General features: G+C 37.4%; 1 protein-coding gene and 1 non-coding gene across 2 annotated transcripts; both read right to left on the reverse strand.

Annotated features, from left to right (window-relative positions):
- Positions 1–8952: 8952 nt before the first annotated feature.
- LOC149022861 (small nucleolar RNA R71) lies at positions 8953–9059 on the reverse strand. The gene has a single exon (XR_016172622.1). It is a non-coding gene; the product is annotated as a small nucleolar RNA R71 (small nucleolar RNA).
- Positions 9060–40658: 31599 nt separating this feature from the next.
- Positions 40659–60735, reverse strand: LOC149022862 (uncharacterized). The gene is made up of 5 exons (XM_089147719.1): positions 60500–60735; positions 54249–55249; positions 53629–54020; positions 52100–53383; positions 40659–40793 (listed from the first exon to the last, which is right to left on the reverse strand). The coding sequence occupies exons 1-5, from the start codon at positions 60733–60735 to the stop codon at positions 40659–40661; spliced, it is 3048 nt and encodes a 1015-aa protein (XP_089003845.1).
- Between the last annotated feature and the right edge of the window lie 213 nt (positions 60736–60948).

Genomic DNA, 60948 nt, shown 5'->3' on the forward strand with positions numbered 1-60948 from the left:
AAGGAGTATTTAATGGAGTATACTCACTTTTACTGGGAGATCTCTGCCGCCATGCCTGAAGCTTTCCAACTTGATCTCGAACATTCCGGCCTTGGCTTCGCTTGGTCTCAGGAGCCTTTTGTTCCTTGGTGGAGGCTTTATTGTCCCCCTAGCGCGCATCTAAGATCCCCATGACTTTAGCCTGCTTTTGGCATCTCTGTACCAACCCAGCATAAGTTGTAGGCATATCCTGTAGTAATAACTCCAGGAGTCTTCGGTTAGTGAGTCCAATGAATAGAGCAGTTTTAGCTACTTGCACATCCAGATTCTCTATTTCCATTGTAACTCTATTGAATCTCTTCAAATATTCTCTGATCGATTCGCTCTTTCCTTGTCTGATGGTAAACAAGGTTTCCTCTGTCTTCTTGACCTGGATTCCACTCTGGAATCGCCCTATGAATTTGCGTTCCAACTCATCAAAATTCACGATCCTTCCTGAGGGGAGGTTTGAAAACCACTTTTGCGCTGCTCCGGTTAAAGATGAACCAAAAACCCTACAGAGAATTTCGTCAGAATTACCTGCAACTGCCATAGTCTGCTGATAATAGCCGATGTGGGCCATAGGATCTCTAGAGCCATTGAATGTAGAAAAAGTTGGCAAGCGGAAATTGTGAGGAAACTGATATCCCGCAATTGGCTCGGCAAAAGGGGTCTTTCGAATAACTAAGTAAATATCATCAGTTATCCTTCCTCTAGCCAATTGTCCTAGATTCTGAGTAATATTGGCCAATTCCTGACCAATATGAGTTGAATGATCTTCTGCAACACGATCACGACCTCGAACAACACAATCTTCACGAGCTACTCGATCATCACGAACGGCCCGCTCGTCTCGAACATTCCGCTCATCGCGAACTGCTCGATCATCACGAACAGCTCGTCTAACAGTTGGTGAGTGACTCTTCACTGCAGTATCCAACCTCGTATTCTAATCGGTTGTACTTTCTTGTGGTCTGTCAAACCGATCGTCCCGCCTAGGCAGATCATCGACTCTCCTAGGCCGTCGGTCACCTCCGCGAAAGTTCTGACCGATATTTTGATCTTCAGTCAATCTTTGATCCCGTGGTAATACACACCTCCCTGCATCACGATGATCAGGTTCTTGTGGTAATACCACTCGTCTGGTTAGCACGCGAAGTTCTTGACTCACCTCCAAAAGTTGGATCTTTACTTGATTTAATTGATCTTGGAATGTCTCTGGAGGATCATGTCCTCCTTGACCACCATCTACTTCAAGAGGTGGTAAACTTCCCTGGGGAATATCTGGATTATTTTCTCCAAGAATTTGGACAGCAGTATCACGTTGTGCAGCGGCTGTTGCTGATCTAGTCACCATAGCTTTCTAAAATATTTCCCACAGACGGCACCAAATGATGCATCCAAAATTTGCTCAGCCCTTAGATCTACTTGGAATGACTTGCAAAACGAAATTGTCAAATGTGGCCCGACCTCTGGGGTCAGGAGTCCACCTCCGAAGGCTAAGTCAGTTGATGAACTTAATCACAAATGGCTCTGCTAGATACACAGAGCTAAGGAATGAATAACTGGAATATGATCTAGATCATAAGCATATGAGTGTTTACGTCCAAAGGAGTGTGTATGGATCTGGTGTCCTCCTCCCTCACCTTGCAGGTAAGTAAGCTTTATATAGAGTGTACCTTCGAATCTTCTTTGTTGGATGCATTTGAGCCTTCTTCGGGTAGTCGTTGGATTCTAACAGTTAGATCCATTGAGCGATAGACTTCTACTAGTTTGAACTAGTAGAGGACTCCTGAGATAACCTCACGGTTATCCGATGATTATCCCCTCAATAGCGACAGGTGACAACCGTCAAGTTGAGTCTGCCATCATTAGGGTAATTAACCTAATCCATTAGTCAGATTAGGGCGTGCATGTGGCTGATTTAGTTTTCTTCCTCAACAAGTGATCTCCTGGACCCGGCTCGTTCGAAAGCTAGTCGATTCCCTCCGTCTCGACCGGGGTCGAGGATCAAACCAAGTATGAACCAGGTTCGATCATATTTCCTCCATATCACAACCAGTTCTCAAAAAAAAGGAAAGAAAAGGTAAGCAACTAAATTATAGTTTCTTCTAGCTTATACAATGTTTTTAAATAACAAATTCATAAGAAATTAAGCCAAACCGAATATGCTCCTGACAAATATCAGTCTCGGACTGCTAGTCTTTATCAACGTTTTCACCGCAACCAGTGTGGTATGAGTCACCAACTTGGTCTTCAGAGAGTTGACCGTCACAGTCAACAATAGTAGTACTTGCAGAAAAGTATAACAAAATATGTTGCAAAAAGGAGTGAGTTCAAAAGAACTCAGCAAGGTAGTCATTCCATAAAACATAAGCCATATGATACAAGCCATAACATGATGCAATATGATATGAAACACATGATGCAAGTATGGTTCTAACTCTATGAATGCTGGTCTCTAAGGTACACATGATTTAAGTCATAGCACCATACTTCTTTGGGTAGGTCTCGATCACTCAAGCCGGTGGGAATTGGGTCCTGAAACCTTTCAGACAACCTTGGCTGGGGTGTCGGTCACCGCTCTCTCACATCACCATTTGGTCTACGTATTGGCGTATGTCAAGGTAAAGCTTAGCCCAATGCAAGTCATCTACTTAGTCATATCATGTCAGATCCAGATACGTCCATTCCTCGCCCCCAGCGATCCTTTCCGGTATCCTTCACACTAGAGTCAGCGTAATCCTAGATTACGGACTCATCAACCCTATTGGTCATCCACAAATAGTAAACAGGAAGCTCTCACGTCCTCTCACGAGTTGGTTACCGATCTTGAGCGCCCGTGAGCCCAAGTCTAGCTATTTGCAACTCTACCAATAAATGGCCCCTTTCAGGTATCCGTAGTATGGTTTATGTCCTCTCACAGGGTGGTTACCAGTCTTGAGCGCCCATCAAACCATACCCTACCATGGGTCGTTCGGTCTCAATGCCCTTCCGATTTGGGTCTGATACGACAAGGATAATCCTAGCCATACAACTAAACAATCCTATGTATGTCATCCAATAACCCGGGAAAGTGTCGATGGGCACCTTTGGAGAACATCCCATACTATTCCCTCCGATGCCCAAAGACAAAAGCGTCAATAGAACACTCCCCAATACCAAGTTATACCTAAGCAACCACATACTCAAGTCCAACATCTCACATACATTTGATACATCATCATAATAGAAGTTCAGTCATAATATTGAAATGATTCATCATAATTATAAGTGACAATAATAATTAATCATTATAACAAGAATATATGAAATCACAATACTACTGTTCTAAAGCATGTATAACAGTCCTATGATGTTCAAAAGTAATAAAGAGACCATGTTCACCAAGTTATGAAAATCAAGGCATAAGCACATAGCCTATGTATTTATGGCGATAACCATCCTTACCTTAATCGAGTCGGAAATAATACCAAGAATCACCAAGATTAGCCCAAAAGTCAGTGTTTGTACCCTAGACAACACATAAGTAACATTAGAGAAGAAAATAGTCGAATTGGAGGTCAAATGAAGCAATTCGGCCAAGTACAGAGTTGCTGTCATATGCTGGTCGACTGGCTGGTTGACTGTCAGTCAACCAGGCAGTCGACCAAGGCATGACAATAACGGGCAGAAATGGAGATTTGGCCCGAAACTGATCTTCCAGTGCTCCAATCGACATGAAACTTGGAGGGCATGATCATGGCAATATGAGGACAATACACACTAAATTTTATCACGATCCAACGGTCCAATTGTGAATACCCAAATCGAAACCCTATGTTCTATATGCTAAACATCAAGTATTGAATTGGAATTGATTGAAATTGCAAGGAATGATGGGGAATCAATTAAGGGAATGATAAGAACTAATTTAGAATCATGAATCCATAGTAAATCAGACCTAGCATACATCTACACATAAGTTTTGAATCAAAGAATAGATTGAAATGAAAGGAATCATGGAATTGCAATGTAAGCAATCATAAATGAAGTATATCATAGCGAGAATGAAATGAGATTGATGGAAATGAAAGGGGAAGCTCATGGCCAAGTGTTTGCAAGGTTGCAGCACTTCAGCCATGGTCCAAAGAGTATAAATTAATAGGAGATTGAGTAGATTAGAAGAAGAAGAAGAGAATCCATACCTTGAAGCAATGATTGAGATGGAATGCCAATGATTAGAGTCAAAATCCTTCACCAACACCAAGAGATAGCCTAGGGAATGCCACTCCTCGTTCTCTGGAGTGCCAAAGCTTAGTTTAGACCTTCATTCACGAGTTCCAAAAAGGTATGGTCAAAACAGTCAAGATTTTTGTCATTTTTCGAAATCCATAACTGCTGGTCGACTGGCCAGTCAACCAAGCAAGAACAGCAACTTCGTACAGGGATTTGGAGGGCTATACGGGGTCAAATTGAGTGGGGTTTTCTCCTACAAGTCAATAAAGAAGTCTAGTTTCCAAAAATACCTTCAGATTGTGCACGGGAGTTTGTTAGGTACTTCAACTAATTCAGTCTTCATCGATGCGCAGACAGAATTGGCCAGACATAGTTCAGCAACTTCGGACAGGGATTAGGAGGGCTATACGGGGTCAAATTGAGTGGGTTTTTCTCCTAAAAGTCAATCAAGAAGTCTAATTTCAGGAAATACCTTCGGATCAAGGACGGGAGTTTATTAGGTTCACCAAATAAGCTCATCTTCTTCAGGCTGCAGATTCAAAACAAACACTGACAATGCATCCAAGTATGGAGCACCATCAACCATATCCATGGGTTTCGGGTCAAACACCATGTCTTCCATAAAGAGGGCCCACAAGGACAACTTCCATCAGTTCAGGAAATGGAACTACACTAAGGGAAAGATCGGACATGACTTCTTAAGGCTTTCAAGGTAATAACACTGAAATCAAAGTCCAACTTCAGGGTCTAACATCAAACAAGTCTTTCTTCACCCAAAATAAATAGGGTGCCCCGGGCTAGGTTTGGGCTAGATTTCACACACTTCCTACCCCTAGGCTCAAGCTTACCCTTGTTTTGGTGAACAAAACAAACACAACCAAAAGGTTTTAACACATTGTAATCAGCATGTACATTACTCCACCTAAAATCAGGTGTATCAAAGTCAATTTGAGGAACAAGGAGATTTGTTAATGATATAACAAGCTGTACTAGCAGCTTCATCCCAAAATTTCTTACTTAGGTCAGATTCAATCAACATGCATCTAACTCTATCCATGATTGTCCTATTCATCCTCTTAGCCACTCCATTCTGCTGAGGAGTATATGTGCATGTCCTATGTCTAGTAATTCCATGTTCCTTACAAAAAATCAGAAACTTTTCATTCACAAATTCAAGACCATTATCAATTCTAAGTTTCTTGACTTTCTTCTCAGTTTGATTTTCAACCAAAACTTTCCACTCTAGAAATTTATCAAAGACAGCTGATTTATCTCTAAGAAAATACAGCCAAGTCTTTCTAGAGTAATCATCAATAATAGACAAGAAATAGTGGGCACCTGAAAGAGATAAGGGTACATTTGGACTTCCCCACAAATCAAAATGTATATATTCAAGCACATGAGTGGTCTTATATGAAGAATGAGGGAATTTAGTCTTATGAAGCTTACCCATATCACACACATCACAAAAAGTCAAAGGGCTAAATTCCTTAAGGCTTATCTGGCCACTTTTATACAAGTGTCCAAGCCCCTTACTACTTATGTGACCTAACCTTCTATGCCAAAGCTCCACCTCACTAGGAACCCCACTAGAGACTGATGCAGCCCCTAAAACCACACTTCCATTTAAGAAGTATAAATCATTCTTCAAATTAGCAATTAGTATAACACTACTACCCCTTATAACCCTAAGAGAACCATCCCTAGAGGTGTAATGAAAACCCCTAAAATTAAGCTGACTCAAGGACAGCAAGTTTCTCCTAAGTCCAGGCACATGTCTCACCTTTTCTAGATCTCTAACAGTTCCATCATTCAATCTTAGTCTAATAGATCCAATCCCCACAACATCACATGCATGATCATTTCCCATTAACACCTTACTACCTCTAATGGACTCAAAAGTGATAAACCACTCCCTTCTAGGAGTCATATGGAAATTACAGCCTGAATCTAAGATCCAAGCATCATGATCACTACAAGGGGACACTACTAGTGCATCACTAGTCACATCAACTACATGTGTAGCTTCCATTCTCTCATTTCCATCCTCATTTTGTTTCTTTTGAAGCCTCTCTCTATAATATTTTCTTATATGTCCTTCTTTCTTACAATAATAACATATTCTTTTATTGTTATTAAATTTTTCATTAAAATTTTGATTTGTACTTGCATTACCATTCTTTGCAACAAACTTCTTCTTTTTCTTATTGTTGATACGGAATCTCGCTCGCCCTTCCCTGTCACGAACCTGCAAAATACGTGCTCGACCTTGTGTGATCGAGGTACGTCTCCGACGAGCAAGTCAGTACCAATGATATGATCTCAAATACTCAATAGAGACTTCAAATAATTGATCACACAAAATATGAATACCTCTCCCATAGGGTTTACCTGAGGTGTTTATATAGTGTGTAATAATAGAGTTATATTCGGAATGTGACTCTAATACGAGTTGTTCCAGAAAGTAACTCAATAAATAGTTCTTTTACCTAGCTAACTCTCTTCTCCAGTTGTTGGATGGTAGGAGTCTACCTTTGTCAGGTTCTCTCATCCCCCTAGACGAATGTGCTTGTTACTATGGTCGGTCTTACCATGAACCGACTGGTCGGACTTTGCTAGGTAACAAACCTGGTCGGATCGTGCAACCGCCGGTTCAGACCATAAGATATAGAATGACCATTTTAGTCATTAACACTTATTATTATTGAACTTCTTCTTAGTTTCATACATACTTCTATTTTCAGAATTAACATACAAACCCTCACTTACATGCTTTCTGATAAGCATGCATTTACCATTATTTATTTGATTTAATTCCCTATACTTATTTAATTAAAGAGATCTAATTGAGCATTTTTGTGTATTTTTCAGGAATAAGGAGATTTTGGATATTAGAGATAATATGGAGTAAAGTTGGCAAATATATTAGATATTGGTGGATTTTAAATCATGGCATTCAATCTTGCTGCTCAAGAAATCATGAAAAGTGAGATCTTAGCCAAATTGGAAATAGGTGGAGGTCTAAGGAACAAAATTGGTAATAAATCTGAAAATCGGGTAAACAGACCTACCTTCAAAATTTTGGGCATATCTCTCTCGTATGAGATTGGATTTCGATGATTCAAGATGCTATGAAACAATATTGAAAATATCTACAACTTTCCAGTTTTGAGTTTTTCCAAATTTCGAAAGAATAAAGGTCAAATCGACGGGTAAAAAGAGGGGATTCATTGTGTGCGGGAGACATAAAAGAGAAGCCAACCACAGAAAAGAAGACGGCGAATGCGGCTCTCATCTCTCTCATTGCTGAAGAAGAAGACCACATCTCTCTCTCTCTCCCTATGTTTCATCTTTATTTTTCTTATGAACTTTGTAATAATGAGTAGCTAGTTCCTTTGCTTTGGGATGTAGATGAACCATGCTTATTTCATTAAGTTGATTGTTCTATATCTTCTAGTTGATTGTGTTTGAGTTTGGCCAAAGATGTTCTATAACTCAGCGAACTAAGCGTGCCAAGCTTCCGCGAAGGACGATAATCTTGCGAAGATAGGGCATATCTAGGAAGACCATCCCTAATTTACTTTGAAGTTTAGAGTTATATCGGTTAGGGAAAAGCATTGGGGATTCGAAATCCCAAAGATCTTCACATATTCACAGTTAACGTTTTACATTAGTTAATAGATTTAGTTTAAATTTAGTTTTGTTAAATTCAATCTTAGTAACTTAGCCTTTTAGTTCCCCATAGTTCGACCCCGTACTTTCTGCTTGCTAGATTAGTATATGATTTTATTTTTGATTGGTTAGCGACACGATCAAATTTTGGCGTCGTTGCCGGGGAACCAAAGCACGGTTGCTAGGATTGATTTTTGTCAATTAGGCATAATTTTTAGAGTAATTTTAGTGTTTTTTTATTTTTTATTTTTCTTTGCTTATTTAACTAGTCTCTTTTTCTTTTGTTTTGTAGGTAACTGCAAGAGTAGCGATTCGATAATTAGTTTAGGTTGTTATCTTTTCTTTCTTAGATATAATTGTATTTGGGACTTTTCAATTGTAATATTTGCATTAGTTGGGTTGTTTAGGTTAATTTTTAAAAATCCCCATCCCTCAGATCCCACATGTGTAACTTTTGTTCGAAAGATCACGTGGATTGCGCTTTAGGTACGTCCTAAACTCTCCCTTTTGCTATAGTTATTTTCTTTTAATTTTACTTATTTAGCTTATTCTTTTTTTTATTCTTCTGTGTGTATGCATGGTCGTCGGTCCCTAAACCCTGAGTTGACTCCACTTGACTTAGAGTTAAAAGAGACTTTGGCCAACCTTAGAAGGCAAAGAACCATGGCAAACTATGAGCCTCCAATGAGGCCCTTGAGTGAGCATTTCATTCCTACGATATATACTCCGGTTTCTTGTATTAAATTGCCTAACATAGAGGCAGCTCAATATGAGATCAAATCTAGTGTGATTCAAATGCTACCATCTTTTTACAGACTTGCCAATGAAGAGCCTTATAAGCACTTAGATGAGTTTTTAGAGGTGTCCTCCACAGTTAAAATTCAAAACCTCTCAGTTGATGCTTTAAGATTACTTCTTTTTCCATTCTCCCTTAAAGATAAAGCTAAGCATTGGCTTCATTTTTTGGACAATGTTAAAATTTCCACTTGGGTAGAAATGCAACAGGAGTTCCTTAAAAAGTTCTTCCCCATTGGCCGTACCAATAGCATTAGGAGAGCGATAACAAGTTTCTCCCAACAAGAAGGAGAACAATTTCATGAGGCTTGGGAAAGACTAAAAGAATTACTTAGAAAGTGTCCCCACCATGCTATTCCTAAATGGCAATTGGTTCAATGCTTTTATGATGGCCTTAGAGACCAACATAGGCAAATGGTTGATTCTTCTTGTGGTAGGACTTTCATGCACAAGAATGAGAATGAGGCATGGGAACTTTTTGAGACCCTTAGTGAAAACTCCCAACACCATGCTTCAACAGCTAGGACTGAGATTCCATCCATTGGGCAACCAAAGAGGAGCGGTCTTTATGAGATTAATCCTACCATTGAGATGAGCACTAAGGTTGACTTGCTATCAAAGAAATTGGACCATCTCTTGTCATTAGGACAACAAACCCCATCTCCACTTCCTACAAGTTTCTCTCCACCTAATCAGATTGAAGCATGTGCTTTATGTTCTAGCCTATCCCATCATGTCATTGACTGCTATTTGGCTACACAATACCCTGAGTTTGTTAAGGAGCATGCATATTTGGCCCAAGGAGTCTCTAAATTGGGGAATGATCCATATTCCAATGCCTACAACCCAGGATGGCGAAACCACCCCAATTTTTCATGGCGAAACTCAATGCCCAATCCCTCTAATCAAATACCTTATAGGCCACCTCCATTTAATATGCACCAAAATGCCTATAGGAATGAGCAACCATCATCTTCACAACCCTCACATAATTCATCATTTGAGGATAAGGTACTAAAAACACTTAGTGGCTTAGAGCAAAACACTCAATTGTTGCATTCCCATTCTCAATCCATTAACAAATTGGAAACTCAACTTGGTCAACTAGCTGATGCCATCAGTAGGAGGGAGGTTGGTCAGTTACCTAGTCAACCAATAGGTAACCCTAATCATCAAATTGGGTCTAGGAAAGAACAAGTCCAAGCAGTCTCGGTTGTGACACGCAGTGGGAAGGAATATTATGCACCTTTGCCTACTCCTAAGCCATTGCCTATTGATCTTGAGAGTCAAGAAGAGGTTGATTTGACCCATGAGACTGGCAATGATGCACACAAGCCTAGTAAGAAACACAACCTGTGAGTATTTCCCATCAATTTCCTTGTAAGGGGTTGCACATTCCGATTGTAGAGGGTCCTACTCCTAAATCTTACACTCCCAAAGCCCAGTAAGAAGCACCACCTGTGAGTATTTCCCATCAATTTCCTTGTAAGGGGTTGCACATTCCGATTGTAGAGGGTCCTACTCCTAAATCTTACACTCCCAAAGCCCCTTCCCCGAAGCTCTTGAGTCCTCAATTCGATTCTAGAAAGAATACTAAGATGCAGGAGATGATTGATTTATTCCAACAAGTTCGTATCAATCTCCCACTATTAGATGCTATCAAGCAAGTCCCAGCTTATGCTAAGTTTCTAAAAGACTTGTGCACCCAAAAGCGTAAGTTGAAGACTCAAACACCTAAAACTGTGCACCTAACTGAATCAGTCAGCTCGGTAATTTCCAACCAACTGCCCCATAAACTTACAGATCCAGGTACACCTTTAATTTCATGTGTCATTGGAAATTTATCCATAAGTAAAGCTGTAAAACCCAGCCCTAACCTTGACCCGGGAACCTTGTTATTTGTAGGTCCAGTGACCCGAAGTAAAGTAAGAAGTCAGCTTTGGGCCATCCCAGTAGAGGACTTGGTGTCTGGCTTTGAATCCATGAAAGTTGATGATGAAGTTCTATTTATGGAAACTGAATCCTGATGAAGATCTGATTAGTTGATGGACTTGGAGTGCTCTCTATCTTGGTTTGAAGGCATTTCTACCCATTAGGTAAGTCACTTGACTTGTGTGCAAACCCCTTTAGGATTGGATTTGATCGGGCCTTCAATTCCCGTTTTGGTCTTCTTTGCAAGATTGGTCGACCGATTGGTCGATCGGGCCGGTCGACCAATCCACTCGACCAATGAGTGCTGTCTTTGGCAATTAGGTTGTTCTTGCTCTATTTAAGTCCAATCTCGAGTCCACTTCGTATTTGCTGCCTCCAAACTCTCGGAGCGAACCAAAGACCTCTCGCAAGTCATCTCCCTTGCATCCTTGGTGTTTTCTTGACGGATCTTCGTCGAAACTCTTCTTTTGCATCAAAAGGTATGTCTACTCTCTTTTCTTCTCCTCCATCTTTGTTTTCTTTCCTTTTTGAGTTGAGACGGTAGAAGAGATGCTGCATTCTCTGTTGCAAACATCTCTCGAACATGTTCTCATGATCATCCTAAGGATTTGAGGCTAGAACAATGATCTTAACCATGATCATTGTAAGCTTTTGAAGGAATCATGATCAAACCATGATCTAATCTTTGTTAAACTTTTGATTTGAATTCCGATCTCCTTGGATCTTCTATGATTGATCATGTTAGTAGTTAATCGCTGTGTTTTCTTTTCATGATCTATGATCTATCAATCTCTAGCTGTTCTCTTCTACCATACTATGTGTTCTTCATGAATCATGATAGTTACATATATGGTAGGTTTTATTTCCTTATTTAGATTTATGCTTCTAAGCCTTGTTCCTTGAAGATCTAAGTATGTTTTCATGATACCATTACCGAAGCAATGATCCATCCTCCTATTGTTCTTGTCTTTGATTCCTATTTGAATTCATCAAGATCCATGGTTGATCTAATTATGGTAACTTTTTGTTCCTAATTTGGATCTTGATATCTTGATTTGATTGGTGTTTTGAGGTCCCCTATATGTTAGATTACTGCTGATGTAGTTTACCCCTTGATTAGTACCCTTTTGAACCACCAAATTCGGATTTCATATCTTAAAACTCTGTTTTTTTAGGCTACTGTCTGCATTGGTCGACTGATTGGTCGATCGCTGGACCAGTCGACCAATCCACTCGACCAATGAGTACAGCAACTCCGAATTGGTCGTGTTGGATGTTTTGGTATCTTTTCTGTTAGGGAACTTTCCTAATATGTTGTATATACTTGTTTAGGACCTTCTTCTCAAGTTTGCCAAGATCTTACTTGATTTCTTAGGATTCCTTTGCGAGTTATAAAAGGTAAGGATGGTTATTTCCTTAATTACATAGATAGCATGAATCTAGTTTCTATATTTGAATATCATAGATATGATTCCTAAATTAGATTCTTACAATGATATACTACTGTTGCATAACTTTGATTACGGTAGCATTACTTATTCATATTGAATTGACTCATGTATGATTTACTTACCAATTATATACAAGGTGATTGCAATTATTGATTTCTTTCCATATATGAGGTTACCATATATGTGATGATATGAATTGATGCATGTGTATGCTTAAGTATGGTTTGGAAAGGAGAGGTGTCCTTTTGACACTTCGTCCTTGGACTACTACGGGAATATTATGGGATGTTTCCGGAGTGCCCTCTGGACACCTTCCTAAACTGTTGGATGACATATCTAGGATTGTCTAGTAGTGTTTGGCTAGGATGTCCTGTTATGTCAGACCTTAATCGGAGGGGTATTGAGACCGAACGACCCGTGGTAGCAATGGGGATTCATGGGCACTCAAGACCGGTAACCAACCCGTGAGAGGACAGGAATCACATTGTGGGGGCCATTTATTGGTAGGGTTGCATATGGTTAGACTTGGGCTCACGGGCGCTTAAGACCGGTAACCAACCCGTGAGAGGACGTGAGAGCTTCCCGTTTACCATATGTGGATGATCAATAGGGTTGATGAGTCCGTAGTCAGGGACTATGAGGACTCTAGTGTGAAGGATACCGGAAAGGATCGTCAGGGACGAGGAATGGAAGTATCTGGATTCGACTTGATGTAACTAAGTAGAAGACTTGCATTTGGCTAGGTTTTACCCTGACATGCGCCAGTACTTATACCAAATGGTTGTGAGAGAGTGTGTTGACTTAACCCCCTGCCATGGTTTGTCCTGAGGGATGAAGGACCCATTACCAATCGGCTGCTCAAGACCGGTGAAATGATCCGTGAGAGAATCCAAGATATCTCAAATGGTTGAGGATGTGAGTGGACTTTCCTAAAGAAGTACGGTGCTATGACTTAAAGCATGTCTGCCAATAGAGACCAGCATACATAGAGTTAGATTCATTCATTCATTCATTGCTTGTCTCATATCATATTGCATTTATGAGTGTTCTGGAATCCTGCCATTTATGTTATTATGGATTTTAACTGCCTTACTGAGTTTCTTTGAAACTCATTCCTTTATTGTACAATGTTTGTTAGACTATCCTGCAGGTACTGAGTGTTATGACGGTCCCTATGAAGAAGCGCAAGGCGAAGAGGCATATCTCCAGGAAGGTGATTGCGGTTACCACAATTACTCTGAAGATCCCGCGAGTGGTTATGCTCCGTACGATGCTTAGTCCGACCATTGAGTGGAAGCGTCCTTGTGCTATTTATGAGATTTACACTTATAAGGATGTTGTCTATAAAGTGGAGAACAATTTAGTTACCCAATGTACTTGCTACTGGGATTAGATTTTGTCTAGTTTATTCTTTTAGAGCTACTTTTCCGCTGGTTGTAAAGTGGGATTTTTGCCTCACTTTACTTATCTGTTTGACACTCTGATTATATCTATTATTCTGATTCATTTATGATTCATTCTTTCTTTATTGGATCTATGGTTTATCTTCCGCACTTTTATTATGATTGTTCATGATTATGTTATTGTTTATGTGGGAGGTTGATCACTCGATACCTGATCTTCGGGCTATGGATCACACTCTCGGGTATGCCAGATAGGGTACCGGCTGGGAGGGCGTGACAAAAGCATTGCTTGATTTGGGAGCTAGTGTGAATATTTTACCCGGTTCAGTTTATGATAGGTTTGGTCTAGGAGATTTGAAATCCACTGATGTGATTCTACAATTGGCAGACCGTTCAATCAAACGACCCCGTGGGCTACTTGAAAACGTTTTGGTAAAGGTTGAGGATCTATATTTTCCTGTTGATTTTTTGATCCTAGATATGGACAATACAACTACCAATAAGTTACCACCAGTCATTCTTGGACGGCCCTTTTAGCCACTGCGATTGCTTGCATCAATTGTAGATCGGGTGTCATGGACATATCATTTGGCAATAAGAAACTTAGAGTCAACATCTTCAATACATCCTTAAGCTCAAATAGGGATGAAGAGTGCTTTACGATTAACTTTATTGATGAGGTAGTGGTTGATTATACTCCGAACATGCTTATTGATGATCCCCTACAACATTGCTTGCCATTTGGGGAATCTAACCTAAATATTGAGGAAGTCAACACATTGTTGGACTCTTCCACTTCTTTGGAGCAGTCACCATTCACATTTAGATTTGAGCCTCCACCTCCATTGGCTGCTTCTTACTGAGTCTGGCTGAAGACTCTAAACTTAGCGCTTTATGGGAGGCAACCCATTTGTATAGATGTTATTTCTTGTTCTTTTTCTTCTCTTTTCTTTGTTTGTTGTTAGGTTTTACTGTTGCGTGCTCTATCATGATTTCAAACATCGGGTACACTCTTTCCTCTATTTGCTTCTATTATTTTTTTTGCATGCACTGAGGTCATTGCATAATTTAAGTGTGGGGGGGTGTCAACTCGAGTAAGACTTGTTGATAGTTGGTAGAGCATTGTCACAAAGATAAAAAGTGCCCAATTTTTTCTGGCTTTGGTAAGATAAATGTTTTAATTCCTTGCTTAGATACAAAATGAGAATTTAAGTGTTTTAGAAATCCCATCTGATGTAATGAACACCCTCTTGAGAGAATAGTAATGGGTTTTACATTTTGAGACCAAGGTTGAATCGGAAAATAGGAATTCCAGGTAGTCCAAAAGGTTTGACCATCTAATTATCTTGTATTGCCTTGTGCTTATGGTGACAAGTTGAGACCAATTTTAGACTATTTAAATGTGAAGTGAATTGAAGTATAATGTGAAGAAAAAAAAAAGAAAAAAAAATGCTGAAGTTTAAAGGTTAGACCTCCTTCTTAGTAACCGGGTCTCGGTGTCACCAACATCGTGCTTCGCGTCAAACAGTTGGGGTGTTTTTGGTCCAGTCTTGGCCTGTAGCGTAGTTGGCTTGAGTAAGTAAGTTCGAGGGGTATTCTACACCTAGTCCCTTAAAGCCATCTAGCTTGAGAGCGGCTGACCCAACACTCGTTACATAGGCCATCTAGAAAGCTTAAGAGGCAAGACATTGCACGGACTAGAACTGTGACCATTAAAGAAAGAAGTGAATTAATGTGCTTATAAAGGTGAAATGTCTAAGAAGGTCAACATTGCTTAGATCTTGAGTTCTTGGTATTATTTGGTACATAGTTTAGTCTTATCTGAGGGTGAACTGGTAGACTGAAGATAAGAAGAGACTTCTCGATTGAATTGTTTGCCTAGAGCTAGACTCAAGAGAGGGTGTAAGAGCTTAAGTGTGGGGGTGCCTATATTCCCTTTAATCTTTAGTAGCGTGTCTTTGTCTTGGAATCTATCTTTCTACTCTTACTACTGCCAGAATAATTAGAAGAGCACTTAAGAATTTTGTGTGTATATTCTCTGCAAACACTCACGAGACACAACTCGTCCACTAGGGTAACCTAGGGGTTTAAAGGCTTGTTGCACATGCTAAGTGCAACCGTGATTCCTACGAAAGTGAGTTAGGTTTTTCTTTCTTTATTTTCTGTATTAGTTTTATTTTTTTTGTTTTGCTCGAGGACTAGCAAACACTCAAGTGTGGGGGTATTTGATAAGCATGCATTTACCATTATTTATTTGATTTAATTCCCCATACTTATTTAATTAAAGAGATCTAATTGAGTATTTTTGTGTATTTTTCAGGAATAAGGAGATTTTGGATATTAGAGATAATATGGAGTAAAGTTGGCAAATATATTAGATATTGGTGGATTTTAAATCATGGCATTCAATCTTGCTGCTCAAGAAATCATGAAAAGTGAGATCTTAGCCAAATTGGAAATAGGTGGAGGTCTAAGGAACAAAATTGGTAATAAATCTGAAAATCGGGTAAACAGACCTACCTTCAGTATTTTGGGCATATCTCTCTCGTATGAGCTTAGATTTCGATGATTCAAGATGCTATGAAACGATATTGAAAATATCTACAACTTTCCAGTTTTGAGTTTTTCCAAATTTCGAAAGAATAAAGGTCAAATTGATGGGTAAAGAGAGGAGATTTATTGTGTGCGGGAGACATAAAAGAGAAGCCAACCACAGAAAAGAAGACGGCGAATGCGGCTCTCATCTCTCTCATTGCTGAAGAAGAAGACCGCATCTCTCTCTCTCTCCCTATGTTTAATCTTTATTTTTCTTATGAACTTTGTAATAATGAGTAGCTAGTTCCTTTGCTTTGGGATGTAGATGAACCATGCTTATTTCATTAAGTTGATTGTTCTATATCTTCTAGTTGATTGTGTTTGAGTTTGGCCAAAGATGTTCTATAACTCAGCGAACTAAGCGTGCCAAGCTTTCGCGAAGGAAGATAGTCTTGCGAAGATAGGGCATATCTAGGAAGACTATCCCTAATTTACTTTGAAGTATAGAGTTATATCGATTAGGGAAAAGCATTGGGGATTCGAAATCCCAAAGATCTTCACATATTCACAGTTAACGTTTTACATTAGTTAATAGATTTAGTTTAAATTTAGTTTTGTTAAATTCAATCTTAGTAACTTAGCCTTTTAGTTCCCCATAGTTCGACCCTGTACTTTCTGCTTGCTAGATTAGTATATGATTTTATTTTTGATTGGTTAGCGACACGATCACTTTCCCTTCCTCTCAGTTTTCAACTCTATATCCCTAACTTTCAATGCTTCCATCACATCATCAAGGGTTATAGACTTTCTACCATATTTAATAGCATTCTTAACACCAACATGAGAATCAGGAAAATAATTCAATAATAGGACAGCAAGGGTATTATCAGATAACTCTTCATCTAAATCAGCCAAATCACATGACAATTTATAGAATTCCTCTACATTATTAGTTAGAGTCTTAGGAGCATCCATTTTGAAACTAAACAGTTGTTCTTTCAATAAAGTAACATTAAGAACAGATGCAGTCATATAAAGTTGTTCAAGTTTAAGCTAAACCTGAGTTGCGGTCTTACAATTTCTTACCATTCTCATAACAGTGTTACTCAAGTGCAAAATTATAGTGCTATTGCACATATCTTGCATATCTTCTTTTTCTTCTTCAGTCATGGACAAAGAGACCTCTTTATCATTCTTTAAAGCCTTATGGCATCTATTTTCAACTAGAATTGAATGCATTCTATTCTTCCATACCATATAGTCTCCCTTACCATCAAATTTCTCCAACTCATACCGGGTTGGGGCCATGACAAAAGAATAAGATATATACAATCAGATTGTATCTAACTAATTAAACCAGTAACACAAGATATTGTCTACTTTAACAAATTTTAGAATTTAATCAAACAATATCTGAAATAAATAATAAGATAATATCAGATTTAGATCAAGAGAACAAGTCACCAATTACTAATGTATAACAGATTATTAATCTCCAATAATAATAACCAAGAGCTGTTAATAGTAAGCAATTAAATAAAAAAAATCAGATTTGAAACCATATGTAACTTATAATCAGAAATTAAAAATTATGATTAATTTCAGATTATAAACATGAATCAAACATCTATTTCATACATCCAATCTGTTTAGCATAAAAGCCCCAAAACAATTTGAAGAAACCCTAATGGCCAAACCAGTTTACAAGTTAGATAGCCAAATTGAACCTCAAATTCAATCAATAAATAAGGGGATTTTATTGCAAACTATACCAATTAGACATATATGCAATAGCCCTCAACCAATTTTGAGTAAAACCCTAAGATAGGGTTTCTGCCAAAGCTAAGGTTTAGCAGAAAATTAGAACCATAGCAATAGATGATTGAGAATGAATTAACAAAACAGCATATAGTGTTTGATGCTAACAGAAACACATACTAATATAGTATTTTAGGTTAATCAAGAATTAACAAGTCCAGCCAAGAACCAAATCAAAGCTCTGATGCCAAAACTGTTAAGAAATTGACCTAAATGCACAGCGGAATTGAAACAAGAAAGAAAGATAACAAGCATGACACAGGATGTTACTTGGTTCGGTCCTTAACACCTACATCCAAGGATTAGTTGAACACTCAACAAGCTATGCAATCATCAAATAGCAAAGCAAGGTTACAGCCCTAAATCATGAAGTAATACTCTATACATGGACCAAGAGAGAATACACAAGACCAAGGAATGACTACGCCTGTAACCGTAGTCCAATCAAAGCTTATCTCCCTTCCTGTGCAGAGCCAAGAACACCACAGCCAGTTCCTTCAACGCAATCAATAGCAGATGCTATTCAACCTCCATTAGAGCATCACCCAAGAAGAAGATGAAGAACTAGGGCACAATTGAAGCACCACTCTCAAAACCGAGAGCAAGAACCAGAGAGAACGAGTGAAAGAAGATGAGAGAAATCGTATGAGCAGCCAACTGAATCGATGCCCTAAATCCCCCAAATACATGGTAACTCACAAAAGAGCTGAAAAGACACACCTGCCCCTCTAACAAATACATAAGACTTAACCTATCCTAAGTACAAGTAGACAGACAATAATGCCCCTATTTACATATACAACACGGAGGTATTACATTAACTATCATACGCACTCATATTAATTAATTAACTATGAATTATCATACTATCGTGCAACTAGATAAAAGTGTAAACTATGAATTATTCTCACCTCCAAATGTTCTTAATATGAAAATCAAAATTTATTTAAAATATTAATAAATATCCGTCCATGTGCACGTGGCACTTTAATAGTCCCTAAAAATATTAACAAGAAATTGACAAATTTTTTGGATAGCAGAAACACTTATCTAGTAAAGAGAATTCTCAGATAGTCATACAAGTAAGCATAAAGCAACAACATACCTTCAGAGATCTCAAATAAGACACATAAACATCAGGCGACACTTGCTTTTGGGTTACCTTTGGAACCTTTGATTTGGATTATAAGTGGACCAAGCCCTTGACCTAGTTAACAAATAAAGAGGCAGTTAGGAACCTTCAAGAAGGTCTACCATCAGTATTATGTTATCTTTAGAAACCTTATCATAATTTTTTGCACTAGCATGACAAAGCATCTTCACCAAAGGCTTTACTCCTGAATGGAATACATCAATATAGAATTTCTCAATACTAATGCGGTCCAGTTTTGTATTCTTTTTTCAAAGTAAAATGGGTTAGAGTTAAAAAAAAAAATGAAGGATACCAATATGGGGTGAGAAATATACCACAGAACTGTGTGTTGAGGATTTCTTGACAAATACGTCATTAATAACCTTAGGATCGTATATGGTTTCTTCTGATACATGCCTTTGATAATTAAAAACTCCAGGGAAACATTAAAAATATGCAGGCCACCAAAATATATCCCTTCCAAATGATTATTCGTGTTCAGCACTTCAAAATCAATAAATGTATTGAACAATATTGTTTATGTTATTCTCTATTTATTCTAACTATTTTATAACTTTACCTAATTTTGACTTTAAAGTGTTGAATACAAGTCTACCACTGGTATCAGAGTTAAGCAATGTTATAAAATAGTTAGAACAAATTGAGAACAACATACACAATATTGTTCTTGCAATGAACAATGACTCAAGTTATAACAATGCCTTCTGTAAATTAATGAGAGACTTCAGTTTGTAAATTAATAAAATTTAATTCCTTAAAATATAAAAAGAAAAAATCAATATTTACACATAAACCCTTGTTATTTAAATCCCAACCATCCATTCAAACCTTGCTAATGTGGCAAAATCAGAGTCATCGGGCCTGCTGCTATCGCAAATAAAAATCCGGATGGTTTTTAGGTCTTATATATTTTTAATATTGTTTATGTTATTCTCTATTTGTTCTAATTATTTTATAACATTACTTAATTCAGACTTTGAAGTGCTGACTACAAGCCTACCACTAGTATCAGAGTTAAGCAATGTTATAAAATATTTAAAACAAATAGAGAATAACATAAACAGTATTGTTCAATAAATTCTTTGATTAACAAATAAGTTTTTTGTTCAATAATTACATTGACAAAATTATTATCTATATTCTTTTTGGAGTTATAAATGTATTATATTAGTACATTTATGAACTTGATTTCTTCAAACTTATGTATCTTTTATAATTGTTATTATTTTAGTAGTTTTTAGGTATTTGAAGTTGTTATAATTTTGTCTTTTGTGAAAATCATCGACAACTATAAGACGTAATTCCAATTTATGCCTTAAATCATTAACAACATATTTGTTGAAGAGTCATTAACAATTTTGTATGTAGATTGTAAAGTTAGTAGTTGACAGAATTTGTGCCTAGACTACAAGTCTACCACTTGCATCAGAGTTAAGCAAGATATAGAATAGTTAAAACATATTTATGATTAAGCAGCAAAAGAAGATGAAAAAATATTTAACGTCAATACCTCTCTCTCTTTCTCACGTAATTGACAAAATTAAACTAGAAATGGGAAATTAACCCAACGGCATTGAAAAGGCAGCTGTTGTCTGAGAGAATAACCCGCCTTATAGAATATCTTCCATGCTTTCCATGCTATGCTCAAACACAAACCTGGAAAACAGTAACAACTAAAACGCTCATTAACAACATATTTGTGAAAATCATCGATAACTATAAGACGTAATCCCAATAATTTACGCCTTAAATCATTAACAACGTATTTGTTGGAAAGTCATTAACAATTTTGTATGTAGATTGTAAAGTTAGTAGATGACAGAATTCGTGCCTAGACTACAAGTCTACCACTTGCATCAGAGTTAAGCAAGATATAACATAGTTAGAACATATCTATGATTAAGCTGCAAAAGAAGATGAAAAAATATTTAACGTCAATACCTCTCTCTCTTTCTCACGTAATTGACAAAATTAAACTAGAAATGAGAAACTAACCCAAAGGTATTGAAAAGGCAGCTGCTGTCTGAGAGAATAACCCGCCTTACAGAATACCTTTCATGCTTTCCATGCTATGCTCAAACACAAACTTGGAAAACAGTAACAACTAAAATGCTCATTAACAACATATTTGTGAAAATCATCGATAACTATAAGACGTAATCCCAATAATTTACGCCTTAAGTCATTAACAATTTTGTATGTATATTGTAAAGTTAGTAGATGACAAACTACAAGTCTACCACTTGCATCCGAGTTAAGCAAGATATAACATAGTTAGAACATATCTATGATTAAGCTGCAAAAAGAAGAAAAAATATTTAATGTCAATACCTCTCTCTCTCTTTCTCACGTAACTGACAAAATTAAACTAGAAATGGGAAACTAACTCAACGGCATTGAAAAGGAAGCTGTTGTCTGAGAGAATAACCCGCCTTACAGAATACCTTCCATGCTATGTTCAAACACAAACTTGGAAAATAGTAACAACTAAAACGCTCATTAATAACAGTTTGTGAAAATCATCGATAACTATAAGACGTAACCCCAATAATTTACGCCTTAAATCATTAGCAACGTATTTGTTGGAAAGTCATTAACAATTTTTTATGTAGATTGTAAAATTAGTAGTTGACAGAATTGCCTAGATTACAAGTCTACCATTGATATCAGAGTTAAGCAAGATTATACAATATTTATCACAAATAGAAAATAAAATAAACAAAATTATTATTTAAATTGGCATTTTCTGGTTTTGCATCCTTACAAAACAAAGACTCTACATAACCAAGTAACGCTCAATAGCTCAATATTCAAACTTCACACCCCTTGATACCAATTCCCTCCCAAAAGATCCGTCCAACCAAATGATAGAGGTATTACATTAACTATCATACGCACTCATATTAATTAATTAACTATCAATTATCATACTATCGTGCAACTATATAAAAGTGTAAACTCATAATTATTCTCTTCTCCAAATGTTCTTAATATGAAAATCAAAATTTATTTAAAATATTAATAAATATTTGTACATGTGCACGTGGCACTTTAATAGTCCCTAAAAATATTAACAAAAAATTGGCAAATTTTTTAGATAGCAGAAACACTTATCTAGTAAAGAGAATTCTCAGACAATTATACAAGTAAGCTTAAAGCAACAGCATACCTTCGGAGATCTTAAACGAGACACATAAACACCAGAAGAAACCTGCTATTGGGTTACCTCAGGTAAACCGTTGAATTGGATTGGAAGTGGACCAAACCCTTGACATAGTTAACAAACAAATGGGCAATTAAGAACCTTCAAGAGGGTCTACCATCATTATTATTGTTATTTTCTGAGACCCTACCATAATTTTTTGCATTAGCATGACAAAGCATATTCACCAAAGGCTTTACTCCTGGATGGAATACATCAGTATAGAATTTCTCAATACTAATGTGGTAATGTTTTGTATTTTTTTTCCAAAATAAAATGGATTAGAGTTAAAAAAAAAAAAAAAAAAAAAAATGAAGGATACCAGTATGGGGTGAGAATATACCACAGAATTGTGTGTTGATGATTTCCTGACAAATACGTCATTAATGACCTTAGGATCGTACAGGGGGTTCGTTCGATACATGCCTTTGATAATTGAAAACTCTAGGGAAACATTAAAAATCTGCAGGCCACCAAAATATATCACCTCCAAATGATTATTCGTGTTCAGCACTTTAAAGTCAGTAAATGTATTGAACAATATTGTTTATGTTATTTTCTATTTGTTCTAACTATTTTATAACTTTACTTAATTTTGACTTTGAAGTATTGACTACAAGTCTACCATTGGTATCAGAGTTAAACAAGGTTATACAATACCTAAAATAAATAGAAAATAACATAAACAATATTGTTCAATAAATTCTTGATCAACAAACAAATTTTTTATTCAATAATTACATTAACAAAATTATTATATGTATTCTTTTTGGAGTTAGGAATAATGAATTTGAGTCTTCAAACTTATGTATCTTTTATAATTGTTATCATTTTGGTGGCTTTTAGGTCTTATATTTTTTTAATATTATTTATGTTATTCTCTATTTGTTTTAACTACTTTATAAAATTACTTAATTCTGACTTTGAAGTGCTGACTACAAACCTACCACTGGAATCAAAGTTAAAACAATATTATAAAATATTTAGAACAAATAGAGAATAACATAAACAGTATTGTTCAATAAATTCTTGATCAACAAATATAAGTTTTTTGTTCAATAATTATATTGACAAAATTATTATCTATATTATTTTTGGAGTTATAAATGTATTATATTAGTGAAATTATGAACTTGATTTCTTTAAACTTATGTATCTTTTATAATTATTATCATTTTGGTTGTTTTTAGGTTTTTGAAGTTGTTATAATTTTGTCTTTGGTGAAAATCATCGACAACTATAAGAGGTAATTACAATTGACGCCTTAAATCATTAATCATGTATTTATTGGAAAGTCATTAACAATTTTGTATGTAAATTGTAAAGTTAGTAATTGACTGAATTCGTGCCTAGACTACAAGTCTACCACTGATCAAAGTTAAGTAAGATTATACAATAGTTAGAACAAATAAAGAATAAGATAAACAAAATTGTTATTCAAACTGGTATTTCCTAGTTTTGCATTGCTATCGTGAAACTAATACAATGGCAGATTTTTTGGCAAATTCGCAGCTAGGACAGGAACTTTTGATATTAACATTCCTTGGTCAGCTTCAATCATTAATGAACTTGATGTGGATGCCTCTAGACGTCCTAGATTTCGTTTTATAAGTTTGTGGTTTTCTAATCTGAGCAGGAACCAATGAGGAAGGGTGTATTAGGGGCAATAGTTGTTGCGGTAAGGGAGGTTGGTTCTTTATACGGTATTAATTGATGTATTTTTAATATTTCTTCTTCGCTTAATATAATGATCCTTTTAGCGAAAAAAAATTCCTAGTTTTGCATCCTTACGTAAACAAAGACCCCACATAACCAAATACCCCTTAATAGCTCAATATTCAAACTTCACGACCCATCATCCCAATTCACTCCCAAAATATCCGTCAAACCAAATGGCGGAGGTATTACATTAACTATCATACGCACTCATATTAATTAATTAACTATCAATTATCATACTATCATGCAACTAGATAAAAGTGTAAACTCAAAATTACTCTCACCTCCAAATGTTCTTAATATGAAATTCAAAATTTATTTAAAATATTAATAAATATCCGTGCATGTGCACTGGCACTTTAATAGTCCCTAAAAAGATTAACAAGAAATTGACAAATTTTTTGGATAGTAGAAACACTTATCTAGTAAAGAGAATTCTCAGACAGTCATATAAGTAAGCATAAAGCAACAACATACCTTCGGAGATCTCAAACGAGACACATAAACATCAGGTGACACCTACTTTTCGGTTACCCTAGGTAAACCTTTGAATTGGATTGGAGGTGGACCAAACCCTTGACATAGTTAACAAACAAAGATATAGTTAAGAACTTTCTATTCTTCAACATATAAGTTAACTGAAACCTAAAGTAGACAACCGAATGAAAGAATGGAAAATATTAAGAAAGACACACTTCAAGAGGGTTACCATCAGTATTATTATTATCTTTAGAGACCCTACCATAATTTTTTGCACTAGCATGACAAAACTTCTTTACCAAAACCTCTACTCCTTGATGGAATACATCAGCATAGAATTTCTCAATATTAATGTGGTCCAATTTTGTATTTTGTTTCCAAAGTAAAATGGGTTAGAGTTAAAAAAAAATGAAGAAATATACCACAGAACTGGGTGTTGATGATTTCTTGACAAATACGTCATTAATGACCTTAGGATCATACATGGGTTCCTTCTGATACATGTCTTTGATAATTGAAAACTCTAGAGAAACATTAAAAACCTGTAAGCCACCAAAATATATCTCCTTAAGGGGACAATTACAAATTTGGGCCCCACTTAAGGGGGTGACATGCAAAAAACTCTCATTTTAATTATTAAATATAAAATCTTGCACTTTTTTAAATATTTACACGAAAAAGATGATGTAACACGTTAATTAAAAGACAAGTTTATCCAATTATCCCTTTGCTAAACTAGAAAAGAAAGAGGATGAGTTTTATGGGGTTAAATTTGTTATTATATTTTTTTTTTCTTTGAGCAGATGTTTGCTTCAACCAACATACGAACACTTTGACTACGTTCTTAGGGGGTAGCTTACACGAGAAACAATTACGAGTGTTCCTGGAAGTAGAAACATTGCTTTAAGTGTTTAATCAAACTTGCTTCTGGAAGTAAAAATAATACCATAGGCGGATTCCTCAAAGCACTCTTCTTTTGTGCTCGCTAAAACTCTTTCTGGAATGGGTAACAAACCTATCAAGTTCCCGAAACCCCAAGAGCTTCTATATCAACACCATCAATGTCACTTTAATCTCATCGTCTTTGATAGAGGTGGGAGGGCCTTCCACCACGGTAGTTAGGAAGAGCAACATCATAGTTAGCTCCATACCTTGAGCGATTGAATTCAACCTTACAACTACCCTTTTATTTTTATATTATACTCCCATTATAGAAGTACCAACTAAAGAAAGATGGCTACATTTTCTTTCTAAAATACTTTCGATCTCGTTAACTTATTGGATATAATTAATAAATCTGTAATTGTAATTGTAACCATAATAATTTTAATATTTTTTAATATTAGTTGAAATTAATATTAAATGATATTATTGATTGGTTTAACAAATACCACATGACATCCAAGATCTGAAATTCCCTTATTCAGTTTTCCTTATATTTTTCTAACCAATTTTGTCCCCATAATAAAAATTAGAAACAATTCTAACCAATCTTAAATAAGCTACCAAGAGTCTAGCATCAAATTCCCTTAACCTTCTTATAGTATAAATTTCACTTTTTATTGAGGTGAAACCCCTAGAAGTGTCATCCCAATTTACTTTGTTATTTCTAAAAGTGATCGCTAAAACATTAATACATGTGTTTAGGTATTCCTTACTCTTCCATAACTCAAATTGGCTTCACACCAATAGGCAGTTGATTAACTAGGTAACCAGCCAACTGATTGGCAACTGAGCAGCCGGTTGACATGCTTACATTGTTGCCAAGGACTAAATTCAAAATTTGGGGGTTTTAATCCATAAGTTCTATTGGGCTTCACCTTGATTTTTTAATCCATCCTTTTGATAGTTCTTAGGCTTGATTAGCCCATTGATCGAGTATAAAAACATTAGCATACAAGATTTATTCTCTTTAATTGGTTTTATGACTTTAAACTTAGTCTTGGTTCTTTTCTGCTATTATTACAACAATTTTAGGCTCTTCATGTCCTGCATGGTGAGGAGATTGACCTACAATTCCCCACTTTTATAGGCCCAATGGTTTTATCCCCCATTTACTCATTTAGTCCCAAGTCCAATAGTTCATGCCTCTAAACTTCACCAAACTTAATAAAGTTCTACGTGGAGATAGAGGGCTGAGATATGTACTTGATTTGAAGATTTATTGCATGGTTCCCAGCAATTTTTGAAATTCTAATGGTTGGATTCCAGCTCTCTTACCTATATCCTCCATTTCTCCCTTATTCAAGCTTCTAAATGTCTCTAAAATAGACTAGGGACTTTAAGTAAGGCTTTAAGGCAACCTCTAAGGGCACTTGGGTCATTTTGGGTCAATTTTTATACATAAGTTTTAAATTAGTAACTAGCCGATCAATTGTCTAGGAACCAGCCGGTTGATTGGCAATTGGCCCAGCCAATCGGCTGCCCCCCATTTGACAGTGGTAGAATTTGACATCTAATCACTATTTGGACCATAAACCCCTAATACTCATCCAGTTGACTTAATTCTTTTTGCATTAGTTTATAGACTTAAAAGAGCTTCATTTCATTTGAAAAATATTCATCACTAACTTCCACAAATTTGGGTTTGAAGTTAGTTACTGTGCTACCTGCAAGGTATTTGATCCTTCCCACCTTTGGAGCATAGCTCCATTATTACTACCCTGATTGGTCCTATAGTTGCTGAAATTACAAACTAAATATCTTGGCTTTGTACTAATTACGTGTAGACCTTGGACTCAAAGGCTGATGTCCATGACCTTGGTGGGGGCATCAATCCAAGCTTATATCTCATCCATCAAACGATGTCATTAGCATAAAACATGCACCAAGTAGCTCATCTTGGGGATTTTTAATTAGTTTATCCATGATGGGCTCAAACACATGACTAGAAAATGGTTCAAAGTAGGGGTGTCAATTTATAGTCCGAACCATTAACACCTGATGCGTCCAAAATCTGCTCAGCCCTTGGATCTCCACGTAGTGTCCTGCAAAACAAAAGCGTCAGATGTGGCCCGACCACTGGGGTCGGGAGTCCACCTCCGAAGGCTAAGTCGGGTTGATGAACTTAATCACAAACGGCTCGCTAGAAGCACGAGCTAATGAATGAAGAAACGGGAAAGGTGATCTAGATAGCGGTGACGCCGATAGTTGAGGTCTATCAGTATGTATCTGAACCTGAGTCTCAGATAGTATTCTCCTTGATCAATTGATCCGTCCCTCACCTTGTATAGTAGTGAGGTTTATATAGAGTGTACCTTCGAATCTCCTTCGTTGGATGCACTCGAGCCTTCTTCGGGTAGTCGTTGGATCTTATCAATAAGATCCGTTGAGCGATAGACTTCTACTAGTTTGGGCTAGTAGAGGACTCCCGAGATAACCGTTAGGTTATGCGATAGTTATCCCTTTGATGATGATTATCCGCAGCCGTCGGTTTGAGTCTCTTGTCATCGGGGTGATTACCCTAATCCATAAGTAAGATTAGGGCACGCTTGCAGCAGAATAATCTTTCTTCTTCAGCAAGCCGTCTTCTGGATCCGGTTCGCTCGGGAGCGATTCGGTTTTCTCCTTCTCGACCGGGGTCGAGGGTCGGACCAGGTATGAACCCGGTCTGATCATAAACTCTCCATATCACGAGCCCCCCAGACCACAGCGTTCGGTCCATCCCGAGGGCTTGGTTTTTAATCGGGTTCGTCGTCAAGTGATGATCTCTGCGTGCTTCATTAAATGTCATATCACATTTAATGCGGTGGTCACTTTTCCTCGAGCGTTGTGAGTGTAAGGCCACATGTCTCCGTTGCAGTTGATCTGTCGTGGCTCACGTCATCCAAGCGACGGTTTCCGAACGCCTATTTCGGATTCGTGAGTTCAAACTTTCAAAACGTCTTCAAATCTTGATCGTCAATTTTGAATCAATCTCGATCGTTCAGATTCCCGAACACTCGTGCGGGAGTTTTAAAAGCGGTTCGTTGTCTTCGTAGGTTTCATTCTTCCCGTCTGGAATTTGAACCTTTGTCGTCGCTTTGCGCCTTCCCTCGCTCTCAAGCTTTCGTCTCACCGAATCAGTAAGTTTATTGGTCTTTTCTTTTTGTAGTTTACTGAAACGAGTAATGGCGGACGATAGGGCTTCTTTAGTACCCCATGTTGGTGATAGCAAGTGATGCTTTTGCTTCTCCCCGCCCCCGAACAGTCGGATAGTGATAACAAAACCCTAACCGTCCTCCGCAGGAGTTCGCTGAAGTTTCTCAAAAAGGTTTTGAAAGAAAACCGAAACTTCTCCCCGTCCTTGTCGAGTCCGGATCTTCCAAGATCGTTGATTCCTCTAGGCAACCTCAAACCTCCGGGTCCAATAGTGGGCCCGGCTCTGTTCCCTCCATTTATAATGGAGAAACTCTTCTTTCCGCTGTCCAAGATTTTGGTCTTCCTTCCTCATATCAGGTTAGGGCTCCCCACCCTGATGAGAGGGTTGATTCATCCCTTTCGGGTGAATTTTCTCTCGTACATAGATACACCGGAAAGCGGGGTTCGCTTTCCTTTTTTAATCCTTTATTTTCCGCAGTTTTGAATCACCTGGAACATTTGTCCCGGAATGCTCCTCCCCAATAGCCGGCGTCTCATCGTCGGCTTCTTGGGTTTGTGTTTTGAGCTTGGCATCACACCATCTCTTTCTCTTTTTGTACATTTTCATGTTCTTTCTATCTCCCCATCCTCCCGGATGGGTTTTTCTTTCCAAACGCAATAGGGCTGAACTTGATTGGAGGGGTAGCATCCTTGCCAAAGGAACTTGCCCTTCTAACCACAAAAGATGGCGCGAACGATATTTTTTCTCGTCGAGCGCCTCCATCAGATCTTAACTTCCCGACCACCTGGAGGAGGTTTACTTCTTCGTCCGAAAGTAACCGGGCCTTCCCTTATCCAAAGAAGACGAGGCGGCCATCTTGAAGATCAAATCCATTCCGTGGTATCAAGAGATACATGGATATGAAATGGAGTATAACTCCATCCTTCAAGATCTTGGGGCTTGGCTCATTGTGAGCTTCTAACCATCATCCTTTGATTTGACTGAAGTGAAATGTCTTGAATTCCGATTCTTGTCCTTCTTCTTTGCGCGTGCCTCCCCTAACGAACCCCGAAAGCCTGCGGGTAAAGGCCGCTAAAGCCGTTGTGACAGCCGAACAACGATCGCCTGTGGTCTTGACTGCAGATCAAGAGGCTTCTCTTCCCTCTCCCGACCCCTCTTACAGGGGTATCGGGAATATCGGGCCCGTAGCTGATGCTTCGGGTAAAGGGAAGAAACCAATGGTGGAGAGGGCTACCGTCTCCTCCTCCGTCCGAACCAAGAGGAGGCATGACACAATTGATGCTCCCTCCAACAAAAAATCCAAAGCTTCGACGGATGGTGAGGAAGTCTTCCTTCCCTAGTGGACCCCGAAGATGACCGACAGGGTCACTCGGGATCCCGAGAAAGCTGCAGAGTGGAGCTCTCTCGGCCTTGCTCCTTCCGATCGCCAGGAGTTTGAAGCCCCGGATGACACCTCCCTTGTGAGTCAATCTACAAGGTAACGGTCTTCTTGCTTATTTATGTTTTCATAATTTCTTATGACTTCATAATTTCTTATGACTTCTTCCGATATCTCTCTGTCTTCCCGAGAATGCTATGTTGAGCTTTTATCAACACATGGAAGCATTGAGCCGTGTTGGTCGCACCAGCTCCTTGCCGCAAACTTGTGAAGAGAAATTGGCCAAGGCCAATTTCGAAATAGACCAGCTGACCGCAGCCATCGTAGAGCTGCAGAAAAAGCATGAGGAAGAAGTGACCTCCCTCAAGGAAGCCCTTGAAGCTTCAAAATTCGTGTCTCTGCTGCCGAGCGCGAGGCCGGGAAGCAAAAAGCAGCTGCCACGTTGTTTGGTGACCGCCTTGAAATTAAGAGTAGGGATCTCGAAGAACATCCGAAGTTGGCAATCCCTAGCAAGCCCGAGCATATCAAGCCAAACCTTCGGAAGGAGTGCATCCGGAAATACCCGGACAGCGTACCTTTCTCCGAATTGCTAGGTTTTTACAACATTCGAGCTACCGCATGGGGCGTAACGACGTTTGGGAGCAGATCCTTGGAACGATCCCCGACTTCGACACTCGTGCTCCTTTTCGTGAGGTATGCCACCCGAGGTCTTCGGGAAAGTTGGTATGGATCTCCCAGACCGGGCCCGGGGAGTAGATGATCCTTTTCCAGCCTAACCCTCAATATGAGGCATATCTAGATGACGAGCCGGCACTTCCAGAGGAGAAATCACAAGCCGAGTCTCAAGTTGTTGCTGTAGAGGATTCAGCCGATGATATTCTTGAGGAAGGCTCTTCTCGGGATCCCGAGAAAAGTCATCCCGACTGTGGTCCCTCGGGCAACAATGAAGAAAAGGCTTAGGGTGTTGTTCTTTTGTAAAGATGTACCCTCATTTTAATGAATAGACATTTCTTTACTCATGTTGGTCTCAAAATTTCCCCATCTCTTGCCAAGTATTGCCTTGAATATCAAAGTATTAATGATAAAACTTATCACTTAACTCTTCATTCCTCGCCGAATAATGATCTTGTAGAAATATTGTGAAGATGCGTTTCGGGAAGATGAGTTAATCTTCCCCACTACTTCATTTATTGCAAAGTCCGCACGTTTCCCTTCTCGCGAAGTTCAAACGTCTTCCCCGCCTTTGTGTACCATTCATCGTTTCCAATGAATCGGAAATACCTCCATTATTTTAATGGCAAGCGACGATTGGAGGTTTCTCTCGCACCAGGTGCTCGCTTCCACATGTTCCTAGGTGGCATCCCTTCGACCGTCGATCTTGCTTTTTACGGATTTCAAGCGTCATTTCGATCTCGGGTCGTTGGTTGTCCTTAGCCTTCAACCGTCGTCTTATACCCGAGGCTATTTAAAGCCTTCGTGGGTACTCTCCATCTATCCCGACTTCGCAAGATAGATTTGCTAAAGTGCCAAAGCAACCTTTCGTCCTTCGGCCTCGCCTCCGTATTCCTCGTACTTCGACGACAGCTCTATCCATTTCTCGAACAAGTGAGTTTTAGATTTCTCATCTCCTTCCCCTTTTCCCCCCAATAGTAAACCGCACAGTAGTTATACTTGGGGTTTAGTTTTTTGGTCCGTCGATGCTTTAGAAAACTAGGGTTTCCCCATTGTTGTTGCTGCGTTTATTTCTCGTACCGATACGGCTGTTTGTTTTTTGTATAGTGGCTCCCAAGATCAACCCGACTTTATCGAGCAAAATCTCGCAAGAATAGCGTTCCGTCGGTGGTGATTGGGGCCAGTGCGGTGGTTTCAGCTAGTGAATCCTCCAAGCGTAAGGCGACCGCTAGCGGTGAATCTTCAAGTCGATTCCCGCAGCCTTCGTTGCTGCCGTCCCTCGCGCCTCCTTTGCCCGAAGTGACCGCTCGTCTTTCCCAGAAGATCTTGATCACTCCGTTGCCGATGGTCCCGGCTGCAATCCTCGCTGGTGAGCCTGTCGGTGCACCCCCGAAGGAGACTCTTCGGGCATCCGAGGCAACTATGTTGGCGCCTCGATGAAGGTGTGGCCCAGCAGGTGCTGCTCCTATTTCTAACTCTAGTGCTTGTTTGGCATCCTCCTCCTCTCCTTCGAGTTGGAGGACTTTGCCACCGGGAAGCGCCGTCGGATGACAAGTGATGCAGCTCATCCTTCTCTTGGTGTAGTTCGTCCTTCTCTTGATGTAGCTCATCCTTCTCATCCTTCGCTCGAATTAGTGTCAAACGAGTTTGACAAAGCGTTGGAATGGTGTACCGCTGCTCGAATGACTTCGAGAGCGCAGCTTCTTTCCAAACTTCCGATGAAGTCTTTACGAGTCACCGGTGATGTAAGTCTTTCTTCATTATCCTATGATTTTGAAAAATACTCTCCGCTCCTCGCTAACTCGAAAGTTGTTTGCAGGAGTCTTCTGGTAACTTCCACAACCAAGTGGAAGCAAGTCACTAAACTCAGAGGTTGAGCAATGAAGCTTCTAGGCTTCGGGAAACTCTCGAAGCTAAAGATGTTGAGATTGCTCTCCTTTGGAATCTAGCTTGGGAGGTGGCAGGAGAAAAGAATTTGATGATTGGTCGTCTTCGGTCGATTTGGATGATGCCGGGAGAAGATCCGGCGACCGGAACGGACAGTTGGAAAGTCGGAGCTAAAGGATCTGAAACATTACCCGAAAGGCAAGCCGTCGTTCCTTTGCCCGAATCCCTTCCAACCGATGTTCGCAGAGAGCTCCGTGTCTTCAAGTATTTACACAAGAAGCCTTTTGTTGATATGTTGAATGCTTACAACTTGCGAGCGCATCGGGATGGTGAGAACGAAGTATGGGAATCAATACTAAGGAAAGATCCTCATTTTGATACGACTCCCTACAAAGTCTTGTTTGCCATCCCGAAGTATTTACCAACCCGGGTATTCCTCCTCCCGATCGGACCAAGGATAAGATTGATCCTCCACCTTCCGATCCAGATATTATGCAATATCCGGAAGATTCTCCTGTTTATTCTCCGCCGGAAGAAGTCAATTATGACGAGCTTGTGCCGAATGCGAGTTTGGTCGAGGACCATTCTTCTCCCGGACAAGCCGGGCAAAGAGTATGAAATTGCAGAGGATTTTCTGAATATTGGAATATTTTTGTAATCCTCATTTCTTCTCTTCTTTTCCTTGACTCCTCTCAATGGTTGACTCATATGTTTGTTCTAGCAAAGTCGCATCGATCTTGTATAACTTGTTAATCAGCCACCGTAATGACCTTCTTCTTTGATCGGAGATTGTATCCAGCTCTTGTAATTGTTTTGATACTGGCCTCTTTGGATCTTCTCCAAGAAATAAGAAATTACTTTATCTTGAACTTTGCTAGCCACTTGAATCGTCGTTGTATTAGGTCTTAGTTGTCCGAAACAATGCCTACACTTAAGGATTTCCGGAGAAATACAATAAGTCTGAGAAGGAACTCACTCGGGTTTTAAACCGATGCCTTATACTTAAGGATTTCCGGAGAAATACAATAAGTCTGAGAAGGAACTCACTCGGGTTTTAAACCGATGCCTTATAGTTGGATCTTGTTCTTGAATGTGGTGTATGATGCCCCCCAATCAAAAGATAGTTTGTTGAAAACCAAAAATTGCATTGATTGAGTTGAAAATGATTACATCGCGAACAAAATTGAAATCATCTTCAAGGATAAAACTTTTTGAGATGCCTAGCATTCCACGAACGATCCAATTTTTCTCGGGAATCAATGTTCTTCAGCTTGTAAGCTCCTCGAACCGACCGGTTTCACAACCATATAAGGTCCTTCCCGGGAAGGGTCCAACTTTCTTTGGTGACGCGGGTCGGAAGCTAGGGTGTTTCTCAACACCAAATCTCCGGCTAAGTACCGACAATTCTTCACTCGAGTATTATAATGAGACGCTATCCTTCTTTGATAATGTTGAGTTCGTGCTATTGCCTTTGCCCGAACTTCATCCAACAAATCAAGACTATCAAGCAGTCCTTGTTCATTTGCTTTTTCCTCGAACTCACGATCCCTTAACGTCCCTGCCATTATCTCCACCGGTGCCAATGCTTCGGATCCATATGCCAACCTGAATGGAGTTTCTCTTGTAGGTGTTCGAACCGTAGTTCTATAAGCCCACAAGACATTATATAGTTCTTCGACCCAAGAAGCTTTGTCACTTCGAGTCTTCTCTTTATTCCTTCCAAGAGCGTTCGGTTAGTAACCTCTACCTGGCCATTGCTTTGGGGGTATGCCACCGAGGACATACGATGCTCGATCATATATGTTCCACTGAATTGCTCAAATTGTGGACGATCGAACCGAGTACCATGGTCGATGACAATTATCTTTGGAATCCCAAAGCGATATATGATTGATTCAAGCACAAATTTCTCCACTTTTTTCTCAGTAATTGTCGCCAAAGCAATCGGCTTCTACCCATTTTGTGAAATAATCAATTGCTACTATCGGGATATTCTCGTCCGCCCGATGCCTTGGTGAATTTGCCCATGATATCAATTCCCCACATTGCAAAGGGAATGGGATTTAGAATTGAAGTCATAATCTCCGCCCGGGCGCTTCGACATCGTAGCATGAATTTGACAAGCTTACTACATCGACGAACGTAGTCCATAGCAGCTTCTTGGATCTTAGGCCAATATAACCCCAATCTTAGAATTTTGTGGGCCGGGGCTCGCCACCCATGTGAGCGCCACAAATTCCTTCATGAACCTCGCCTAAAGCCGAGTTTGCTCCTTCGGGGCCTATACATCTCATAAGGGGTCCAGCATAAGATCTTTTATATAGTCTCCCATTTTGAATGACAAATCTAGCTGATTGAATCTTGATCAACCTTGCTTCTACCGGATCCTCAAGTAACTTGTCATCTCTTAGATATTCAATTATTGGATCCATCCAACAACGTTCGCTTCAATATAAGAAATTTCTTTCTCATGATAACTTGGAAAAGTTACCTCTTCAATATAGACCGAAGGGTCTAGATTCTTTTCCTTGGCATTGGCTAGTCGGGATAGCTCATCCGCCACCGAATTTTCATTCCTCGAAATCCGAGATATCTTCAAATTCGAAATTGGTTCTCGAAATGCCCGCACTATCTCCCGATATTTTTGCAAGCGTGGTTCTTTAATGCCATACTCCCCCCGGACTTGGTTGACTATAAGCCGAGAGTCACTATAAATAGTAACATCTCGTAATAGCTAATGCCTTTGACAACCGAAGTCCCGCTATTAGGGCCTCGTACTCCGCTTCGTTATTACTCGCATCAAATGCGAATCTCAAAGCATATCGAATAATGAATCCCGCCGGACTTTTTAATAGAATTCCAGCTACCGCTCCATCTTTATTACTCGATCCATCGACATATACCTCCCAAGTGGTTGGTATAATGGGATCTTCAATGGTGGGTTCCACCGGTGCAAGAGTTTCTACTACAAAGTCGGCTAATGCTTGAGCCTTGATTGCAGTCCCGGGCTTAAAGCTCACTTGGAACTCACTTAGCTCAACCGACCAGGATACCATCCTTCCGGACAAATCAGGTTTGTTAAGAACTTTACTAAGAGGAAAAGTTGTAAATACCTCAATTGGATGAGCCTCGAAAATATGGCCTTAGCTTCCGGCGGCCATCATGAGAGCCGAGCTTGCTTCTCAATCTCGCGAATATCTTGTCTCCGCATCCAAGCAACACGTGGCTTACATAGTAAATCGGCCATCGTTTCTTATCTTTCTCCCGAACAAGTACCGCACCGACCGCGGAAAGGGATGTCGCTAGATATAGCTGTAATATTTCCCCCTTCTCTCGGTCCGGACAGGATCGGTGGTTGTCCAAGTGCATCTTTTAATTCCTCAAAAGCTTTCTCGGCACTCTTCATCCACTTTGCTTCCTTATCGCCCTTCGGGTCTTTAAGTGCCTTGAAGAAAGGCAAACATTTTTCTCCGGACTTGGAGATAAATCTATTTAAGGCAAGAACTCTCCCTCGTCAAACATTGTACATCCCGAACGGTTTTGGGAGCCTCCATATCAATCGAGCTTGTATTTTGGCAGGATTTGCCTCAATTCCCCTCCGTGATACCATGAAACCCAAGAATTTACCCGAGGAAACCCAAAGGCACATTTTTCGGGGTTCAACTTCATTTGATGTTTCCTCAAGATCGAGAAAACCTCGACCAAATCTGCAATGTGATTTGCTTTTGTAAAGCTTTTCACCAAAGCATGTCGTCAACATATGCTTCAACGTTCTTTCCTATCAGCTCTTTGAAAATCTTGGGCCCTCTCGATATGTTGCTCCCGCATTTTTCAAGCCAAAAGGCATGACCTTGTAATAATAGCTTTCACGATCAGTCATAAAAGCCGTATATTTCTCATCTTCCTTATTCATAAGGATCCGATTATACCCCGAGTAGGCATCCATGAAACTTAAAGTTTCATACCCCGCAGTAGCATCTATCAAGAGGTCAATCCGAGGCAACGGGTAACAATCTTTTGGGCAAGCTTTGTTTAGATCCGTGTAGTCCGTACACATCCTCCACTTCCCATTCGCCTTTTTCACCATCACCACGTTGGCCAACCAAGTTGGGCACTCGATTGGTTCTATGAAACCAGAATTCTTAAGTTTTTCAACTTCATTCCGAACGGCTTCATACTTTTCAATAGAGAAATTTCTTCTTTTTCGTATCACCGGTTTCGCCTTAGGGTCTATCCGAGTTTGTGCTCGCAATGGTCCGATCGATCCCGTGCATGTCCTCAGCAGACCACGCGAATACATCTTTATTTCCGTTGAAGAAATAACTTCAATTCATCTTTAAACTCTTCCAAACTGCTCGACCCGACATAAGTAATTTTTTTCGCATCCTCGGTACACACACTGGATTTGCTCTAGTTTCTCCACCGGTTCGGGCCTTTGCATCTCTGTCTCTTCCCAATCATCTCGAACTTCTATGGGGAGGGCAAGTAACCTTCTTCGGACCCTCCTTGTCTTTTAAATAGGCAACATAACACCGCCAAGAGATCTTCTCGGTCGAGGAGACTTGACCGATTCTCATATCGGCCGGGAATTTTATCTTCGTGTGTTTTGTCGAAACAATAGCACCTATCTTAGATAAAGATGGTCGCCCGAGAATCATATTATAGGCTGGTAGTTCTCGAACTACCAAAAAATTGATTCGGACAGTTGTTTCCCTTAGGAAAACTTCCAATGGATAAATCCAATCGAACCGATCCTTCCGCCACCGCAGATGACCCCCGCAAAGCCATATAGGTGTGTTGATGAAGGTTTCATCAAATCTTGATCCACCTTCAATTTTTGATACACTTCGTAAGAAATTAGGTCAGCCGCAGCACCCGTATCAATCAATACTCTATGCACTTCCCGCCGTGCAATCTCTACCTTGATGACTATAGCATCATCATGAGGTAAACAAACATCTCTCTCGTCTTCTTCGTTAAAGGTGATAGAATCTTCACCATTCAGCCTTCTTCCGCTTTCGCGCCTCTCCGGCTCCAACAAATTTGGATTTGGTTTTTAAACTCCGGAATGATTCAAGCTCGGACCCCCGAAGATGGTAAGGATCGGTGACCGAGTAGCAGCCTTCAATCACCTCCTTGCCTTTTTTGGACTTCGGGGCCTCCCTTGATCGTTCGAATCGACCGAACGATTCCTTTTAGGGGCAGCCGCACGTGGCCCTCGTGGCTCCTCCCTTCTTCTCGCTAACAAAACCGGACGGATGTCCCCGAGATATCAATCTCTCAATATCTCGCCTTCGATGACGACAGCCATTAGTGTAATGACCATAGTCTTTGTGGAATCGGCAATACTTTTCCCGATCCCGCCGCTCCTCCGGGTTTCAAAAGAATTTTAGGTGGCCACTTCAAAATATTTTTTCTTTTGAGGATATTCGAATATCGGCCCGAGGAGCATTCAATGGAGTGTACTCACTTCGCCGGGGGATCTTTGGCGCCAAGGTTGGGATCTTCCAACCCGATCACGAACATTCTTCTTTGGCTTCGCTTCGTCAGAGCCTTTTGTTCCTTATTGGAGACTTTATTATCTCCTTGGCACGCATCTAGAATCTCCATGACTTCAGCCTCGCTTCGGCATCTCTCGTACCAATTCAGCATAAGTCGTGGGTATATCATGTAGTAATAACTCCAGGAGTTTCCGATTTGTGAGTCCCGTGGAATAGAGCGGTTCTGCCACTGCTCATCCAAGTTTTCTATCTCCATCGTCACTTTGTTGAATCTTTCTCGAAACTCTCCGATCGATTCGTGCTTTCCCCGTTTGACAAGAAACAAGGTTTCTTCCGTTTTCTTGACTCGTATCCCACTGTGGAATCGCCCTATGAATTGGCGTGCCAATTCGTCAAAGTTTACGATCCTTCCCGAGGGAAGGTTAGAAAACCACTTTTGTGCCGCTCCAGTTAGAGATGATCCGAAAACCCGCATAAAATTTCATCGAATTACTCGAAACCGCCATGGTCTCGTTGGTAATAGCCAATGTGAGCCGTTGGATCTCCGGAGCCATCGAATGTTGAGAAGGTAGGCAAACGGAAGTTATGGGGAAACCGATATCCCGCGATTGGCTCAAAGAAAAGGAGTCTTCCGAATGACCGAGTAAATATCCTCGCTTATTCTTCCCTTAGCCAATTGCCCTAACTTCTCATTGATGTTGGCCAATTCTTGACCAATCTGGGTCGGGTGATCTTCAAGAATACGATCACGACCCCCGATTAACACGATCATCACGTGCTACTCGATCATCACGAACAGCCCGTCCTTCACGAACGTTTCTCTCGTCACGAACCGCTCGATCATCACGAACGATTCTTCCCGATAAAGGGTGAGTGAGTTCTTACCCTGAATCCAACCTTGTATTTGAATCGGTTGTACTCTCTTGCGGTCTATCGAACCGATCGCCTCGCCTTGGTTGATCATCAATCCTCCGAAGTCCTCGATCTCCTTCACGAAAATTCTGATCAACATTCCGGTCTTCAGCCATTCTTTGGTCACGTGGCAATGCACGTCTCCCCGAATCGTGTTGATCGGGTTCTTGTGGTAAAACCACTCGCCCGGTGAGCAAGCGGAGTGCTTGGCTCACCTCCAAGAGTTGAATCTTTACCCGATCCAATTGATCTTGGATTGTATCGAGGAGGATTACGTCCTCCCCGGCCCTTATTCACTTCGATAGGATTTTGGCTTTCCCGGGGAATATCCTGGATTATTCACCCTGTATCCGAACACCGGAATTGCGTTGTGCGTGTGGCTGCTGCGGCTGCTGATCTAGTCACCATGGCTTTTTCAAGTCTTTCCCACGGATGGCGCCAAATGATGCGTCCAAAATCTGCTCAGCCCTTGGATCTCCACGTAGTGTCCCGCAAAACAAAAGCGTCAGATGTGGCCCGACCGCTGGGGTCGGGAGTCCACCTCCGAAGGCTAAGTCGCTTGATGAACTTAATCACAAACGGCTCGCTAGAAGCACAGAGCTAATGAATGAAGAAACGGGAAAGGTGATCTAGATAGCGTGACGCCGATAGTTGAGGTCTATCGCATGTATCCGAACCCGAGTCTCGTATAGTATTCTCCTTGATCAATTGATCCGTCCCTCACCTTGTATAGTAGTGAGGTTTATATAGAGTGTACCTTCGAATCTCCTTCATTGGATGCACTCGAGCCTTCTTCGGGTAGTCGTTGGATCTTATCAATAAGATCCGTTGAGCGATAGACTTCTACTAGTTTGGGCTAGTAGAGGACTCCTGAGATAACCGTTAGGTTATGCGATAGTTATCCCTTTGATGATGATTATCCGCAGCCGTCGGTTTGAGTCTCGTTGTCATCAGTGGTGATTACCCTAATCCATAAGTAAGATTAGGGCACGCTGCACGCAGAATAATCTTTCTTCTTGACAAGCCCGCCTCCCGCCCCCGGCGCCCCGGGGGGGGGCCGTTTCCCCCCCCCCGCGGGGGGGGGGGGGGGGCCCCCCAACCACCCCCCCTCTTTTTAAAAAAAACTCTCCATATCAACACCAAACCAAACCGGCCCGTTATAGCCCGAACCAAACCTTAATGGGCCGTAATTGGGCTAAGGGTTGTGGAGCCCGCACCAACCCAAAACCGAAGCGCAACCCATTATAACCCGTTTTGTAATTTTACATTAAATAGTATTTGAACCATTATATTACCATTAAGTAGTTGGTATAGACAATTAAAATAAATTAAACATTAATTCAAAGATCAAATAGTCATTTTACTGCTTAATATCTAGGTTCTTGATTTCTATAGAATGGGTGGATTTTTTTTTAATGGAAATTGACCAATAGAAACTTTTGTTTCCATATAATTTTTGCTTTTGTTGTAGGATGCTCAATTGTTTCTTCTTGTTCATTTTTTTACACACCATTAATCGTTAGTCAACCCGAATCTAAACCGTTAGCTCAAAACCGTTAGTTAGCCCGAAACCAAACCGCACCAAACAAAAACCGGCCCGAAACTGCTATTTTGCTAATGGACCGTGTTTGAGCTAGGTGTTTTTGAGCCCGAAACCTTTAGGCCCAGCCCCAAACCACACCGTTGACACCCCTTAGTTCCTTAGTTCAAAGCAGAGAGGGAAACAAATCAACAGTGGCGTAAATAAGACTCTTCACATCCCTAAATTCCAACTATCATCGCACGCAGTTCATCTGGTTTCGGTAGCCTTTCTGTCCATTTCTCCGTTCTTTTATCTCTTCCCAATCCTCAGGCCATAAGCCCCAGCCAATCCACCATCAAGAAATCCCTCAATAACAACAACAATCAAAACAATAGGAACAAGATTAATGGTGTCTGCTTTTGTTCTTCCTTGTCCATGAAGACCCTACACCCCATCATGGGGGAGAAGACAACGTTCCCCATATACCAGCAGAGGGAGGAATGTGGGATGAGCACAGCAGGGACGAGCGCCTGATTTTCCCCCACAGCTACCCCAGCAAGAGCCTTGTCGGAGACCGACATGTTTTTAATTTAGCTTGATTTTGAAAATTTAAAAAAAGACAAACAAATCTCAGCCATTTTTTTTCTTTCCTCAAGGATACGTGTAAAAATTCTAATTTATCCATGGAAGCACGAACGAAATCCCTCTCCCAAATTTCAAATAAGCAAAACAGCATGAGGAAGAAGAAATTACTGGAGATGAAAAAAATGTTAGTTTGAAACCGTGAAGAAAAAAATATGTCTAAAAATAATGATCAGAGGTAGCAGAGGCGAGAGAGAGAGGAGGAAGTAGGATGAAGAAGATGATGAAGTGTTATATATCTTCGTATGGCTGCAGCTGGAGAACAGGGACTTGGAGCTTTTCTGTTTATGTTTGCCATTATCCATGGGGCAATGATAAGGTTGCACTTGGACACATGATACTCAAGAGATTTTTAAAAATGTTCTAAGGGCCTACTTGGTTACATGAATCCAGAGATGTCAAATCTCTGGATTCATGAATGCGAGATTTATACCCGTTTGGTTGTGAAAATCTCTGGATTCATGAAATCTAGAGATTCATCTTTTTACACTAAAAACGTGAATTTATAGATTTATGGGTATGCGGTGAAATCTAGAGATGGGTGAAATCCAGAGATTTCATCCATACTATAAAAACGCTAAACATTTGTTCATTCAGAAAAATCACTGATAAATCCACATGTTTCATTCCACATATTCGATTAACCAAACAATTAATTTTATAAATTATGACTCCATAGATTTGAAATCTATAAATTTGAAATCTCTAGATATTTGAAATCTCCAGACTCATGTAACCAAACAGGCCCTAACGAAACTTGCAAAAAGTCTCTCAAAAACATGCTCGATTCCAAAACTATAGAAAGGCTCTCAATGTCTAAGGGCTTGTTTGGTTACTTGAGTTTGAAGATTTCAAAAATCTAGAGATTTCAAATTTATAAATTTCAAATCTATGGAGTCATGATTCATAAAATTAACTGTTTGGTTAACCTGAGTCTTTGAAATGAAATCTATAGATTCATTCTAAAAAACCATTTATGTTACTTTTCAGTACAAGTTTTTACTTTCAGTACATGAGTGTTGCATGTAAAAATGAATCACATCCTCTATTTTGTATCTTGTCATGCATGTCAATGCTATAATAATATTTTATCATTCTTATGGTTACAACAGAAGAAGGAAGTAAGCTTTTCTATAAAACACTCTATGGCAAGTCTAAAACAATAATCATTCAAATTAAAAGGAAAGTGGGGTTCTTTTGGGCATTAAAGTTGGCTAGATACAAGTGAGCTCTTTGTGGCACCAACAGTGAGACCACCGCATAGGAACTTGATGAACTTTTGATACGAGCTGCTATAGTGCTATGTACCGGTACCCGGATTGCTAAATAGCATATTGTGCTTAAGATTGGTCTAACTGAACCATCTTTACCAGCCATCAATGTGAACACCAATGGCTTGGCATGCTATGTTGATGAATGATCTAATTCCAATTGTTGAGATTACATCCTCTGTCCATGGTGCTTATGACATTGATGTGTGTGTCAATTGTAATTGAATGCATTTTCCAATGTAACTGAATGTGTTCTAAACTTCATGCTATGACGCATTAATCATTTACCAACCGAAAAATCCCTCAAGATTTTAAGTACCAATTCTTAGAATCAATCGCATTCTTAATCTAAAACTAATCACACTAAGGTTTCTTAAATCAAACTAAATCTAACCCAAACACCCGTCCTTGAGGCCAGGGCAATTGACACCATTACGTGTAACATATGGTGTGACAAATTTGTAATCTTTTAGCATATATATATATATATATATATATATATATATATATATATATATATAAAAAAAAAAAAAAAAGAAGAAGAAGAAGACAAATTTGTAGTAATACCTTGACTATTTATAAGAGCAACATAATTGAAGAGTAACACAGGTTGTATAACTTGGATTGGCTCGAAGTTAGGTAGAAATGGGCCCAAATTCTGGCCAGTCTTACCCAAGCCCATTACAATGAAGATTCAAACATCAGACTCAAATAAGTTATCCACAGAGACAACTCTGTGAGCCTCAATAAGTTGGCTTAGTTGGCAAAAAATTAAAGTTTTTTTGTATGAGGTCAAAAGTTCAAATATTTTTGGGCTCAGGATGAAGTCCTACCATATATTTAAATTACACATAAAAACTACCTTGAGAATGTAGTCAACATGAGGGTAAATTCACCTGGATGAACCTTAAAAAAAAATTGATAAATTAAAATATGATATAAAATAAAGAGAAAATATAGAATACAAAAGAAGAAAGACAAGATCGGTTTAGTACTTTTATTAAGTTAGTCATTCTATATTTATAATGGAACTAGCATCTTCTCTGATATGGTAATATCAGAGTCTATAAAGAAATATAATATTTGATTCTCATACACAATAAGATAATCTTGATATGGAAGAATAGATTGACACCCAAGATAGAATGTGCATATAATGAAAATATTGACTGCCAACATTGTGTAATGAGATGGTTGTGATCTTCACCAATATTGTATCCTGAGGTAGTTGAGATCTTCAATTGGAAATACAATCTCTTTGGGGATAATGCACATCCATAATAAATAATATTTATAACACTCCCCCTTGGATGTCCAGCAATAGATATACCTCGTTAAAACCTTACTAGAAAAACCTTGTGGGAAAAAATCTTAGTGAAAGAAAAAGAGTATACATATCTAAATAATACGTATTGGTAGATGCCTCATTAAAAACCTTACCAAGAAAACCCAATGAGATAAAACTTTGGTTAAGGGAAAAAGAGTGCAGCACGTATTTTACTCCCCCTGATGATAACATCATTGAGTATCTTTAAGTACGTACATTCCAATATCATATACCAGCTTCTCAAGATTTGAAGTATGCAACTTTTCAGTAGATAAATCTGTCAAATTATCACTTGAACGAGTTTGTTGAACTTCGATTTCACCATTTTATTGAAGACCATGAATGATGAAGAATTTTGGTGAAATACGTTTCGTTTTATCTCATTTGATATATCATTTCTTCAATTGAGCTATGCATACAGTATCTTCATATAATATTTTTGAAACTCCTTCTTCTAGTAGAAGACCGCATGCTTCCTGAATGTGTTGTATCATTGATCTTAACCAAATATAAAATAACTAACATTCACTTGTGAATAAATAGCATGTTTGAGATTTATAGATCAGATAAATATCCTGCATCTGCATAACAAGTAAGTTGATGTCTTCATTCATAAAATAATATAATGTCAATAATTCCTCAAATGTACTGAAATATATGTTTTATAACATTTCAGTGTCTTCGTATTGGAGAAGAGATAAATCTTGCTAATACACTTATAGAAAATGCTACATCCGATTATGTATTATCAGCAAGATACATTATTGTCCCAATTGCACTAAGATATGGTATTTCAGGACCAAGAAATTCTCCACTGTTTTCTTGGGGTCGAAATGAATCTTTTTTTATATTGAGCGATCTCACAACCATTGGGGTACTTAATGGATTTACTTTTTAATGAAAAATCGTTTCAAAATATTCTATATATAAGTTGATTGATGTACGAATATTTCATTCGTCAAATGCTCAATTTATAAGTCAAGACAAAACACTGTCTTTTCAAAATTTTCATTTCAACTTTCTTCAAATAATTTACTGCTTTTGAAAATTCTTCTGGAATTCCAATGATAGTTAAGTCATTTTCATATACACTTATTAAAATCAAATCCATATCCTTTAATAAAAGCACAATAATAAATTGGATCATATATTCTTCATTTAGTAATTATCCACTAAAAAGATTATACAATATATGTCTTGATCATCTCTGAAGCCTTATTGAACAAACTTCCTAAGAATTTTTATATGCTTCAGTCATTTTGAATCCTTTAGGGATTGTCATATAAATTTCATACTCGAGTGGGCCATATAAATAAGCTATAATAATATCTAATATACGCATGTCAAAATTTTCATATACTGCCAAATTAATAAAATATCTTAGGTGATTGCATCCACCACAAAAGAACATGTTTCCATGTAATCAATGTCAAACCTCTACGAAAATTCTTGTACCATAATTCATGCTTTATATATCACAATTTCATTTTTTTCTCATTTCATTTTTCGCACGAAAATTCATTTGTACCCCACTGGTTTTATACCTTCAGATATTGAACTACATGTCCAAAAACTTTAAATTTTCAAGCGAATTCAATACTACTTGAATTGCGTCTTTACGTTGACCAATCATTTCTTCATTTACATTCATCAACAAATTTGTGTTCAAGATCATCGTCTTGTTGCATTATTTCAATAATAACATAATAAGCAAAAATGTTGTCGACAACTTTATATTTTCGGTTCCATATTTTTCCTGCAATGACATAACTAATCGAGATATTTTCATTATTTTTAGGTACCTGAACCTCTTCTGGGGTCTTATAGTAAGTTATGTCTTCAGGATCTTCATAATCAATTGTCTCCATATTATGACAATCTTGATCATTTGCTCTTTTCCTATTCTAGGATTTTATCCTTGGAACAGATTGGTCTTCCACGTTTTAAACGTGGTTTAATTTCATTTGCACCGATAGATTGTCCTGTTGGGACATCAATTCTAATTGGAGCATTTACAGCTGGAATATGAGATTTAGTAACTCTTAGCAGGTCAACAAATCTGGCAGTTGATTCATAATATTTATTGCATTATCCTTTGAACTTCAAGTTCACAGTGCTCAATGTGAGGATCTAATGAGATAATGATAATACATACAATCAATCTCTTTTTCTAACTATTTATTCTCTCCCCCTTATGTTGGAAAAACTAATTCATTAAATAAATCTCATATCATTGGCAATATATTGAATTATATAAGAAGATACATATCCAACATATATTCCCAACTTTATTTGGGAACTCATCTTTGTGCATTGTGGTGGAGCAATTAGAACATAAGCCGCACATCCAAAAAAAATTTAAGATGATAAATATTTTGCTTCTGACCATAAGACAATTGTAATAGGGAGAATTTATGACAACATTTTGGCTTGATGCGTACAAATAATAATTTGTTCTCATAAACAATGGTTTAGCTATTACTTGGAGATATTTAATAAATGATTTTACCAAACCATTTTGGACATAAACCTGAACAACAGGCTATTCAACTGTGATCTCAGTTGTCATACAATAATCATAAAGCCTAAGATGTAAATTCACCAGCATTATCAAGAGAAACTGTCTTTATCTTATAATCCATAAATTGTGCTATTAATATAATTATTTAAGCAAACAATTTCATAAATACCAAATGCGAGTTCATAATGAACATACATGTGACCATTTTATAGGTGCATTTACTAAAATCATATATTATTTGAATGGTCCACATGATGGTGAATTGGCCCATATATTTCAGCCTCTATACGTTTCAAAAACGTAGAATGTTCAATCTCAACTTTAGCTGGTGAATATCTAATAATAAATTTTCTTGAAAATTAGCAATACAAGAAAATTCACTTAATTAAAGAATCTTCTGGTTCTTCAATAGATGACAAATGAATTTTCAATAAAAAAAAATTATCATCATACTTGATCCGAGATGGTCCAACCGGTCATGCCAAATAATAAAACTATCAGAATCAATGTTCACTTGATTTACCCAAGCATGTGTTTCAACATGTGAATATTCATGTATTACAAATTGGGAGAAAATATTTAACACTTTTATAGTGATGTATAGATACTCACTTTTACCATTATTTGTAGTCTCAATCTGATAATCATTTTGGCAAATAGCTTTGAAGCTTAATAAGTTTCTTTGAGACTTACTACAAAATAATGAATTATTTATAGCCAATTTCATCTCTCAAATATAATAGATTAACTCTTCCGGAGCTTCCAATCAATGTTGTACTACTGATTATTATGTGAACATTGGCTTATGCATCATCAATTAAGAGATTTTTTTTTCTCTCAATATAATATGCGTCATACCATATTAAGAAATATTGAATTCTTCATCAATACATCAAAAGATATATAGAAATCAATAAAAAAAATTAAAAAGAAAAAATATTAAATTTAAGATAAATTAACATATAAGATGAGAATTGAGGGCAAAAGAATTATAAAGTAACATAATATCAACTTTATTTTTATTTGAACTCCAATAACATAATCAAATCTTCAATTATTATCTTCAAATGAGTCTACAACATCTAGATGTGTAGTATATGTAAGGTCATCAAAATCATCCGTATTATGGGCAAAAATTTGCCTCAATGTCATTGCTTTGAAAAGTCATATTCATCTCCACATTATCTTCATTTCTTTAATTGAAGTTTGACAAAACTTAATAAAATATTGTGGAGTATGACAAATGTGTGCCTAATAATATTTCATACCACATTGATGACATATATTATCTTTACTCCTTGAAGAATTATATTGAGAATCATTATTATTCTCTTATTTATTTTCATCAGAATGGTAATATTTTCGTCTTTTGCCTCGTCCTCTTCCATAGTCATGATCATAATTATAATTTTGTTTTATTTTAGGCATATCATGAATTGCTACATTCACTTCAGGGAATGGAGCAGTACTAATAATACGAGCTTCATGACTTTTCATTAATAGCTCATTATTTTACTCAACCACAAATAGGCATGATATCATTCAGAGTATTTCTTAAAACTCATTTTACAATATTTCTATTGTAATAAAAAATCTGAAACTTAAAAATTTGTTGGCATAGTTTTATCAATAATATTTTCTCCTTATAATTTCAATAGAGAATTAATTTCAAAAATTACACAATTGTATTTATTTACAGTTTCAAATCTTGCAACTTCATGTGCATCTGCAGAACTGTATTCATTTACAGTTTCAAATCTTGCAACTTCAAATGCATCTGCAAAACTGTACTCATTTACAGTTTCAAATCTTACAACTTCATGTGCATCTGTAGAACTGTATTCATTTACAGTTTCAAATCTTGCAACTTCAGGTGCATTTAATATTGTGATGCAAAACTAACAACCACTATCTATAATAAATAAAATCGTTATTTTTAGATTGATTAATGACAAACCACAATTATTAAGGTAACCTAATATGTTATTTGATTCTTATATTCAATAAAATACATACATTTCTATCACAATGCACTTACATTTCAAGATGGAAAAGGTAAACTCCATTGTTTACAAAAACGTGCGAGGAGGTACATAGTTTGTTATCTTTCTTCTCAAAACACAATACTTTGAACAAAGTCGTTCACAATTATTTCGAACGGAATCATGCTGATAACGTGTTATAAAATAAAAAGAAAATATAGAATACAAAGAAGAAAGACAAGATCAGTTCAGTACTTCTATTAAGTTAGTCATTACATATTTATAATGGAACTAGCATCTTCTCTGATATGGTAATATCAGAGTCTACAAAGAAATATAATATATGATTCTCATACACAATAAGATAATCTTGATATGGAAAGATAGATTGCCACCCAAGATAGAATGTGCATATAATGAATATTGACTGTCAACAATGTGTAATGAGATGGTTGTGATATTCACCAATATTGAATCTTGATGATAGTTGAGATCTTCAATTGAAAGTACAATCTCTTTGGGGTAATGGACATCCATAATAAATATTATTTATAACAAAATAAATATAAAATGGTATTTATCATCTTCTTGATATCTATTTGTCATATATATTTTTTTTGCTAATAACAAGAGTATATATGTAATAAAACTTATAAATTTCAACTAACAGCCAATTCTAAGACTTTCAAATTAGAATTAAAATTCAAAAATCAGGGTCAAGATTTGCTGAAATTCAAAATATAGTATTTTAAAATTTACAGATGGAATCTTGGGAGGTGTTTGGTAATGTTTTTCTCCTCAAAAAAAATCTTAATAATACTAATAGTTTACATATGAGACCTTAAAATTTGAAATATGATATTTGTATATTGACTTTATGCTCATATTGTAAAATTAGCAACTATCAAAATATGTGCTTGGGTAAAAAAACTAAAACTAAAAACGAAAAAAAAAAAGAAAAAAAAAAAAAAAAAAAAAAAAAAAAAAAAAAAAAAAAAAAAAAGGTTAAAAAAATAAAAAAAAAAAAATTTTTAAAAAAAAAAAAATTTTTAAATAAAAAAAAAATTTATTTTATTTATTCTTAATTATTTTTTTTGTTTTTAAAAAAAATATTTATGTTTTTTTTTTTTTTTTTTTTTTTTTTTTTTTTTTTTTTTAAAAAAAAAAAAAAAAAAAAAAAAAAAAAATTATTTTTATATATTTAAAGGATCATTATATTAAGCGAATAATAAATATTAAAAATATATCAATTAATACCGTATAAAGAACCAACCTCCCTTACCCGCAACAACTGTTGCCCCCAATACACCCTTCCTCACTGGTTCCTGCTGAGATTAGAAACCACTAACTTATAAAACGAAATCTAGGACGTCTAGAGGCATCCACATCAAGTTCATTAAGGATTGAAGCTGACCAAGGAATGTTAATATCAGAAATTCCTGTTCTAGCTGCCGAATTTGCCAAAAAATCTGCCACTGTATTAGTTTCACGATAGCAATGTGAAATCTTCCAATCTATAGTCAACAAATATTCTTGTAACTCTCTCCACATATGAAAAATATACCAAGGTATTTTCTTCTGCTGTATTAAAGTCACCACAGCTTTTGAATCACTTTCTACCCAAAGCTTATTAATTTGTAAATGCCTTGCCCAACGTAATCCGTGAATGAAAGTTTCCAATTCAGCCTCAAAGTTGGTTTTAACATTTAAAAAAATACTGAAATTGAAAACCACCGCAGCAACTTCATTTCGAAAGACTCCTCCACCGCCAGACCTTCCTGGATTGCCTAAAGAAGACCCATCAATATTTAGTTTAACCCAACCTACAGCAGGAGGACACCAAAAAATTTCTTGTGGAGGAGCAGCACTAAAAACAGAGAAGTGAAGGCCCAGTCTTCTTGCATCCGAAAAAATGGTAGGAGTTACTTTTCTTCCATCCATTTTAAAGCCAAACTGTACTAAGTCTGAAAAAATTAAACTCATCACCTCATCAGTCCTGAAATTTAAATTTTCAAACCGGATTTGATTGCGGACCATCCAAAGAAAGTATAAAAGCAAACAACATCCATTAATCCAAGCAGTCTGTAAAGGAGACTGTGAAGCCTGGTGTTTCCAAGCCTTGAACGACTCTACAATCGAATCTTTTACTGTCCAACTATAACCAAACTTTGCTGCAAAAGCTTCTCCACATCCACGTGAAAATGAGCAGTGAAGAAAGAGATGTCCTATGTCCTCTGAAGCTTTACCACATAGATTACAACGAGAGGCCAGCATAATCCCTTTCCGAGTCAACAAGGCATCAACTGGTAGCCTATCATGAAAGTCTCCAACAGAAAACTTGTTGTCTAGGCTGCAAAGAAGTCTTCCAAATACTTTTAGCCCATTCCAGTAGTTCTCCTTTTCTACGATAGAGATCCCATGCCGATCGAAAACTAAACTCTCCCCCCACTGAACCTTGCCAATGACAAACATCAACAAAACCAGCACAAGGTACAAGATATAACATAATAAGAGAGATTACCTCTTGAAATTTGGCATTGTCCACTGACGGAAATATCCACTCCCCTTGCTGTAAACAATCTGCAACAGTCAATTTCAAATGACCCTCTAAATCTAGAGGAATACCAACATAGTCTGCAATGGTAAAATTCCCCAACCATCTGTCAAACCAGAAATTTATATTCTGACTATTTCCAACTGACCACCGTTCATTAGCTTGAACAAAACCCCAAACCTTCCTCAATCCCAACATCAAAGAGGACTGCTGCCCATAAATCTTTAAATTTCCCCTTTTGTCCACCATCTTCCCCTTTAAAAAATGAGCAAAAACAGAGTGTTTATGTTTAATTGTCCAAGCCAACTTGCATAAGGAAGCAAAATTGACATCTCTTAATCTTTGAATACCCAAACCACCCTCACATTTTGGAGTACATACTTTTTCCCAAGACACTGTAACCTTCTTCACAGCCTCTATACTCCCTGTCCAAATGAAGTTATGCATCCAAGCCTCTGCTTGAGAAATAATAGAGCTAGGCCACCAGTACACTGAAAAATTATGAATTTGCATGCTAGAAATAACTGAACGTACCAACTCCACTCTACCTGCCAAAGATAACAGCTTTCCACACCACCCTTGTAGCCGATTCTTAATCTTGTCTAAAACTGACATCAATCTGACACGAGTAACTCTTCCTTTAAAAATATCTATCCCCAGATATCGAGTAGGAAAGAGAGCAATTGGGATATTTAATATGTCCAAAATTTTCTGTTTTCGACTAGGAGGCACACGTCCAAGAAAAAGCTTACTCTTCTCCAAACTAATATGTTGACCCGAAAATTCTTGATACTTCGATAAAAAAATTTTCAAATCTTTAACATAACATAAAGAAGCATTTGAAAAAATAAAAATATCATCAGCATACATCAGAACGGAAGGAACTTCTACTCCCCTGGGACCTGGCAAAGCTCTCAATCTACCAGCAGCTATCAAAGAATGAATGCCCCTGCATAGTACCTCTTCTGCAAGAAGAAAAAGAAGAGGAGATAAAGGGTCCCCTTGCCGAAGCCCTTTCTTAACTCCAAAGAATCCAACTGGTCCCCCATTCAATAAAACTGAGATTCTAGTAGATTGAAGCATCTCATGAATCCAACCAACCCATCTATTTGAAAATCCGAAAGCCTTCAAGACCAAGAATAAAAACTCCCATGATAGGGTATCATAAGCCTTCATAATATCAATCTTAATTCCCATCCCTCCCCCTCTAACAGAAGAATGTAAAATATTTGTAAGTTCAGAAGCGACAACAATATTTTCAGAAATCATCTTACCTTTCTGGAAAGCTCCTTGCTCCTCAGAAATAAGCTTAGGCAAAAGAGGACTCAGCCGAGAAGCCATTATCTTTGACAATGTTTTGCAAAAAAAAATTCCCCATACATAGAGGCCGAAATTTGTCCAGTGTAGCTGCATTCTCCACCTTGGGAACTAAAGTGAGGAAACAATTATTTACCCCTTTTGGAAGTTTTCCTTTTCGAAAGAAGGATCGAACAGCAGCCCCAAAATCGGCTGAAACAATATCCCAGCATTTGCGGAAAAAACTTCCCGGAAAGCCATCTGGTCTTGGAGAACTGTCAGGATCTAGGTCCCATACCACTCCTTTGATCTCCTCATTAGAGGGCAAACCTTCAAGTAATAAACAATCATCATCCATCAGCACTTTTGGAATCACAGACAACAACTCTGGGTGTCCCAAGTAGGAACCCACTTTATGATAGTTTTCAAAGTAAGTCACCACATAATCCTGTAGTTCAACCGAACTTGATGTCCAAGTGTCATCCATTCTTCGCAAAGATTTAACAGAGTTTTTATTCCTTCTAAGTTTAGTAGAGAGATGGAAAAATTTTGAATTCCTATCTCCCTCCCTCAACCACCTGACCTTTGCTTTCTGCCGAAGAAGAGAGTCCAAACGATCCATTGCTTGTACAAGTTTTGACTTCAAAGAAGCCTCTTGATCAAAATATTCATTTGTCATATCAAGTTGATCAATATTAGTTTGAAAGGATGCTAGATCTTTCTCCGCTTGCTGTACTTCAATAAAAAGATTAGGAAATGTCATTTTTGCCCAAGCTTTAAGACGCTGCTTAACATTCTTCAAACTCTGTGCTAGTACAAAAATGGGATCACCAACAATCGGTTCCACCCAAGCCAAACGAACCACCTCCAAAAAAGAATCGTTAGTCATCCAAAAATTATTGAACCTGAAAGGAGAGTTTACTGGTTTGACACCTTTGTCAACAAAGACACAAATCGGAGAGTGATCAGACGAGTGTGTCGGAAGAGTGATCTGTTTAGAATCACCAAACAACTCTAACCATCTGGCATTGAAGAAACTTCTATCAAGGACCGAACGAACATTACCAACTTTGCGTTGGTTTGACCATGTAAATTTCCTACCCGAAGATGGAACTTCAAAAAGCTCACAAGCATCAATGGTAGCCTGAAAATCAGCTGTTGCACCCAATTGGAATCCGCTTGAACCCCTCCTTTCAGACACCCGTAACACTGCATTAAAGTCCCCCATAACAAAAAATGGTAAGCTGAACAAAGGGAGAGCAATAAGATCCTCCCAAAGCCGTCTGCTATCAGATCTATCACAACAAGCATGAACCACTGATAGACCAAATTGGACACCTTGCCACTTGAATTGAAGAGAGAGTTGTTGGTCAGATGAAGAGAGAACAGAGGGCCGCTGCAACTCTCTCTTCCAAAAGACCCAAAGATTCGGAACTTTCTCCTGCCGAAAATTATCCACAAAATTAGAAGAATATCCCAATCTATTAATAAAGAGAATTGGGCACTTACTAACATCCACTTTTGGTTCAGCGACACAAAAAATGTCTGGTTGATGAGTCATTAACAGCATTTTAAGGGCCCTCCTACCAGACGCATTACCAATGCCACGAATATTCCAGAAGAAAAGCTTCATATCAACAGTTACAAAGCAGCACTTTCCTCTCCCAATGAGAGGCTCTTATTTACTGTAGAGGCTTTCCCTAAAGCAGCATCTACCTTCTTGAATTCCTCCGCCAACAAACCCTTTTTACTTGTAGCCACTTTCTTCACTGCATTAGCCTTCTTAGGACGACCAGGCTTCCGACGAGGAGAGCCTTCATCCCTCATTGAGATAGAAGATGAAGGAGGAGGAACAACTTCCAATTGCAGCGTTCCATCATTTTCAAATATGGCCGAACTCTTTTGGGCCCCACTAGAGTCCAACGCATTCTCCTTAGTTGCCACGTCAGCCCCTTTCTCTCTAAAATACCTTCCTTCTTTGGTCGAACCTCTTAGTGCATTTACAGCATTGGGTCCCACCAATGAATCCCCCAAATTAAGGTTTTCAAGTAGAATAGAACTCTTATCTGCAGCATGACCTGTTTGAAATTCAAAATGCTTGGTCGAAACACACCCTTCATTCTTATCAATGGGTCCCACAAATGAATCCCCCAAAGTAGGGTTTTCAATTTGAATAGAAATCTTACCCGCAACATGATCATTTTGAAATTCAAAATGCTTGGCTGAATCACACCCTTCATTCTTATCATTGGGTCCCACCAATGAATCCCCCAACTTAAGGTTTTCAATTTGAATAGAAGTCTTACCCGAAACATGGACATTTTGAAATTCAAAATGCTTGGCTGAATCACAATCGTCAATCTTATCTTCGGGTCCCACTAGTGAACTCTCCAAAGGAGAGTTACCAATAAACTTAGAACACTTATCTACATCTAAGGATTTTTTAAATTCAAAATTTGTGGCCGAACCAATAACCACACCATTTTGAAAATCAAAACCATCAACCAAAAGAAGGTTTCCATGAGATTTAGAACTCTTATCCGCATCAAGGATTTTTTGAATTTCAAAAGGGTCGCTCTCTTGGCTAGGATTCGAAGAAGAATGATTCGAAGAAGAGTCCTTACCCAAAACCAACACCTCATTATCAAAAACCCCTTCATTTAAAAAAGAATTAACTAAATTCTCATTGGCCAACGGAGAGTCCACTAGCCCTGCCTCCACTAAAGCCGCATGAACCACTTGAGAGGACGAATTACTCTCACCCTCAAACTCCAGCGTCTTTGCAATCCTAATAGAATTAGGACCTTCATTCAGAACCGCATCTTCATGCGCCAAGTGATCAGGAACAAACTTCTCTTTAGCCGAAGGCATATTAACATTGCAATTTTTGCCCAAATGACCTTCTCGATTGCATCGAAAACATCTTTGAATTCCATCCTCGTAGATCACCTTTTGAATGAAGCTGAAAACACGTGTAGAACCAGGTTCAAGGCATTCTATTTGAACTTCAGACACACGCTCAGCTTCCAATTCTAATTCCACTAGAATTCTTGCGTAATATCCCACAGAACCAAGACGAGTACGACGGTCTAAAGAAATAGGACGACCTACCGTCTTAGCAATAGAAAGTAATACCTTGGCATGCCAGTATTCAAGAGGAAGATCAGGGAAACGAATCCAAACCAGTTTGGCAGATGGTTGAGGAGCATGAATGTTAAAATCCAGACGCCAACGTTGGAATCGAATCAGTTGATTGCCAATATTCCAGACACCTCTTCTCCAAACTTCTAACAAATCTTCCTCACATCTAAATTGAAAAATCACGAAACCCTTTCCCAAGGAATGAAAAGAAACTCCTTGTTTCAGTTTCCATGATTTAGAAGCTAGAAAAAAAAAAAAAAAAAAAAAAAAAAAAAAAAAAAAATATATATATATATATATATATATATATATATATATATATATATATATATATATATATATGACTGCTCTCATTTTAACGGCTTGCAAGTCTTTGACGTTAATCGTGAGCTGTCTTTTGCAAAAATCATTAACAATTATAAGATAAAATCATGGTTTAAGCGTCAAGTCATTCATAATTTATTTGTTAAAAAGTCATCAACACATAATTATATGGTATATTTTTTATCACCTTATACTGGTAATCCTTCAAAATTTTCTTTTAAATTCTAATTCAGATTTGTTTCAGAAGCAGAATACAGAATTAGATCTTGTTAAGATTTGAAAATTCTATAATGATGTATCGTTTCGAAAACCAGGGCGTTTCTGAAAGAGTTTGGACGCACTATTGTACTACTTGTGGAAGGTCTATTATATATGTCACAGTCTCAAATTGAATAGATTCAACTAATGATCAATTCCAAGACCTTTAAATCAGTACCAAAACCAAGAAATTAATATCAATATTTGCTAAAATTAAAAAATATAGTATTATGGGTTTACAAATGGAATCTTGGGAGATGTTTTGGATTGTTTTTCTCATTATAAAAAAATTTAGCTAATACTGATGCCTAGCATGTGAGACTTGAAAATTTGATATTTATGTATTGATTTTATACTCCAAATTATAAAGTTAGTGGATGTTAGAATTCCGTGCCTAGGTTACAAGAATATCGCTGATATCAGTTATAAGTAAGGTAATACAACAGCGAATAACACAAGAATTTGATTAAACAACATAGAACGTTGACACTATAATTCCACAAATTCTTGATCATCAAACAGATCTTTTATTTAACTAGTAAAAACACACGTGCATTTTATGCTCCTAATTTAATTAGATTGAATCATGGTATAGATTTTTAATAATGCATGATTTTTTTTTCCTTTTGGTAATAATAATGCATGATTTGACTTAAATAGTTTTTAACTTTACTTATGCTTTTCTTTTTCAACAAATAGAAACTATTAGAAGAAAAGATTGAGATATTGATATAAAGTGTTAGAAAAGAGCTAATATGGGAGTTAGATATTGTGTCATCTCAATAATCTGTTGAACGTGGCTATTCATATTCTTTCTATTCCATTATGGGATAGTTGCTAATATTATTCTAATAAGTGAAGTAGTCGTCGTCTAACCAATTGCCTCCAACTTTGCTAATACTTCACTATTTTGTTCTTTGATTAAGAAAATGAAAGTAGGATACGTCAAGGGTGATTTGATTGGATAACTCACATAGCATCAATTCATAAAGGAAAATTGTTTTTAATGCCTTTTTCTACTTATTTTTATTTATGTGGGCATTTAATATAATTTTTGTTTTTGAAGATATGAGTTATCATGGAGGAATTTTCAAGATTTTCTTTGTTTCTCTCTCTCAAATGGAGTGGGGTCTCTTTGCCTTTTTCTCTCTCAAAAAATTCTTAAGTAATAGAGCGGGGTCCAAGATTTGTGCTTCCCAAGGTGACTATCTTTATAGCTAACTAGGAATCAGATTGAATTTGCAATTTGGAGATCCTGTGTTGTTCAGTTTGTTTTAGACCGCATAGAATTTAAATGAGTTCCATGCACATAAACATTTATTATGTGCACATGGTTATTATTTGCATTATGAACAGAGTATCAATTTACCTTTTCAACTAAACATTTATTATGCATGATGTATTTGTTATTTCTATTCCATTATGTTTTTTTTTTTTTTAACAACTGCTCTCATTTTAACGGCTTGCAAGCCTTTGACGTTAATCGTGACCTGTCTTTCGCAAAAACCATTGATAATTATAAAATAAAATCAAGGTTTAAGTGTCAAGTCATTCATTATTTATTTGTTAAAAAGTCATCAACACAGAGTTATATTGTATATTTTTGCTCACCTTATACTGGTACTCCTTCAAAATTTTCTTTTAAATTCTAATTCAGTTTTGCTTCGGAAGCAAAATACAGAATTAGATCTTGTTAAGATTTGGAAATTCTATGATGATGTATCGTTCCTAATATAGGGCGTCTACTGAAAGAGTTTGGACGCAGTATTTTGATACTTGTGGAAGGTTTATTATTTATGTCATGGTCTCAAATTGAATAGATTCACTAATAATCAATTCCAAGACCTTTAAATCAGTACCAAAACCAAGAAATTAATATCAATATTTGCTAAAATCCGAAAAAATAGTATTCTGGATTTACGGATGGAATCTTGGGAGGTGTTTTGGATTGTTTTCCTCATTATAAAAAAAAATTAGCTAATACTGATGCCTAGCGTGTGAGACTTGAAAATTTGATATCTATGTATTGATTTTATACTCAAATTATAAAGTTAGTAAATGTCAGAATCCGTGCCTAGGTTACAAGAATATCACAGTAAACGGTTATAAGTAAGGTTATACAACAACGAATGTCACAAGAATTTGATTAAACAGAGTAGAACGTTGACACTATAATTCAACAAATTCTTGATCAACAAACAGATCTTTTATTTAACTAGTAAAAACGCACATGCAAATGCACGTGAATTTTATGCTTATAATTTAATTAGGTTGAATCATGGTATAGATTTTTAATAATGCATGATTTGACTTAAATAATTTTTAACTCTACTTATGCTTTTCTTTTTAAACAAATAGAAATTATTAGAATAAAAAATTGAGATATTGACATAAACTGTTAGAAGAGAGCTAATATGGGTGTTAGATATTGTGTCATCTCAATAATCTGTTGAACGTGGCTATTCGTGTTCTTTCTATTCCATTATGGGATAGCTGCTAATACTATTTTAATAAGTGAAGTAGGCGTCGTCTAACCAATCGGCTCCAACTTCACTATTTTGTTATTTGATGAAGAAAATGAAACTAGGATACGTCAAGGGTGATTTGATTGGATAACTCACATAACATCAATTTATAGAGAAACAAATTTTATGCATTTTTCTACTTATTTTTATTTATGTGGGCATTTAGTATAATTTTTGTTTTTGAAGATATGGGTTATCATGGAGGAATTTCCAAGCTTTTCTTTGTTTTTCTCTCTCAAATGGAGTGGGTCTCTTTGCCTTTTTCTCTCTCAATAAATTCTCAAGTAATAGAGCGGGGTCCAAGATTTATGCTTCCCAAGGTGACTATCTTTATAGCTAACTGGGATCAGATCGAATTTGCAATTTGGAAATCCTGTGTTGTCCTGTTTGTTTCAGACCGCATAGAATTTATATGAGTTCCATGCACATAAACATTTATTATGTGCCATGGTTATTATTTGCATTATGAACATATCAATTCACCTTTTCAACTAAACATTTATTATGCCTGATGTATTTGTTCTTTCTATTCCATTATCTGTTTTTTTTTTTTTTTTAATGACTGCTCTCATTTTAATGGCTTGCAAGTCTTTGACGTTAATTGTGACCGTTCTTTTGCAAAAACCATTGACAATTATAAGATAAAATCACGGTTTAATCGTCAAGTCATTCATATTTATTTGTTAAAAAGTCATCAACACAGAGTAATATGGTTTTTTTTGCTCATCTTATACTGGTAATCCTTCAAAATTTTCTTTTAAAATTCTAATTCATTGCTTCGAAAGCAGAATACAGAATTAGATCTTGTTAAAATTTGGAAATTCTATGATGATGTATCGTTCCGAAAATAGGGCGTCTACTGAAAGAGTTTGGACGCACTATTGTAATACTTGTGGAAGGTATATTATTTATGTCATGGTCTCAAATTGAATAGATTCAACTAATTGTCAATTCCAAGACCTTTAAATCAGTATCAAAACCAAGAAATTAATATCAATATTTGTTAAAATTAAAAAGGGATAATTACTGTTGTCCCCCTGGACTTTGATTTTATTACTAATAAAACCCTGTTCTTTACAAAATTACTGTGCCCCCTTCCTTATAACGGTGTTAAGTAGCCGTTAAGTTTGAATATGTAATGTCCACTTTGTCCTTCATTAAAATTAAGAAATCAAAAGACGATACTACCCCATTTATAAAAACCAGATTAAATGTCAATTTTATCCTAACTTCATTTATTTTGAATTAAAAAAATATTGGTCTTCCACCTTCACTAAACTTATTTATTTTGAATTAAAGAAATTGGCAAAATTAAATTGATTTGCACCCCCAGCAAGAGGGAAGAAACAAAAAGGAGGAAAAAAAAAAAACAGGAGAGACAAAAAAAGAAAAAAAAAAAGGAAAAAAGAGGGAAGAAATTTGAGTTGAAACTTCCCCCCCCGGCAAAAAAAAAGGATAGAGAGAAAATACAAAAAAGGGATAACGACAAAAGGGTAAAAAGAAAGAGAAAGAAAAGGGAGGAATTTTAAAAATAGGAGAACAATAGAAACAACAACTAAAAGAGGGGGAATTAGTAATTATAGACAAAGTTAAAGGTTGGATTAGTAATTTTGGAAAATACAGGGGATACATTAGTAATAAAATCAAAGTATAGGGGGGCAATTGTAATTATCCCAATTAAAAAATATAGTATTCTGGGTTTACAGATAGAATATTGGGAGATGTTTTGGATTGCTTTCCTCATTTAAAAAAAAATTAGCTAATACTTGATGGCTAGCGTGTGAGATTTGAAATTTGATATTTATGTATTGATTTTATACTCAAATTATAAAATTAGTAGATGTCAAAATCCGTGCCTAGGTTATAAGAATAGCACTGGTATCAGGTATAAGTAAGGTTATACAACAGCGAATATCACAAGAATTTGATTAAACAGCAAAGAACGTTGACACAACAATTCAACAAATTCTTGATCAACAAACAGATCTTTCATTTAATATGCACATTGACCAGAAAATCCTCTATAATCTCGTTAGAGGTAAATAGGTATTACATGGGTACTTTTGTGAGCTTGAATTTTTCGAACTTATGTTTCATTTATAATTGTTTTGCTTTTGGTGGCTTGTAGCTCTTTGAGATGACCTGTTTTTTGCAAAAACCATTGATAATTATAAGATATGACCCAAGTTTAAGCTTCAAGTCATTAATAATGTATCTGTTGGAAAGTCATCAACACAGAATTGTGTGGTCTATTGTTCACCCTATATTACTAATCCTTCAATTTTTTAAAAATTCTAATCCAATTTTACTTTGAAAACAAAATATCAAACTGGATCATGTTAGTATTTAATTGGCAATATTTTCTCATCTCCAGTAGTAGCTTGTTTCCAGCTATCTCCATCTTGATTAAAAGAACTGGTCCTACAGACATCCCAGTAGCACCAAGTTTTTTGATAAAACTAAACAAAAAACGGTCTCTAGCTTGTACGTCACTATATTGACGAGAAACTTTCACAGCAAAATAGACACGAGTGTTCAAATTCATCTTGCTTTCGGATTCAACCATGAAATTATCATACAACTCTTTTAAAGCATTCACATCCTGAATTAGTAATTACAAAATTAGAACAGTAATAATTTTTGCATGGTTTATATTTATTGCATGGTTCCCCTCCATTGTTTATTTGTTTCCCTCTTTGATTCAGGGCCTTGAGGCTTTAACAACAGCTCTTTTGGATGTTTGCACGGTATGGTGGCA

Source organism: Hakea prostrata, chromosome 3 (assembly GCF_041222555.1).
Source record: "Hakea prostrata isolate BN-2017 chromosome 3, UWA_Hpros_2, whole genome shotgun sequence".
In the NCBI taxonomy this organism is placed as follows: Eukaryota; Viridiplantae; Streptophyta; class Magnoliopsida; order Proteales; family Proteaceae; genus Hakea; species Hakea prostrata.

Coding starts and splice junctions, on each gene's coding strand:
- LOC149022862 (XM_089147719.1), bottom strand. CDS start 60,735: ATGAATTTGAACACTCGTGTCTATTTTGCTGTGAAAGTTTCTCGTCAA. Junction 53,384..53,628: donor CTTTAGGGAAAGCCTCTACA/GTAAATAAGAGC, acceptor AATTTTCGGCAG/GAGAAAGTTCCGAATCTTTG. Junction 40,794..52,099: donor AAGGAAAACTTCCAAAAGGG/GTAAATAATTGT, acceptor GATGGGGTGTAG/GGTCTTCATGGACAAGGAAG.